The 72,089-nt window shown below is 33.0% G+C and overlaps 6 protein-coding genes across 7 annotated transcripts; 4 read left to right on the top strand and 2 right to left on the bottom strand.

Moving 5' to 3' along the window:
• The first annotated feature begins 18,323 nt into the window (after positions 1–18,323).
• On the top strand, positions 18,324–21,463 carry LOC117930156 (peptidyl-prolyl cis-trans isomerase CYP19-3-like). Its single transcript, XM_034850641.1, has 2 exons — positions 18,324–18,417; positions 20,387–21,463. Exon 2 carries the CDS (start codon positions 20,425–20,427, stop codon positions 20,947–20,949), a length of 525 nt encoding a protein of 174 aa, XP_034706532.1. The 5' UTR covers positions 18,324–18,417; positions 20,387–20,424; the 3' UTR covers positions 20,950–21,463.
• Positions 21,464–23,655: 2,192 nt separating this feature from the next.
• On the bottom strand, positions 23,656–25,298 carry LOC117930154 (rubisco accumulation factor 1.1, chloroplastic-like). The gene has a single exon (XM_034850638.1). The coding sequence runs from the start codon at positions 25,281–25,283 to the stop codon at positions 23,949–23,951; it is 1,335 nt and encodes a 444-aa protein (XP_034706529.1). The 5' UTR covers positions 25,284–25,298; the 3' UTR covers positions 23,656–23,948.
• Positions 25,299–26,108: 810 nt separating this feature from the next.
• LOC117930155 (transcription factor bHLH104-like) lies at positions 26,109–29,232 on the bottom strand. Of its 2 annotated transcripts, none has more exons than XM_034850639.1 (5): positions 28,926–29,232; positions 27,664–27,732; positions 27,420–27,497; positions 26,839–27,001; positions 26,109–26,542 (listed from the first exon to the last, which is right to left on the bottom strand). In XM_034850639.1, the coding sequence occupies exons 1-5, from the start codon at positions 29,015–29,017 to the stop codon at positions 26,294–26,296; spliced, it is 651 nt and encodes a 216-aa protein (XP_034706530.1). In that variant the 5' UTR covers positions 29,018–29,232; the 3' UTR covers positions 26,109–26,293. The 2 variants fall into 2 exon arrangements, with proteins under 2 accessions (XP_034706530.1, XP_034706531.1); XM_034850640.1 differs by lacking the exon at positions 28,926–29,232 and adding an exon at positions 28,757–28,896.
• A 30,223-nt stretch (positions 29,233–59,455) lies between these two features.
• On the top strand, positions 59,456–60,444 carry LOC117931116 (ethylene-response factor C3-like). The gene has a single exon (XM_034851991.1). The coding sequence runs from the start codon at positions 59,531–59,533 to the stop codon at positions 60,155–60,157; it is 627 nt and encodes a 208-aa protein (XP_034707882.1). The 5' UTR covers positions 59,456–59,530; the 3' UTR covers positions 60,158–60,444.
• A 4,109-nt stretch (positions 60,445–64,553) lies between these two features.
• Positions 64,554–65,450, top strand: LOC117930529. The gene has a single exon (XM_034851172.1). It carries the CDS (start codon positions 64,554–64,556, stop codon positions 65,448–65,450), a length of 897 nt encoding a protein of 298 aa, XP_034707063.1.
• A 5,257-nt stretch (positions 65,451–70,707) lies between these two features.
• Positions 70,708–71,769, top strand: LOC117930528. The gene has a single exon (XM_034851171.1). The coding sequence runs from the start codon at positions 70,708–70,710 to the stop codon at positions 71,611–71,613; it is 906 nt and encodes a 301-aa protein (XP_034707062.1). The 3' UTR covers positions 71,614–71,769.
• Positions 71,770–72,089: the final 320 nt, after the last annotated feature.

Raw genomic sequence — 72,089 nt, 5'->3', positions numbered from 1 at the left:
TAACTGAAAAATATTTCTTTTATAAACAATCAGATATAATTTTCTTTTAAGTGTTAAAAAAAAAAAGGTTTGGTCAAATTTGTGAGATATTAAAATTGGGAAATATTTTCTTATTGTACATGTTTGCTTACATGTGTGATATGAATTTTTTGTTTTTTTTTTTCTAAAAATAAAAATAAAAATCGGGGCTTAGTAATTTGGCCCTTGTTAACAAGGGAAAATATTTTGACTCTCATTACCTTTGGTGGAAGTAATGATGATTTGTAAAACTAGTCAGTAAGATAGTTACTGACCTAAGGTATACCATTAGATTGGTTTTTGTTTTGCCCACCACCATATAAGGAACACATGAGGTTAGCCACTTCTGTAAGTCCCATTATAATGGGTATCTCTATAGGTCCCAATTTGATGGGCTCTTTCTATAAAATGTCAATGTCGTTTATTTAATATGAATGTCCACAAGATAATGCTATGTTTAAATTGTTTTGAAAATGACACATGTAATATAAGTTTGTTTTGGTATCTTTAAAAGCATGTTATAAAGATTCTCTATTTTATTTCTAAAAACACGTATACTTCATCTTTATATTTCTTATTGGGCTTTAAGTTCACTCATTTTACTAAAATGTTTTCAATTATGCTTAATTATGGCAAGGAGTGGCTCGGGTAGGAGGGGTTTTCAAAAGTCCATCTAGTTCTTAGTCTTGAGTTTAATGTCATGGTGACATTTTGTTATTAGTAGTTTAATTGACCATTGCTATTTTGGATAAATTGCAATACTTAGATTATGAATTTTATACAAAAGGATAATTTCCTATTATTTCTTATTAAGATATATGATTTTTTTTAGATTTTCTTGTAATATGACCTTGTATAAGGGAATTCACATAAATCACGCTCATCCGTGATTTGGAATCCACATAAATCACGCTCATCCGTGATTTGGAATCCACATAAATCACGTTCATATATGATTTCCTTTCTATCAATATCTCTGTATAGGAACTCTGTTTTTTTGGTTATATATTCCTTAAATAGTTGTAGCCCTGTTTATGGTTGTATATTCATTAAATAGTTGTAATCTTGTATTATATAAAGAGGTGTTGTAATGCAAAACATTATTGGAGATTTTTACCAAATTAATTGCGTAATCCTTATATGGTATTAGAGCGTTCTTCTTCGACAAGATCAGAAACGTCTTCCAACTCCATGTCGTCCAGTGTTGACTCTACTCCTCCTTCGAAGCCTGCTGGCTCCAACTCTACGTCTCCACTTCCTCTCATTACTATCAACACTTCCATCCAATTGCCTGACAAACTCACATCCTCAAATTATCCTTCCTGGCGTGCAACTTTTCTCACCATCCTCATTGGATATGATCTGATGAAATATTTGGATGACACCCTTAGGTGTCCTCCTAAACTTATTTTGGATTCTTCTGCCTCTGTTGTAGCATTTTATGCGCATTGGTACCGATAGGACCAGTTACTATTGAATGTTATCTTTGCTTCTATTTCTGAAGTAGTTATGCCCCTTATTTTTATAACCACTACAAGTCGTGATGCCTGGCAGCATCTAGCAAGCTTGTTTGCTAGCAAATCCTAGGCTCGGATTATGCAGTTGAAGAAAGATCTCACCCTTATTCAATGAGGTTCCCGCACGGTGTTTGAGTTCCTTCATGCAGTTAAGGTAATTGTTGATGAACTCTCGTTGATTGATGCACCCATTTCAGATGATGATTTGATGTTATATGTGCTTAATGTCCTTGGTTCTGAGTTTCGAGATATGGTGGCTCCCATACGCACGAGAGAAACTGCCTTGTCTTTTGCAGAGTTGCATGATCTATTAATTGGTCATGAACACTACCTCAAATGCATGGATGGAAATTCTTTGACCTTGGTTGTCATTGCCAATTCCTCCCAACGGAAGTCATCGAATCTTGGGTTCAAAAATAACAAGAACCGTTCCAAACAAAATTCCTCCAACAAAGCTTCTTCAAAAAAGTCTTTGTTGTGTGCCAAATTTGTGATCACCTCGATTAGACTACAAAGAATTGTGCTAAACGGCAGTCTCGACCTGCTGCCAATTGCACTACTTCTTTGGCTCCATCAAATTGCATATGGTTTCTTGATTCAGTTGCTTCTCATAATATTACTTTTGATTTGACTAATATCTGCATTCATTCTGAATATGATGGACAAGATGAGGTTGTTCTTGGAGATGGTATAGGTTTGCAAGTTGCTAACATCGGTTCTACTACTATTTCCTCCCCTTCCTGTTCTCTTACTTTAAAAAAAAACCCTGCATATGTCTCTTATTCACAAAAAATTGATCTTTGTTCACAAGTTTACTCATGATGACAATGTTATTGTTGAATTTCATCCCTATTTTTACCTTGTGAAGGATTGGATGATGGGAGTGGTGCTCATGCGTGGTAGGTGTGAAGGTGGTGTTTATCTTATGGAACTATGTTCTTCATCACCTTAAGCTCATGTCGTCACCTTTGCTGGAACCCGTGCTTCGTTTGATCGTTGGCATCATCAGCTGGGTCACTCTATTCCATAACTTTTATCATCTCTTCTTCGTAGTTATAACTTACCTGTGTCCTCCTCTAAGTCCTTATTGTCATGTATTTCGTGTTATTGTAATAAATCGCATAAATTGTCTTTTAGTGTCACTTCCCTTATAAGCCATGCTTCTCTTAAATATTTGTATGCCGATGTTTGGGGACCATCCTTGGTTCTTTCTGTTTATGGCTACCGATATTATATACTTCTTGATGATCATTTCATATTGTTGGTTCTATCCTATGCGTAATAAATCAGACGTATCTTCTATTTTTGTTCAATTTACTGTTATGGTTGAAAATCAATTCTTCAAAAAAATTAAAAATTTTTATTCCGACAACGATGATGAATTTATCAAACTTAGACCTCTTCTGGTTTCACGTGGCATTAGTCATTTTACCACTGCCTTGCATACTCCCCAGAAAAATGGCACTATCGAATGTCGCCATTAACATATCATCAAAACAAGTATGACCCTTTTACACCATGCCTCAACTCCTTCTACTTATTGGTCATATGCTTTGGCCACGACAATTTATCTTATTAATCGTCTTCTTACTCTCTTACACTCGCATCAAAGTCCCTTTGAAGTGTTATTTGGACCAGTTCCCAACTATTTCAAACAAACCATTCACTTCGATCTCTTATTGCATCATCAATCAAACCCAATGCTTAAGAGCTTCTTCGATGTTGACTGGGGTGGTGATCTTGATGATCGAAAGTCTACCACGACTTATATAATTTTTCTGAGTAATAATCCTATCAACTGGAGTACTAGGAAGCAAAAGGTCGTGGCTTGCTCCTCTACGAAAGCAGAATATTAGGCACTGGCCACTGCAACTTGAAATATTGGTTGGATAAAGTCTCTTCTTGATGAACTTGGTCTCACGTTACGTGAACCACCGCTCCTTTGTGATAACGTTGGTGTAACCCAACTCAATCTCAATCCTGTTATGCATTCCAAGATGAAACATATCGCCATCAATCTTCACTTTGTCCGTGACTTTGTTCATCATGACAAATTGTGTGTTGCTCATGTTCACACGGATGATCAGCTCACTGATTTACTGACAAAGCCTCTCTATCGGTCTCGCTTCAACTTGTTACGTGGCAAAATCAACGTTGCTAATGGAACGTCCATTTTGAGGGGTCATATAAGGGAATCCACATAAATCACGCTCTTTCGTGATTTGGAATCCACATAAATCACGTTCATTCTTGATTTCCTTTCTATCAATATCTCTGTATAACAACTCTGTTTTTTTTTTTTTTTTTTTTTGTTCTATATTCGTTAAATAGTTGTAACCCTGTTTATGGTTGTATATTCCTTAAATAGACATAGTCTTGTATTATATAAAGAGGTGTTGTAATGCAAAACATTATTGGATATTTTTACCAAATTACTTGCGTAATCCTTATAGGTACTAAGCCTGAGGGTCAAGGTCATTACTAAAAAATTTGAGGACATTCCTCAAAATAGAAATCCTTAAATCTCACTTGCTTTAATGAAGGTGGCTTGCTTTCTAGATGTGGTGTTGTGAGCATTGCCATTACAATGCCTCTTGTCCTAGAAATGAAGTCAAAATGGTTTGCTCTAATGCATGCATGGAACACAAGCCATGGAAACAAACTTGGAGTCGGGTTTCAAGAATGTCAAGGATGGTTGCAAGAATGATGGCTCTTGCTTCCTTCAAAGTCAATGTTAAGAACTATGGTCAGTGATTCATCACTGCTATCCATGGTCCACCTTGAATATTCCAAATAACCAAGACAATCTCATTCTGTATAAAGTAAAGATAAATAGTACTGATCTCTTTGAACAAAAAGGTCAAAATGGTTTGCTCTAATGCATGCATGGAACACAAGCCATGGAAACAAACTTGGAGTCGGGTTTCAAGAATGTCAAGGATGGTTGCAAGAATGATGGCTCTTGCTTCCTTCAAAGTCAATGTTGAGAACTATGGTTAGTGATTCATCACTGCTATCCATGGTCCACCTTGAATATTCCAAATAACCAAGACAATCTCATTCTGTATAAAGCAAAGATAAATAGTACTGATCTCTTTGAAAAAAAAAGGTCAAAATTTGAGGATGTAGTGAGTAGAATTTGTTGAAAAAATTAGATAAACTGATGGGTTTAATGCATTCAAGATTCGTACTACCATAATTCATGGTTCATCCTATGATCTCTTCCAAAACATTTTCCACTATTCACTCCCACGACGCCATTCTCCAACAAGATTATATACTACATTCTTCAATAGTTTTAATTAAGCTTTTAAGTCATCCATCCTATCATGAGGATAATTGGTTTAGATATGTTATTTGTCCATTATGTAGAAGCTCCAACCTAATTTTAAGTTAGATTACTTACTTAACATAATTCAAATAAATAGGATTCCAAATTATTGATTGGTTTTTGCTTACATAAGCATTAAATTTATGTGATGATAAAAAAGTATTGCAAATAACTTATCCATTTTCGTCGAATGTTTCAATTTCTTTAGCTTCATGAATGACAAACTTCATTGTATGATATATGAACATGTATACAAGCAGTTTGTTGTTGGTAAAAAAAGTTATATTTGTATTGATATATTTGTTAGTTTATCAATAGATTACAAAAGTACATTCGAGGGATGGAATAACTAAAAAAATAAATGAAATTCCTATTATTGTGCTATGCCATAACTGTACTATTGGCCCTATGAGTGTAGAGGTGATTCCCCATTATACCCCTACAAGGTTAAGGAACTGGAACGTGTGCCAAGCTTGGCATGATGAGTTGTGAATGGGCGCTAATGAAGTGGTTTGGTAAGTGAATTAGCGAGCTGATCAGAAGAAGAGACGTGATAGACATGAAGTGGGTGCTTGAGAACTTGATCACAGACAAATAGCTAAATAGATCTCATATTGTCACAATAAATGGTGAGTAGAGTAGAGTGGATCCAAAACTCTTGGAGAAGATGTTGAATCTAGTTAAGTTTAGCAGTAGTAGAGGCAACAACATGATACTCAACTTTAGTAGAAGATCAGGCAACTGTTGGTTGTTTGTTTGTTCAATCTCTAATTGATGAGATTAGCTCCAAGGAATGCAACATAAGCAGAAGTGCAAGAACGAGTGTCAAGGTCCCCCGCCTAGTTAGCATCGACAAAAGCATGAAGGGTGAGTGGAGTCTTGTAGTGAAGGAGTCCATGAGAGATGGTGCCACTTAGGTGTCAAAGCACACGCTTTATCTCACTCCAGTGTTTCTTAATGGGCTGATATATGAATTGAGAGAGTTTGCTAATGACAAAACAAACATCTAATAGAGTAAAAAAGAAATATTAGAGGACACCCACCTTATTGAAATGGTTTGGCATCAATCGACACACTTCCAATATTGTTTAGATGGAGGGATTCAATGGCAGATAAGGGGACAAAGGTTTGCAATCTTATATGTTATGCTTGACAAGAAGGTATTAAATATACATGCATTGGATAAGAAACATGTTAGAGAGGGTAGAAAGAGTTCTCATGGCAAAATAGTAGTGAAGACTGCCCAAATATTTGAGAAAGAAATGAGCAGCAAAGTAGCTAATAAATGTATTGACTAGTGGTAAGGAAGTCCCTATGATGATGATATTGTCTACATAGACTAATAAATAGATAATCAATTCATTTTAATGAAAAATAAAACAAAGAAGTGTCAGACTTGGAATTTTAAAGGCCTTGACAAGGAAAAACATTGTAATTTTGTATACCAAGTATGCGAGGCTTGATGAATACCATAAATGGCTTTGTACAGTTTGCAGACATGAGTGGGATAAGCATGGTCTAAGAGCCTTAGTGGTTGTGACATATACATATCATTCTCCAATTGGACTTGAAAGAAGACATCGTTAATGTTAAGCTAGCGAAGGGGCCACCTAAAGTGAAGTGCAAGAGTAAGAACAAGCCATTTTTTTTTATTCTAATGAGAATAGTAGAATGAAGAAATTGTTTGAGAGATCTCATTTTTGAGTTGATGTTACCAATGATTTGTGGACATCGTTTCAAAACCTTGGATACATGCATCTAGCCATACATCTCATTAATAAGAATTGGAAGTTAAACAAAAGAATTATTAACTTCTCTATACTTTCAACTCCTCATTGAGGTGAGAATGTTGCACAAGTCATTGAGACTTATTTACTAAAGTGGGGTTTAAAGAAACTTTGCACAATTGCAATAAATAGTACAAGTTCAAATGACATAGTTGTGATAAGCTTATTAAAGAAGTTTAATAGAAAGAGTTGTTTTTAAGGGAATAAATTCTTAATTTCATGTAAGATGCTTAGCACATGTTTTGAATATTATAATCAAAGATAATATAAATAAAGTAAGCAATTCACTAATCACCTTTGAGAAAGCATAAAAAATTTATGAGTTCTCCTTCACGTTTAAAAACATTAAAAAAATATGTTGACAAAATAAAGATTGCCTTTAAAATATTGTGTGTTTGGATGTGCTAACTAGGTGGAATCCTACTTATCTTATATTGTATGTAGATCTTGATTTTGAGAAAGTGTGACTGAATAAAAGATCAAGAAACTAGTTCAATATTTGTAGTTAATGATTACGTGAAACAAATAGTAATTGACTATTTGTAAAATGCTTATACAAGTTTTTGGAATATTTTTACATGGTCACCAAACAAATCTCAAAATCTAAGTAACAAATTATGAGAGTAGCAGTTTTTTATAACATACATTCATTGAGAAGAAAAATATAATATATACAAATTATATGAAGACGTATAAAAGGAAACAAAAATAAAATCATAAAAACATATCCCTAATGAACTAAAGTACATGAGCTAATATTGAACAAAATATTATAGCCAATTGGAGATAGTACACAACTCATCAGAGATGCTATTTTGATTTTATTTCCTTAATATGCCCATTCAAGATGGAGTATCGAAGAAGGATGCCAATTTTGACCCAAAGTGAAGCAAGTCACTGATGAGAAATTGGTTTGGTGAGGACATCAATTAATTGATCATAAGAGAAAACATGAGAAACCTGGATGACACCACTTTGCACTTTTTCCTGAACGAAGCAAAAAAATGCAATATGTTTCATGAAAGAATGGATAACCAAATTTGCACAAAGTTAGGTGGCACCAATATTACCATAGTAAATGGTTGGTGTTGTAGGTAGGTGAATTCCCAATTCATGTAACAACAATTATAGTAATGTAATCTCAGTCATAATGGAGGCGACAACACAATTGCCATTGCTTATAAGAGTTAAATCATCCACATAAACTAAGATATATATATAATTAGATGCATGTGGGTGTAAATAAACATAGAGGTATCTAACTCAGCATTGATGAAGCTAATAGATAAAATAAATTGTCAAAGTTCATGGTACTAAACCCAAAAGGCTTATTTCAAACCATGAAACACATTCTTGTGGTTGTGGATAATGTGTGGGATTATTTTTGTCAACAAAACCCGAAAGTTGGCTCATATGCATTGCTTCCATTAAATGCCCATGAAGAAAGGCATTATTGACATCCATATATTTGAAAGACCAATAATAGGATAGTGTAAGGTTAATGACGAGGCAAGCAGTGATCAGTTTGATAACGAGACTGAATGTCTCATGATAGTCAATGTTAGGCCTTTGGTGAAAAGCCTTTGGCAACTAACCAAGCTTTGTATTGTTTGATGGAGCCATTAAAATGTTGTTTGATACAGAGCACTCATTTATAGTCAACCATTGGGGAAGAAGGGTCCAGAAAAACAATTGTCCAAGTGTTGTTACCGAGAAGGGCATTGCACTCATCGGATATAGTTGAATGCCATTTAAGGTGTTTTAATGCGAGACAATGATGGGTTCAAGGTGAGAGGGAGAGTGAACTATGATGAGGTTGAGTTTGTTGATAGGTGTATTAATATGGTTCTTGGCTCAAGTTTGCATGAGATGAGTATTATGAGGTGTGGAAGGTTTCGAGTTAGGAAAGAGAGATGAGAGATTTGATGTATAAGATGGTGAAGAAGTGGAATTTTCCAAGGGCATGCCAGACATGTCGCATAGAGGATGGCATGTATGAGTGAGCCCAACATCACCAAAATCTGGAAGATTAGCATGAGTTGAGTGTGGAGTAGGGGAAAAGAATTTGGAGAGGAAAGTGAAAGATGAGTGGGTTGGAACAAGGATGGAAGATACTAAAGAAATGAGCTAATAAGATGAGATAAGTTTAATAGGTACGTGATATGGAGTAGAAAAGATAATTGGTAGTGAAAGAGTTTATGGGGGCTAATGTGGTGAGGTAATAGGGGTGAGTGTAGTTATGAGAGTTGACCAAAAGTGTGAAAAAAGAAGAATGGTCATGTTTGGTTGCATAGTAGATCAAGTTAAGTCCAATCATGGAAGGTGTGATTGATTAGTTGTGAAAGATTTGGAGAATGATGAACAAAATAAAAATGGATAGTGAAATTGGCATGGTGTGAGAGTAAGATTTGTTTGGAAATTGGGTCATAACATTGATAAGCACTTTAAGTGAAAAAATAACCAAGAAAAATGCAAGGGAAAGATCGAGGATCAAATTTATAGGATCTATAAGGCCGAATCCATGGATAACAAAGACACTCAAAGACTTTTAATTTGGTATTGTTTGGTGGACGTTTGAACAATTTTTCAAAGGATGATTGCATGGACAAATCAACTTTTGGCATACGATTAATGAGATAGACAAGAGTAGAGAAAGCATGCAGCCAAAAATTTAGAGGCATGTGAGGATGGTGAAGTAAGGTGAGGCCAGTTTCAACAAATTGGCGATATTGACGTTCAAAAAGGCCATTGTGTTTGAGAAAGCAAGGATGTGCGATAAGGTGAGAGATACCATTGGTAGCAAGAAATGAGCATAACAAGATGTATTCACTACCATTATTCGTATAAAATGTAATGATAAGACTTTGAAAATGTTTTTCTACCAAGGCCTTAAAGTGAATAAAAATGTCAGGAACATCTGATTTGTGTTGGAAATGAAAAAACCACATATAACAAGTGAAATATTCCATAAAAATGACATAATATTTGTGGCCATATAGGAAACAATAAGTGAGGTCTACACATCTTAATATAGTAATTTAAGAGGATGAGAGCTTGTGAGAAATGATAAAAATAAAAATAAAATAGCAGTTTGTGAGTTTTATTGCAATGACAAGAATTACAGTGAAATGGAGATATAGTTAAAGATGACATGGCTAGACTGTGATAGGAAATTAAATGATGCAAAACATGGGAGAATGGGTGTCCAAGGCGATGATGCATAACCACTTCCCAAGGTAAAGACATGGTTGGAAAGTTTGAAGGTAGGTTAACTAAGATGAAAACAGGAATTGGTTTTTGAAGGAAGGTGGGCAAGTGTTGTTATTGTAATGGGAACAGAAAGGTCGATTTGATGTTGGTTTTGAGTTTTGGTTATGGAATGGTTTCTTAGTGGGATTGGTGGAAGTAGGCATGTTGGGAAGGTTGGTCTTCTTTTGTGCCTCATGGTTGGGATAAACTTCAAAATTGATGAGTTTCTCATGCAGTTCTACAAATGTATTAGGACTTTCTCGGACATGCATGAATGAGCATATACCTTTGTACTTTCATCAAGACTACCAAGAATTTTCAATGTGAGATCATCATCGTTAACGGGATGGTTTAAGATGGTGAGTTCATCAACAATACTTTGACACTCTACATGTAATCGATGATTGACTATGTGCCCTTAGTAAGAAAGCGAAATTCTTTGTTCAATTGGTTGAGTTTGCCTTGAGAAGGTTAGACATAGATGTAGACCCTCCATTTTATTCTCTTAGCACATGTTATCCTATTATTGTCTTCCTTCATCCACGATTCCTCAACTATGTACTTAGGATCCATTTATGAGCTTTTATCATGTTTTCATTGGTGATATACTATTACTCACCTTGTTATAGTTTTTGAACCTATTTTGAGGATGTATTTGTTGAAGGGACTATATATGGATCCCTAGTGTCATTTTTTTTTTTTTTTTGTGGCTTTAGTTCTAGTTTAGTAGTCTTCTTTCTAGCGAGTTCTTTTTTTGTTTAGTTTTTATTGTTTTTAGTGCATTAGGTTTTATTTTGATTTTTATTGCATGTTTTTTTAGGTTAAATGAACTTTAGTTCATTATTCGATTTTTAGTATATGATTGATTTTGATATTTTTAGTGCATATTTGATATTTTTTTCTAGTGCATGTGATTAATTTTTATATTTTGAGTGCATGATTACTTTTTAATTTTGAGTGTATGCTTAATTTTAATTTTGAGTTCTTGTTTGATTAATGATTGTGATTGCATGTGACTTTAATTTTGAGATTTTATGATTGATTTATAATATTTTAGTACATGCTTAATTTTTTTTATTGATGGAATGCATGTAACTTTTGATGCGAGGCAAAATTGATTATATTCAAGTAGGAAGATGGATGCAATTATGTGGATATCCATGGAGAATTGTGGAAATCAATAGAGAATCAAGTTGGCTTTGTATTAGTGGAGAGAAATAGTGTTTGGATTGAATTAAAAAAAAATGAAAACTAATGTGGAGTTTGAATTCAATAACCTTGTACATGGAGTTAGTGGAGTTTGAAATTTCAAATGCATTCCATGAGATATTGATATATTAAGCTGCAATAGTGGTGAACTTAGTGAGACTTTAAGTGGCAGCCATGATTTTTTTTTTTTTTTTTTAAATGTTTGAAATGCTTTAATGCATGAAAATGGCAGCCATGGGTGAATGAATTGCAACCAAGAGTGAGAAGTTGAGGATTACTGAGAATGTGTTGCATGTGTGGTTTTTTTTTTTTTTTAAAAAAAATTAATAAAGCATGGATGCAACTATGAATAAATGTTGTGAATGAGCAAGTGAAAATAGATGTCATGAATGAATTAGTGGAGTTTGATCATTCAAAGGATCAATAAAAAATTCATAAATTGGTGTTGCATATGTATAGTTGGTGTTTGCATTTTCTATGAATCAACTCCATGAGATCAAGGTTGTCTTAGTGGAGTTTTAAGATTAAATGCGTTAATGGAAAACTCCATGGTCGTGCTCATGAAGTGGAAGGTTAAGGGTTGTTTTTTTAAATGTGGAAACATAAAGCTATGCAATCATATGAGAGAAATGAGTGGTTGAATTAAAATATTTTTTTAATGCAAATTTTAATGGTTCTGTGAGAAAAACAAGTAGTTGGAACTTTCAATGGAAGAAGACATGATTTGGTGGTTGCTTACTGCATAAATTGGGAGGATAAAATTCAAGGGTACATGCCTACCACTTGAAAAAGAAAGGAAAAATGGGGATATTGAAGAGTTTTTTTAAGGATATGTTCTAGAGAATCCCTACATATGGAAGGGAATAGATTCCGACTTTTTAAAGAAATATTCAAGCAACAAATTTGCAAGGAGATCACGACTTTTGGAAAGGAATCATAGCCGCATAAAGGAATGAAAAAAATAAAGGCACAAACTAATAAAAGAATAAGAATTGGATGGACATGGATTTTTTTAAAAAAAAAATGAAATAAGGATTTTTGGAGGACTTTGAAAGGGATTTTCGAGTAAAAAATCGGGCTACCATATATTCTATAAGGGGATCCTAGCTAAGGATTCAAGAGGCATCATGATTCCTTCTTTGGAAGGGACTCACATGTTAAAGTTTCAAGTTTGAGGACGCACCATTGAGGGGATTGAAAGAGAGAGCATGGCTATTGGAAAAAATATTTAGAGTTAAGCCTTTAATTGATTTTGATCTTAGTTATTTTTCCATGAATCTCTTGTTCTTAAATATTATTAATCTCAAGTTTAGATTTTTATTAAAAAAAAAAAAAAAATAGATGTGTAGTCATGAATGATTTTGATCCTAATTAATTTTTTGCAAATCTCATGTCCTTAAATATCATTGATCTCAAGTTTAGATTTTTTAAAAAATATGTTTTAATATCTAGTTTTGATTGTTTGTAATGTTAGTTTATTTTTTATTTTTATGAATCTCATGTTCTTGATATTAATAATCTTAAGTTAGAATTTTTAAATGTTAGTTTTGAATAGTTCTTGATGATAGATTAATTTTTTTGAATCTTGTTCTTGGCATAATATTCTCAAGTTATAATTTTTAAATATTAGTTTTGGATAATTCTTGATGACAATTAAATTAATTTTTTTGAATCTTGTTCTTAGCATAATATTCTCAAGTTAGAGTTCTTAAATATTAGTTTTGAATAATTTTTTATGATAGTTTAATTCTTTTGAATCTTGTCCTTAACATGGTTGATCTCATATTAGAATTTTTAAATGTTAGTTTTGGATAACTTTTGATAATAGTTTTATTTTATTTTATTTTATAATCTTGTTCTTAGCATTGTTGATACCAACTTAGAACTTTTAAAGGCTAGTTTTGAATGATTTTTCATATTAGTTATTTCTTAGTGAATCTATTGTTCTCAGTATTATTGATCTTAAGTAATATATATATATATATATATATATATATATATATATATATATATATATTAATTTTGATGATCTTGATTGTTAATTTAAATATTTTTTTTATAAATAAAATGTTTGCTATTGATTTATGAATTATGGTAATTGCATGGAATTGATATGTTTCTTATTTATTGATTGATGCCTTTTAGAATTAGAGTTAGGTTTATCCTTTGTAGGGATAATATCACTCAAGTTAGGCCCCTTTATCATACATGATAAGTGGCCTATGATGATACTATTTTAAGGAAATAAAACGATAAGTTAACAACACAAGTTAGCCACTCTAAGGATAAGAAATTCACCACCTTAAAGATAAGACTCACAGTTAAGCTCACCACTCAAAGGAATCCACCTTAGAGATAAGAACTTTGATAGAAAAATCAAACACAGGTTTTTTCTTAACAATCTGAAAAAGTCATTTCAATTCTAAAACTAAGCATATTTAATCTTGGAGCAACCCTCCAAGAATTGGAAAAAAACTATATTTAGACTAGCATAGGAAAAGACTTAATATTGGAACAACCCTCCAAGCATAGGGAATGTAAAAGCTATTAATGACCAGATTCATTGACTAATTAACCAACCAGTTGTTGAATAATTAAACCAAATAGTGAGTTGGTCAATTGTGAACTTTTGGGCTTTAACTACTTCTTGGACCATTAGAGCAAATTAGGTTATCTGTTTTGTAAGAGAATTCACATTGGGCTCATTTGCACCTTCAAGTGAGCTCATGTTGGGTTGCTTACCTACATCACTCATATTGGGTTGCTTACCTGCATCATATGATTATTTAACTTGTTTTTTTTTCCTTTCTTTTGGATTGTTTTGTCGATGTTTTTCGGTAGTGATTATAGATGTTATGTTGTATGTCACCCTACATATTCTTGGAGTTATTGTTAGTTGATATCTTGTGTGTTTTATTGCCTAAGAAAAATTATTTATTTCAAAACCTCTTCCAAGAGAAATTCAATTCTTAATCACCTTAAGTAATTATATTTCAAAAATCTCTTTCTTGAAGAGAAAAAGAAATGCAACCAATTTCAATTGGTATGCATCTTTACATTGTTTTTAAAAATGAATTTCATTTTTTGACACATGAATCCAAATTCATAATTTCAAATAAATATCGAATAATCCTTGGCTTTGATGAACTCATTAATGTTCATATGAAGTTAAGGATGCATGAATTAGACGTAGCGACTTGGTGAATGACTTAGGTTTTTTTTTAAATTTTTTTTTTGTGTGTTTGAAACATGTTTGTAACTTCTTAAACTTATCAATTGAATTTTGTTTTGACCAAAAATCATTTTTCATATGGTTTAGCCAAGTTGGTTTTTACATAGGTCATGTTCAAGCCTTGTTTTGGACACTCAAACGAAATTTGCAAAAATAAATTATTTCCCAATTTTTTTTAATTTCATTTGATATTTTTTACTTAATCTCAACTTCTTGAAATTAATTTTAGACATCTGATTTGTTAAAAACCAATTCCCCAAGTAGGGGAAAAACAATTTTCTTTTCTATACCTATTGTACTTGACTTATTATGTAGTTAGGGGTTGTTTGGCTCAATTTAAAATATTTCCTTGTGTGATTTAATTATGCCGCTTTTTTTTTTTTTTTTTTTTGTAAATTAGACATCTTAAAAGATTTGTATGAATTTTGGTAGGATTTTATCATGCTGCAAAATAGGCTAATAAAATTAGTCTTTGTACGTTGTTGAAAACTGCCCTATTTTTTACCAGTGTGCTTGTGAATTAATCTAGTATACATGGTTTGGGTAATTGGCCAAGTAGGTTTTGTTCGACACTTATAGAGGAAGTTGTGAAATTTTTATTTTGTTGAAATACCTCACTTAACTAATTTATTTGAAATTATTTTGTACACACCTTTATTCTAACCTATTGTTGAAATTCGAGTAGAGTGATTTGAATTTGATTAAATCTAGCATTACATAACACATGATTAAATTAATTTGAAAATTTTATTGTGTTCTAGTCTTGTTGAGAATGATGCAGATTTTTTATTTTGATGTTTAATCATTTGTAGATATTTTATTCCAATTTATTTTTTTTGCACATTCCTGTTATGCCTTGTTGCTGAATGTTTTATCTATTTTTTGACAATTCACCTTTCTTATGTATATTTGTGAGTTTCTTTTGACCTTGATTTATGTCATAGACATGTTGTACACATCACGTATGCTTCTCTTAACCTCATTATGTTTTTTTTACTATTTCATTTGAGTGTTTTTTACCCAATGTTTTCAGAACCGGACCGGTCATCGAACCAGAAAAATTACTAGTTCACGGTTCATTAATCGGACCAACAGTTGAACCACGGTTGAATCACCTAACAAATATATAATTTATATATTATATAAAATTAAAAATATGTAAAATTACAAAATTTAATAATGTTTGATTTTTATATTTGGTATATTAAATTAAATGATAAAGTTTAATATTTTAAATTTTATTAAATGGAAATATGTAATATTTAAGAATGAAGATATATTTAAGATGAAAAATTTTATAATATTTAATTTTATCTTTTTGTCTTTGTATTTTATTGTTTTAAAATTATTCTATTAATTAATTTATATTATTTTTTATAATTATTATTATAAAAATAAACAGGAATTTAAATATTTACATTTCTTTAAAGATTTTGTATGATAAAAATTTGAAATAAAAACATTAATCTTAGATTCTTATTATATATATTTTTTAACAACATCATTTAATAATGCAATGCTCAATGGTTCAAAGGCTTCAAACTTTGAGATCCATCCAGCCCTCAAAGAAGCAATGTTTTGCCTCTATTTAGTCCCAGTCCTAGTCCCACAATGGAAACACATGAATTCTATGTGCTCTAAGTGCCCTATAAATACCTTCAACATCCAAGCTAAACATGCCAGCAAATTGGGCCTGGAAACATGGCCCAAATTTAAGTTTTATAAGCTTATCATTGGATTGAGTCAAGTGGCAGCTTGGACCAAATTTAATTAGTTTCAATTTTGAAAGTATTGGGCGTGGAAATGGGCTTGATGGATAACGAGCCTCTTAATAGTTAGCAAATTTTTGTAACAAATATGGTATGACTGGTTTACAAATAGAACGGTTTGTCTGATTGGTGGTTCAGTCGTCGGTTTGAACGTTTCAATATCGGTTTGACCACGAAATGGTTTATTGAGATGGATCAAACCGGAAAGTTCATCGGTCGACGGTTCGACCGGTCAAACCGGCCGGTCAAGTCCGATTTTTAAAACAATGGTTTTACCTATGTATTTATGATTTATCCACTTTTATTTATGTATTGTCTTCACGCTTGATTTTTTTGCTTTGAATTGATTCATACTATGGATGATGTGAGATCTTTACCATGATTGTTTACATTCATTGTTAGTAATTATCAAGTTAATCCTTATTGTTTTATGAAAGTGCTTAACATGCTTCAAGATACGCTCATTCCTTTTCTCATTTGTTGGATTTCATATGATAAGTATGCCTTATTTGAATAATCATTTGTTATGCTTCACTACACTTAGTTTCTTAATATCCACGATTAATTAACCAATTGTCATAATTACCTCAACCATTAGTAAAGACCTTTTATTTAGGGCTTAGAATGGTGCTACTTTATGGTACATTCTTGATAGGTAGCTTGACCCTTGGACGCAAACTCCGGTTTTCAAATACATGCTTTTCCAACATATGAATCATTTTTTAATGATTTTATTTCTCATTTTATTTTCCTTTTTTTAAAAAATAAATAAAAATAAGTAGAAACTCCAATTTTTATAAAAATCAAAATTTCACTAAAAAAACAGGTCTTACATCAAGTAGGGATGTACGTGAAAAATACGTGTTCATAGTAGATATTAGCTAGAATAATCCATGCTTCACATGATATATGTGCATAAGCAATAAAAGGAACCAAATTCGAAGATATAAAGCCAACTATGTCACTTAAGATCAATTGATCTTATCAGATTTAGAGCGAGTACTCAAGATTTGGGTTGTCGCCATTGGTTTAGAGCCATTAATGAACCCCATAAGGTCGTATCCTACAAGAACAACATGAAATTGGAAATGTATGAAGTATAGTTTGAGGGGGTAAGTTTGATGGTGATTTGAGAGATGGTGTTGATGGAAATAAGAGGAGAGTTATTATCAAAGGGATTGACAATGATGGGACAGTCTGGATTTGAGGAAGCACTAGACAGATTTTTGGAGATGGGAGTGGTTTGGAATTCAACCATTTGAGAGGGGGATCAAACTCATGTAAGCTTTAGGATGGCTTTGATACCATATCAGATTATGAAAGTAGCAGTTCTTTATTACATACATTCATTGAGAAGAAAAAATATAATATATAGATTACATGAAGACATAAAGGTAAAAAAAGAAAAGAATAAAAGTCTAATCCTAATCAACTAAACCATAGGAGCTAATATTGGACAAAATATCATAGCCAGTTGAAGATAATATACAACTCATCAAAGATGCTATTTTGATTCTATTTGCTTAGTATCAAGTATGTCACTTCGAATTCATTTTTTCTTGAAGTAAAAGCAATTCAAAGCCTTATCGATAAATATCAAATGTATAAAAAAATTTTCTTTTATGATATGGTGAAGAAGATGAGTGAAAATCTTCAAAGTTATTGTGACATTGGAATGATTAATCTGATATTGATTATTGTCATTGTGTTAAATCCTCACTATAAATTGATATAAAGTTTTAGTGGAAAAAGTTTTGTCATAGTAGTCAAGTTGATAGTATGATTGAGAAGGTAAAAAGTGTTTCCTATAAGCTAAATCAAATTTACTCTCATTTGGAGTCGGAGGCAAACTTGTATGGTAGTTTATCTCAAATTTCTAATCATTATGATCTAGAAACGTTAAATTTGGGTATCGATATTGAAATGTTGAATTCAGGAGATGCAAGTGATACACTTGGAGCAACTAATGAAGAATATTACACCTTGAAAGTAAAAAAGCACATTGAAGTTAGGATTGAATTGGACGGGTACTTGGATGATGAGGAAGTAAAAGTCGTCAACTTTTGACATTTTAAGTTGGACTTGCCCTTCGGACGAAGGCCTAGCCTTGCTTTTTTAGTCCGGCCCATTTCACACAAGCGAGAAGGGGGTAAGTTATATAAATATGTGAAAAAACAGGGATACAAATGCAAAAAGGCACAAATCCTAAAACCCTAAACCCCATCCCCTGCTCCTATAAATCTGTATCAACAACATCCTTTTCCTTCATCTCACTTCGCTTCTTCGAGTCTGAGATTACCCAAAGGTGATCACTTTTTCTATGCTGTTTTCCATTTTCCTTTTAGTTCGTTTCAATTCTCTACGTTTAACTTGCTGTTATCAATCTTATCATTGTTTTCCTTTCAGAACCCCAGTTGTTTGTTTGGTTTCTGAGAAAATGTAGGGAAGGAGTTAAATGTTGGATTCAGACCAACTGCAGTAAAACATGATTAACTCTTAGTTCGTTTTCATTTACTCTGCTTTGTCAGACCTCAAATGGAGGATAATCCTCCGTTTCGTTGCTGAGAAAATGTAGGAGATAGAAATTGAACTTTAGCTGTCTTGTATTTTACACAGGGAACTCCACAGATATCAATGAAATTCTCAATTTCGCGTAGTTGAGTTTTTGTTCTTTAGGGAAAAATAGCAACAGAAGACATTAGCATGGGGGTAAATCTAAAAATTTTCTCATTTTAGGATTTTACTAATTGATTCTTGTAAGGCTTCTAATTTGGATCTCTAAAGTACAGGGAAAGAAAAGAAATTTCAGAAAATGGCTTCAAAATTGAATCATTTTAGACGTAATTTCCAGCATTTTCCTTTTCTTTCTTACCCAGCTGAGATCCAAACATAGCCTTAAGAAGAAGGAGTAAAGCACATATCGAAGGCTTGCTGGTGATTTTATGAACACCTGTTAAGCTCAAAAGCTGTGCGATATTATTAATCATCCCGCAAAAAAATATCCTCTTTGTGGTTTTTTCACCCTTTTGCTGGAGGATTTGTTTATAGGATGATGTACATTTCTCTTGTTATCTTCATATCCTGTTTCCTATTTTCCTTTTGTTTGTTTTCACGGAAGAAATTTTCATGTAAATTTTCTCAAGTAATAAAGGGTCTTGTAGATTTTTTTCCCTTTTACAGCAGATTTTGGGGCAAATTTCTATTTTATTTTTATTCTCCCTAATAGAGCATGATCATATCCATGAGTTGATACCATCACTATCTGTAGAAATATATCAATGTGTGAATCTATAGGTTGAGCTATCTGATCCATCTCTATATATGGATGGATAGATGCATGATCCAAAACTATTTTGTTTGGTTAAAACCTTTGAGTTAACAAAAAAAAAAATCCATTTAAAAAGCATTGAAAATATAGTCCCATGGCTAGACACCCGCCAAGGTAACACAATTGGTTAGGATGAACTCTAGGAAGTATGGTTCCAATAAGTGGTACATGATCTTGGGTTCAAATCCTGACACTTGTGATACCTTGAATTTACCTGGTACTGGTTGTTGCGGGGCAATCAACACCTCGAGGTTAGGGTTCTCACAGAGAGTTGTAAGGGCTTGGCCATGGAAGGTTCCTAAAAAAAAGAAATTTTTACCTTGAAAATGCTTTTCCTAGATACTGGTTGAGTGATGTCCCACGGAGAGTCCTAAGGGCTTGGCCATGGAAGGGTCCTCGTTTATAAAAAATGAAATAGTCCCACGGCTACACATGAAACTTTTACCTTGAAAATGCTTTTCCTAGATACTGGTTGAGTGGTATCCTACTCCATGCCAGATGATCTGGCAAGGACAGAGTTGAAAAAAATAGTATGGTGTTCATATTGTTCTCAGACACGTATTTGTGATTCATAGGCACATTGCTCTTGGCGAATATTTGTTTTTGTTCAACCATAGCTAATTTAAATGGGGCATTTGTGTATAAGAAACTATCAAATGCTGTTAAAGTGATGATGGGTGAGAATCAAAATTTTGCTTTAAAATTATAAAAATATGCTTTGGACGCTCTATTGAATCGAAATCAAGATGCTACTAAGATGGCAGAGCTAACAGAAGTTTTTTGAATTTTGTTTAATTTATTTAGCCTAGAAATCCTGAAAATGATGACTTCAAGTAATATGTTATTCATTTTTACTATCTTTGCCAATATTTTAAGAGACTTTGCTATGGTTGCTGGTTTTTTATGCTCATTTGACAAAATTGCTAATATGGGTTTGTTTGGACAGAAACTGATTTAGTGGGGAAGGTTTTTGAATCAGTGAAGATGTCAAATCCAAAAGTTTTCTTCGACATACTTGTTGGAAAGATGAAAGCAGGCCGAATTGTAATGGAACTCTTTGCTGATGTTACCCCAAAAACTGCTGAAAATTTCCGTGCCTTGTGTACAGGAGAGAAAGGGATTGGAATGTCCGGGAAGCCACTGCACTACAAGGGCTCAGCATTTCACCGCATTATCCCAAACTTCATGTGTCAAGGTGGAGATTTCACCAGGGGCAATGGGACTGGAGGAGAATCGATCCACGGAATGAAATTTGCAGATGAGAACTTTAAGATGAAACACACAGGACCTGGTGTTTTGTCCATGGCAAATGCTGGACCAAACACCAACGGTTCTCAGTTCTTTATATGCACCACAAAAACTCCATGGCTTGATGGGAAGCATGTCGTGTTTGGGAAAGTTGTAGATGGCTATAGTGTGGTTAAGGAGATGGAGAAGGTGGGTACAGATAGCGGGACAACTTTGGAAAAGGTTGTAATCGAGGATTGTGGACAGATAGTTGAGAATTGATATGGCAAAGGTTGTTATCGAGGACCCTGGACAGATAGTTGATAATTGATATGGCACAATGGTGGAGGTATTGATGGAGAGTTAGCTTTGGCTTGGTATATAACCCCAAACCCCTTGCTTTTAATTGATTATGCATATTGAATTTGGTGATCTCAATAAAAAGTTTTGTATGTTGTGGCATCTTTGGCGCTTCTTCTATTATTAATTTACTTATGGTACATACCCAAGAGAGCAACGACCCATCTATATCTGTCAATCTATATATATTGACAATCCAGGTTGCATGGCTATGGTCTTCATAAACACATTGAGGAGTATCTTAACATAATTTTGGATGGTCGACATCCTTTGTATGAGCATCCATGGACCATCAAGACTGCCAACAAAATGTTTTCTTGGGAGTGGTTTTACATTTGTAGTTGTGCTTCTTTTGCTCAACAATTTCATAGCTTGATGATGTCCATGCATTGTGGCTTTCTTGACAACTGAATCGAGTTTAGGATATAATGATTTTCTTCTCTTTACCTGACAATTTCCAATTATTATCTCTCTTGAGTCTTGACAACTTAATTGAGGATATAAATGCTTTGTTCTCTTTAGTTTTCTGAGCAACTAGCAGTATCGTGTTTAACCAATAGAGTTTCTATGATATGCCCGGAGCCATCGCGACAAGGAGGTTATACCTTTATGTTTCAAAGACAAATCCAAGGTTATTTTTCCTGTTGCCATAATTTTCTGGGAAAACAGTCATGGTAATAAAAGTAAATCTATCTTGGATATACAAGATGAACACAGACTAATTAAGAGAACATAAATGTCATCTGGGTTTCACTAAATATCAAGGGAGATGATAATAGATTTTAGAACTTTGTTAAGAGTAAAAATAAAAAATAAAGGGTCATGATGTGATCTGGGTTTTGTGTATATATAGTATTATACTATTATATGCTCATTTTTCTCTTTTCTGATTCCTAAAAAGATCAAACTGGGCCAGGTTGAGATTGATTTCAAAGAATAGATGATGAAGAATGTGGAGGTAGTGCCTCCAGGTGCTAGAGAATTTCTCAGGATCAATGGGAAAATGTTAATGGTGATAAGCGACAACTAGTAGTGGAGATTTGATAGCTCAATTGATGCAATGGCCACATTATATGTAACGGGAGATCATTCAAAGTTTGAGGAAAAACAAAATGGGATATTTGTTTAACGCCAAGCATATTTCCCAGAATCCCAAGTCACAGTCAATCCAAGGATATTTGGTCCTCGAGTCCTTGAAACCAGAGCCTCTGAGAAAATGAAGGAAATAGGCAATGCTTTGATGTTGAAACAGTTACCCTCATACATCCATCCACAGTCGTTTTCTTGGTTCCTCATTGATCTCACCCGTTTCACTACTGACTCAATCCCACGGTGTTTTAAACTTGCAAGATGAAAAGGATTGTTTTCCAATGGAACAAATTGTTGCAACACTTCTGATTATGAGGGAAAGATAAGGGCATATCTCTTTCAAGACAAAAGTTGTTGAATCCTAGCAGTTGATCTTATTTGGTGATGTGTTACAAAGTCTCCTGCTTCCATGCTACCCTACCATCATCGCCATCCTTCTGCATCACAAAATTAAAATCTTGTGCCCATAACCATTAAACATCACATTCAGGTACGTGAAAGAATGAGATACCAATCAAGAGTTGAGAATCAAGAAAAGCTCTTCATCGAACTGGGAATTATGCTTTGCTCGACATCAAAGCTGAGTTCTTCGTCTTCTCCTTTTTAATTTCACTATCCATCATTGTGTTGGAATTACATGTTTCTTCTGTTCAGTTGATATCCTAAAAATTAGTACCTAACCCTTTCATCTTTCATGAATTGGTTATGTACTTCTCTGTGGCTTTTCATTCTTGCAATTTGCATATACTCCATATGTAATAAAGAATAAACTAAACATGTGTATGGTTTCTCCAATCTAATTTCAGTAAGTAAAAATCATACATATCATGTTCTACATGCTCTTAACATTACATCAGCACATAAAAACAGCAGGAAAAAAAAGGGAAAACAGTGGCCTTAGGTATTAATTGTTCACAAGGGATACCCTTTCCAAAAACAGATAACCCATAAGAAAGTTTTCAACAAATAGTACAACACACCTTCCCAACTTCCCTTCCTTTTTATAGAGGGACAATGTGAGCAAGTGACTCATGGCCCTCCATGTAACTACTGCAAGTAGATGATCAGTGAAGCTGAACATAAAGAACTCATCAAATTTTCAAAATTTTCCAATCCGTTCAATCAAATACTGAATTTAAAGTTGAGAGGTACCAATTAGCTAGGGGATCCACTCCAAATTTAATTTATGTTGCCATACTGAAAGCAAATGGCTAACAATGTCATAGGTTTTCTTATATTCACTCGATACCTTGGTGTATCAAAAGACAAACTCCTCCAACCAAAATTTAGCAGATATTGTGATGCAGAAATGCATAGTAGAACCTCAGTTTCTCATTTTCTTTGCTTCTCTGATACTTTCAAATTTAGGAATACCACCATGGTCGAGCAAACAAGGAACAATACAAACATCAGAAGGTTAAGAGAACAATAATGTTTGTTTAGGACACTGGTAGCAGTGAATTAGATATCCACTCAACAGTATGTATGATATGTATGGAACTTCCAAGCATTATCCTAATTTCCAAATCAAATGCAACACTCAGAATGCCAAGGCATGCCATGAACCTTAAGATCATAATAAATGTAAATCACATTATAGGAAAAAAAAAATTAAACAGGCTGAAGCCTCATTACAACAAAACCTATACTTAATCAACAGCTAGCCATGTTTCCGCAACCAAAACAGATGCACTCTTCCACAGGGCATTGAATTGAAGCCCCTGTGCTTGAATTTCAAAATTTTCACCATTATTACAATTACAGGTATGGGCCTGTATAAATCCCCATGGCTGAATCACACTAACATCCACATTGCCCAGCCTTTGGATCTTTCATTCCCAATCTTCATCTCTCAACTCATGATCAGTTTCCTCTCTTGGTGGCCTAACCACCAACACCACTGTCCCTAAACTCTCGTTCACACCTCTTTCCTTCAATGCCGATCCTCTCTCCACCTTCAATTCCCCACCTCCACTCCCATTATCACTGGAAACCGCCACCAAATAAAATCCGGCATCAGCCACCACCTCCTTTGCCCCCCTATTAGCCACCACCAGTATCGCCTCTTCTTTGTACCACCTATTCACTCTCCATGGCAGCGCCCTTGCATCCCCGAACGCTACCACCACACCCGCTCTCAGACCCGCCACCGGTTCCCATCCCGGCAACACCACCCACCTCTTCCACCCCTTCTCGGCCACCACCACTCCAAATTCTCCTTGGCTCCGACACTCTAATGGCGCTCCTAACACCACATCCACCCCCTCCTGGGCTTCGCACACCGGTAATACCGCTACTGTCGTCGCCTCTGCTACCTCTCCAGTTTTCATCCTCACCACCGGAACCCGAACCGCATCTTCAATTTCTGATTTTCCATCATCTGCGTCGTCGTTCCTTTCCAGTTCCTCTAAAAGCACCCTCTTAGCCTTCTCTGTCTCAGCCACCTCCAAAGCCTTTTCCAATGTTGCCCTTCTCTTGTCCAATGAATTCCTATGCTCTCTGCTCTGCCTGTAGTACATAAACGCGAGACAGTCCCCAGGAACATTATAATCAAAGCACTCCCACCCTCTATCTCCACGCCTCCGGGGGAAGTCCTTGATCGCCCGGGCAAGCTCCTGAGCGCCACGGGGATCGACACGGTTCTCCACGACGTAGCGAGCGGCGGCCAGTCTCTCCCTGGCACTGAGGAGGCGAATTTCATAGAGCAAGGAGTCGCCGCCGTTGTCGAAGAAGGAGAGGATTTGTGGGTCGAGGCTGGATTCAAGGAGGGAGTGGCGGACCTGGGCGGCAACAACGAGGCGGTTCTGCTCAACCCCCGAAATGCCGGTGGCCTCTTCCAGGGAAGAGGGGGTGAAACCTTCTTGCATGAGAGTGGAGACGAGTGGGGCGTACTCGAACCAGAGGCCGAGGCGGTTGGAGAGGACTTCAAGGCGGCTACCGGTATCGAGAGAGCGGAAGTGGGAGGGTATCGGGCCGTTGGGTGAGGGTGGCCTGAAGGGTTGGTAAAGTTCTGGCCGCTGAGAGTGTGGTGGGGTTGAGGAGGAGGGGATGATGGTAGCTGAGATTGGTTTTACATGGGTTTTTAGGCGGTGGTGGTGGTGGCGGCGGTGGAGGAGGAGGTGGTGGTGGGAGAGAGAAAGGGAGGTGGGAGCGTTGAGAGAGAGCATGGTGAGTGGGGTGAAGGTGGACCAAGAGATCACCAAGCTTCTTAGCCTTATCTGCTACAGTGCTACCTCAATATTATTGATTTTTTTAGATTGGACAATTTTCCGAGGAAGAGAGCAAGACGTGTGGGCTCTGGCCTCTGGGTTTTATCTGGATGGGCTGAATGGTAGATGAGAGGCCCAAGTATAATTTTCCAAGAAAAATGCCGGATGCCTCCATTGGGTCTGTTCTTGGAAGGTTTGTTTAGTCAAAGACAGACATAATGGCATATAAGATGCCATTTTTATTTTTCCAAATTAGAACTATTTTCTACCTCACCCTATGATCAAAGAAAAGTATCTACGTGATTTAGCAATGTTTCGTCTTGTACTAGTCAGGCCCAGCTGTGATCATGGGTTGAAAGATTTGAAAATGGTTTGGTTTGGGACTCCAAGCTTGCTGTTGCTGTTGAGTCCAAGCAGACATTGCCAAGTTTTATCTTTTAAAAAAGGATGCCTGCCTCCTATTCTCTGGACTCAACAAATTCTGAATGCTAGTGTTAAAAGAAGAGGGCCGGCTAAACAGTACAAGTAGTTGTGTCATGGTCCCAAACCATGAGCATGTGCTGTAAGGCTACTCTCAAGGATGGCAAAGGGAACACTGTCATGACTCTTGAGCTTTGAACCACCTTCCGTTTGCATATGCACCCATCAACTGAGCTTCCCTAGCAAAACTAGTGGGGCAGGCCTTAGGCATCTAAATAAATGTTCCTCATGGCCAGCTGATTAATGGGGTTGGAACCCCGAAAGTCCCACAACATAGTTAGCAATCCAAGACAACTCGTCCCAGCCATACAAGTGAAAAACTCAATTCCCAAAAATGAAGAGGGAGCCAGGTCAGTGTTGATAGCAATAACCAAATTAGGATAACTATCTTGTCAGCAAGCATTCAAACCATAAGAGAGGTTTCAGATGCTGTATAATTAAACAACTTTAAATAAGGAAAATTAGTGATATCCATGTATCATGCATCACTAAGCTACAGGAGGTCTGAGCACATGATCTTGGGATGTATCAAGCACAGTTTGGGGAATCCATTGCCACATCTGGAACCCACCGTAACTGGGAAAGCCCACCATCTTGTTTGCTCCAGCTTGATATGCTAATGGATGGGCAGGCACAAATCCAGGAGGTACAACATTCATGGCTTTCACCCGCTGTTGCATCTTCTCCTTATCTGCCTTCAGGATAAGTTTCTCTTCACGGAGTTCACTCTTCTCTGCCTGCAATTGAGAATAAATGAATGATAACAACCTAACCAAGAGTATGTAGCTTGCATGAAGTTCTCTTTAGTGAAATAAAGTTGAGACAAAATTGATCACCACTGTAGCTATAAAAATTATGTTTTCACAAGCCAGATAATTTGGTGTTTCTGCAGGCACTTGCAAGACGGTGACAACATGAGCCGCTCTATTTACCACCAAACCAATCGTCTTGTTCTATCACCTTTACTTGTAACTTTTAGTGTATGTGAAAAGCTTTTCATGCTTGTCAGAACACCACAGAATATAAGAGTTACCTTCAAAGTTTTAATGTCTTCACGAAGCTTTTGAGTTTTTCCTTTAAGCTCCCGAGCTTCAGTTCTTAGCTGGTTCAGAACATGAATTGCATCACTGAGGATAGAAGATTTATCAGTTTTGGGAGGCCTCCCAGGTTCCAAAAGAGAGCTGAGGTCCAAGAACCTGTATGAAGACTTAGACAAGATGTTCCATCAAAACCAATGAATGAAAAAGGGCAATTTGGATTCTATAGAATTAATACAAAGTATGTTGGAAAATTTAAATATATGTTAAAGCCTACAGTGTAAATGAGATACAATCTTCTATCCATCTTGTCTGATTTTGTATATGCATTACATCCGCCTTGCGGGTGCTCAACTCAAAGAAGAATCCCCACAATTCTTAAGAAAAGCATCAAGCAATTGGGTCGACTTTTGAGCCTAAATTAAGAGACAAAACAATTTGTTCCTTAAAATATTGTTGTATCAATGACCCTTTTCCCTTCCATATCTGAACTGAACAATAAAATGTGTCTGGGATTGTGTTGAAATTGAAACAACAAGAGCATGACAGAAGAGGCACAGATAGAACAGATGCATGCCTGTCATTCATTTTCTCCCTCCGCATTTTCTCACGACATGCTTTAGATTCTGCTCTGCTACAACGTTCACCCTTTTCCCTATGAATTATTAAAATGGTGTCATCATCAGCAGGTAGAAGCAAGGCACAAGGCAGAGAACACTACTTGTGACATCTCAAATTGACACATTTATAAGTAAGAGTAATTTGAGATTGAGGCGGCACAACAATCAAGGATAGAATCAGAGTAAGAACAGCGAGATAACCTTCCCCTTTTGCATCTCTTTTCTGTGGAAACCGTGTCAACAACCAAAGCATTGATTTCCCTAGAAGGACTGCAAGCAAATAATCAATATATCATAATAGAAAGAAATCAATGCATGACTACTCAGATTTTTCAATGGATTCCATCCATACTGAGACAACAACAACACACACACACACATATATATATGAGCTGTAACCGTCATAGAGAACAGTGCCATGACGAGCGCATTTTATATAGCATTTTCTCATACAGGCTGGTCGTGTAAAATGGAGTCATCAACATAACCACAAATGAGAACAAGAAGGCGGAAATTGTATCAGTCATTGACCTCTCATGAAGACAGTCATAGAAATATAATAGCAAAAACAATACCTCAACATAATGCCATGAGAAAATTAAATGAATTCACTTAAATACCATGTAAAACAGAACTGGATGATTCGATCTCTCTTCTAGATGCTGCAAACAACCCCTCACAATTCACAAACTACTTGTTAATTCGCTTAGAAGTTCAAGCATGGCGGTAGCCATCCTGAACCAAACATGGATAAAACCCAGCAGGAAAAAATGTTGCTTGGAAGTTCAGAAAATTCAGGTTTAGAAATTGGGTAAAGAAGTTCATCTAACAATTCAGACCAATCCTTCAGAAATTTGGAGCATCTTGGGTCATTATTGATAATTTGTTAGTCAAAAGTAGGTGATGAACTTGGGAGCAGATAAATTTTCATTCTGAGGTCAAAATAAGTTGTGAAATCTCCATGAATTAACAACAATAGACGGGTTTAATCACAAGTCTGATGAGAAAAAAGGATTGAATCCACATAACCAACAACAAAATGATGAAAATGAGATTAAAAAACACCTCAAATCCCATATAAATTAATGAATAAGAACAACCCATCAATTCTATGATCCATATCACTAACAAGGACGGAGAATTGATCCAATATAAATCAAGTGAAACAATCACTGTACCAAAAAAAACTAAATCTCTGATCATGCATCTTTCCTCAGAAAATTAATCACTTTGATAGCAGAGAAAGTGTAGGAAAAGAAAAAAATTAAACCCCGAAAACCCAGAAAGCTCAGACCTCCAACCAACCATGTACTTCTCTTGGACAGGATTCTCCATCTTTTGGCAAACCCAAAACAACAGAGAAGAAAAAAGGGAAAGCTCAAATATTTTCTGTTCTTTTCTTTTCTTTTCTCTAGTTTCCTCAGCAGTCAAACGGTTAGAGAACCAAGAAGAAGATACAGTACCTCTGATCGGCCCAAAAGTAATCAGCTGAAGTAGCATCTTCAAGGATACAGTAGTCAAGAAGATCCCAACCACCGTCCTCAAACGAGTCCATGGAATTCAACCCACAACTGAAAAACAAAAATGAAACAATTTCGAAATATTTGAACCAATTTTGTTCTTTCTTCCTCCTTTTGAGAATGGGTTGTTTTGTGCTAGTGGAGTGGAAGCATGAGACTAGTTTTCTTGGAAGTTACAACTTGGAAGTTGTAACTGTACTCACTCCTCGACCCCTTTTCAGTGGGACAAGACCACACCTCCAACTTGGAGTCATTTGCAGTGACGCCTCTCTATTTTGGTCTATTTCTGTGTATTTCACAAGCACTTCTGCTAAAATGTATTTTTAATCACATCACTCTTTACTTGTCCCAGGCATGATGCCAACATGGTGTCCCAAGCATGAAATTCTTTAACCCATAGGCCCCAAACTTTGCTACCTATCAAAAAAAAGTACAATCAATTGGATCAATCGGATGATTCCATGGATATATTTTGATTCTATTATTTTATACTTTGATCCCGTTATTTTATACTTTAATCCATTCAGTAAGTATCGATTCGGTACTTTAGTTTTTTCCTAAATTTTACCTTGATAAAAACAATATTCGGTTTAAATCCTAATGTCCAACAATGATTTCATACCTTATATTTGAACCTTAGCTTGATTTGACTTGATTTAGTTCTTATTATGAGCCATTAACATTGGTTTAACAATTCAAGCTTTATATGAGATTGCAGAAATTTGAACCATGGATGAAGATAACCTCTAACAGATGGTGGATATTAAAAATTTTGAAGATGTAGACAGTTAAACAAAGATATGTGTAAGAATATAGAATGATATTCCAGAGGTAGAATACCTCCAAGAGGCCATGGGCCCAATGCCATCATTGAATCCAAATTCTAATAGGTAAATGGATATGCTCTTCTACAACAAGGGACTCTTTCAATTCGCCAATAGGAGCAGTCCTGGGCCAACTTTGGACTGTACTTTGGAAGATGGTTTTGAGAGAAAACGAACAAATGATGATGTGGTCCTTTTGTATTGGTTAGAGGAAGCCTAACCACACTGTATCGTTTTTTGATTGGGGAGTCCATTTTGATTGAGCCATGCATGGGACCCATTCCTCACTTTTTGCAAGTCAAAAATGCGAGAAAAATGGAGAAAGATGTGGGCCCAAATTGAAAACATACCACCCATGACATCCACGATGTTGGCAGTTGATGTTAGTTTTGCAGGTGAGCTCATCTCATCTGCAGTCGAGTGCAGGGGATGCAAGTAAAACCCAGCTTTTCAAGTTGTACTTTTGGGACCAAATCAACCTCCTTGCCCTTACCAGTATTAAAAAATTTTGGGACTGTGAGGGCATTGAGTCCTTCACAAGGAAGTGTTAATTTAACTCAATCAATGCTTAGAGTACAACTAAAGGATGAAGGAAGTGCGGCATTTTTGTGGACTTGGGTGCAGAGGATATGGAGCTTTAAAGGATGGCTGGGTTGTGACTTTTGAAAGGGGATGAGGAAACATCAGCAACAGCCGTGTGAATGCTCGATCGGCTTGTGTCTCGGAAAGGATTCAATGAGGGTGCTTTTTCTCAGACTTGCCCTACACTTGCCTCCAGAGCAATGGAATTCAAGAGGGAGAATTATGTAAAAGGCACTGTAATAAAATGTGCCGTGGGTCATAATTCCTTGTCTTCTTTGCCCTTATGGGCTAATTTCAATTCACATTCCTATAAAGTTTTGATTAAATACATTTAATTTTCATTGAATTAAAATTTCATAAAATACTCTCCGTATCAATTTTATTTGTAATTTTTACTCATCATCCATCTAATTCAAAATAAATGAAGTATTTGATAAAATTTTAAACTAATAAAAATTACATGTATTTAATCAAAACTTCAAAAAACATGAGTAAAATTAACCTTTAAACTTACTATTTTCTAACCCTTTCTTGTCGTATTTCCCATTTCAAAAAACAAGTATTCATTATATAACTTTACGTTAATAGGAGGAAATTTGATTAATCGTGTTTGAAAGTATGGATGGATTGTAAATTTGATCAATCATGTTTTTAATTTGTTGTATTTTCTGGCTAAAATATTATTGGCAGCTAATTAATAAGTTGGCAAACCATTCAAATGACCGAATATTTGATCAACTTAATTTATCATTATAAAGAAAAAGAAAAAAGAAAAAAACAATACACTTTTTACAAGTCAAGAAAGACATACAATGACACTTGAAGTATCATCTTTGAGCCAATTATTATGTAGGTTATTCAATGTTGAAGTTTTTAGGAAGCACCATCTTCTATAAACGTTAATCTTGATGCTTCTTGAAGGCATCATTTTTGATTACTTGTTGAGTGAAATTATTTTTACAAAATTGTAACCTGAAATGAAAATTAATGTTTGTGAAAGTCATACATCATTGTATAGTCAATAATGTTGATGCTCACTAAAATCATCATCTTAAGTTATGCATAATATTAATAATGATGCTTTTGGAACCTTCTTGTTTACCTTCTACTTATACCTTGACGCTTATGAATGTGGGGTTTTGATAATTGTATGATAGATTTAAAAAATATTTTCTAAAATATGATAGTGAAGAAAATATTTCCAAAACCACCATAGTTTCACCCACCTAAGAAAGTGATGTTGTTAGGTAACCATCAAATTAATAAAAAGTAGTATTTTGAAAATATACTTTCTTAAAAAAAATAAAATTATAAGCAAAAAGCATCTCTTGAAGAGACGATGTTTAAGTATTCTTTAAAAAAAAAATTCCAAACAAAATTGTCTTTTGAAAGGAGGATTTCTTAAAGAAATAACAATAATAATAATTATATGCTTTGTAGTATGCTAGCTAGTACCCTATTGCTTTTTATGGTTCTATTCAATATGAAAATACATCTGAATTATTGAAGGGATTGATTTTTAAGTTTCTAACTTGGTCGTTTTTCATCTATTGTATCTAGGTTCAATCTTTTTCTAGTTGGTGCTCAACTGCCAAATTTCTTAAATTGTACAACAAATTATCGAAACATAAACTAAAAGCCATAAGAGACTTTCCAATGTAAAGGTCTCCTCTCCATATCATGTCGTGAGTTGCATTGCAACCTCTACCTGTGGCTAATCCAACATTTTAATGTTGGATTCAAGAGGTTAGATATAGGACAGGACAAGCAAATCAAGGTGACAACAACTGTTATTAGGCACATATTTGGTCTACTGATAAGTGGTCAAATACTCCACGTAGGCTTCACACATCTAAGCATTCTTTTGGTAGCATTTAAAGCTAGGAGGAGCAACTCCTCTCCTTACCTATAGGAGAGAAGTTTCAAAGGGCCTTCGTATTTTATGCTTATGTGACATTCCTAGCCTTAACATCTATGATTGATGGATGTCAAGACCTATGGCATGTGATACACGAAGACGCCTTCCAAAACGACATCATTAGGGACAATCCAAAACATCATGGGTTCATGGATGCCTAATCTTCCTATAGGTCTTATACTCAATTTCAATTTATTTCCTTGTTTCCTTATTTTTACTATTATTACAGGCTAATTTATATGTTGTAATGTTCCATTACTTTATGCGGTTGTTCTATTTTATGAAATTAAGAATCCTTTCTATTGAAGTCTCGCTCAAAGAGCCTCGCGCCTTCCCTTGGAATGATGACTTGACTAAGCAATAGGTAGTAGTTGAGCTTAGGGACTTTGGGTGTTTTGGACAAAGAGAGATACATAATGCAATGCTTGTTGAATTATTATTAGTTGGGGATGAGTTTTTTAAAACTTTGATTCAATTGAAATATGATTAATTATATCAAGTTTTTTAATTATGGTTGGTTGAGGATTTAATAGAGTCGACAACACAACTAAAGCTAGAAAATAGCAATGTAAGTAAGGCTTGGTAGTGAAACTCATCGTAGGTAGAAATGAAGAGAGTTTCACCATTAATACTTGTCTCACCATTAAAGCAAAGTACTTTACTCATTTCGAATTGCGACACATCAATTAGACTAAAAAATGAACTTACTAATTCTTAGAGTTGTTTTTTACAAGTTTTATTAAATTTTACCTATAAAGATTGTTGAGATTGAGCCCTTAAAAGCAAGACATGATGTAACAAAAACATAATTGTCTCATTGCTATCCTTTTGGTGTATTAACATTGATTTGAGCATTCAGCCTAAATCTTTTACATTGTATAAGACTTGGGTGCATTAAGAGTTACATAGAAGATACAAGTCATAGGTTCCTTATAAGTAGATAAGTTGTCTACAATTGGTTCATGAATTTGGGTAATCCAATAGAGACTTTAGTTCATCACCTTCTAATTGGAGGGATGGCTTGTCTTGGCTGTTAGGATGGGTTTCCCATGGTGAGTGTACTAGTGTATGTGATGTACATTGGACAGGACCTACGATGAATCATGACACAAAGTTATTAATTGTCATTTACATGGTTTCTCAACCTTGAGAGGATATTGAGTCTGTCCCAAAATCAATAAAAGGCTTTTACTTATGAGTGAGACCCTAAAGTGGCCATATATCCCTATGGGTTAGTTCAGTGTTGATGGAGGTCGATGGCAACAAGTATTCTCAATAAAGGTACCATGATATCTTATGGGATTGAAACGATATGTCCATAGTAATTCCTTTTATGAAATTTGACATATGCTCATTAAAAGTAAAGTATGTTAGTTGATCACATAATAGAGATTTATAATTCAAAGATTGAAGGTAATCTTGATAAGTGATAGCACTACCTTGTTAGATTACAAACACTAGTTCATGGGGAGTCTGCATGCATGCAGTGGATTGTAGGTCACAAACCCCAAGCTTTGTCTCTTTGTTATTTTATGGGATGTTGGAATGCAGTTGATCATCCTTAATTGAATGTTGAATCAACCTCAAAATTGGATTTTAAGGGAACGAATACTCCTATGGGTCATAATAATCCCCACTTTAAGCTCATATAACATGATGACATGTTTGATGAAGGTTGGATTGGTTTGTGCATAAGGGTGGTTTGGTAATTACGCAAAGTTGCATATGGGACAATGAACAATGTCTCTGGATTTGGCTAATTGATTAATTAAATGACATGTTTTGAGTTAGATTAAGTGACACCAAGGATAAAAATATCGATAATCACAGACATATTGGTAGTTCGATTTTATGGATATATCAACGGATATTTTGACACAAAATATCAATTGGCCTAAAATTGATCAAAACTTATAAAAATGTAGAACAAAGCTCTTAGAAATGAAATTAGAAGTATAATAAACATTTTAAAGTTATTTTTTTGAAGAAACTGATATATATTGCAAACATAATAGAAAATGAATATATTTTATTTTTTATTCTATTCTATATTTAAAACTGTATACAGGGCATCCTCTTTATAGAGGATTTTTCTCAACACAAAAATAGGAAACAACTTAACAACCTAACTGTTAGAAAAATTAGGCTAATCCAACCTATGGTAATCACCCTAGAGGGGGGGGGGTGTGAATAGGGTGATGGTCTCTTTTTGTAAATTTAAACTATGCGAAAGTAAGAGACAATTATATGCAAGTATATAATAAGCAATATAAAAACAATTGCATATAAATTAAAAGAGTAAGGAAGAGAAAATGCAAACACAAGATTTTATAGTGGTTCGGTGCAACCCGACCTACATCCACTTTCCTCTAGTTTCAATCCCAAGCTTGAGGTTCCACTAATTTAAGGCTTCCAAACCATGCCTTCAAGCAATACAATTGGATTATGGTTCCAATTCACCCTCTTGGACTTTTGACTCCAAGCACCCTTTACACTTCTTAAGAGATATCCCACTCTTGGAAAACTTCCTCTCAAAGATTTACAAATAAATGATCTCATAAAATCCTAGTACAAAAAACTTTAAACTCAAATGATATAAGAATACTAGGATTGAAAGGGACACTAAGGATATGCAAGTTTTAGAATAATGGTGCACTCAAAAACATTCTTCCAATGCTCAAATATATTAAAGAAAGGTTTGGAAAGGTTAAGCTTGTGAAACAATGAAGATTGGAGCCTTTTTATAGAAGAGAAAAGTCAAACTAGCCGTTTGGGGGTTCGACCGATCGAGTTAGGGGTCAACCGGTTGATTAGCCGTTAGCATTAAATGCTTGGTAGGTGACCGTTGGGCCTCAACCGGATCTCGGCCGGGAAGAGAATCACCTCGACTAGGAAGAGAAGGCCATTAGGAGAGAGAGAAACTTTTTAGCATCCCTCGATCGGTTCTCAACCGGACGAGCACAACCGATCGACCGGTTCAACTGGTTAAGTCATTTTTTGGCTCAACAACCAACTTTTTCAACTTAAAACCTTTTAAAACAAGTTTGAAAAATATTTAACACAAGGTTTTAGTTGAAAAACATGAAATCATCCAATTCTTAAAATATTTAAAATAAAATAACTCTTGAATGATTTTGGTGCATAAGTAAAGAATGTAATGCATGAAAATCTTAGTGCACCAACAACCTTACAAAGAGATCTTATGAAGCTTGGGTATTGAAAAACACTTTTCTTTGAGGTGGTCTTCTTCTTCATGATTTCTCATTGACTTGATTTGTCTTTGTGATTGCCACTTTGGAAATCGTTTTGTCTAATCACACTTGAAATATAATCATTAGTTCTAAACCTTGTTTTGTTATCATCAAAATCAAGATTAACCAAACCTTGGTTTCACACTAACAATATACAGTTGTCTAACAGGTTACAAAAAAATAAATCTCCTAATATCTTGTACATTTAAATCTCATAATATCTTGCTAATTATCTCAGCCAATCCTATTTTTTTCAACACTCCCCCTCAAGTTGGCTTAAAGATATCTTCCATAGTCAGCTTGTCAATTAGTTTGTCAAACTGCTTTGTAGGAATTCCTTTTGTAAGCACATCAACCACTTGCTCAGTAGTAGGAATATACGACATACATATCAGCCCATTCTCGAGTTTTTCCTTAATAAAGTGCTTGTCTACCTCCACATGCTTTGTTCAATCGTGAAGTAGTGGCTTATGAGCTATTAAAATAACTACTTTGTTGTCACAATACAGTTTCATTGGTAGGGTACTTGAGATCTTCAATTCTTCCAATAGTCGTCTAATCCACAACACCTCACAGATTCCAAGAGCAATTGATCTGAACTTAGCCTCTGCACTACTCTTAGCCACCATATTCTGTTTTTTGCATCACCAAGTGACAAGGTTACCTCCAACAAAGGTGCAGTAACTACAAGTTGAACGTCTATCTACTACACTCTCAACCCAATTTGCATCTGTAAATGCTTCAATCTATAGGTGCCCACAACCTTTAAACAGTAGACCCCTTCCAGGTGACCCTTTTAAATATTTGAGGACTCTATAAACAACATCAAAGTGTTGTTGTCCAGGTGCATGCATGAACTAGCTCACCATGCTTACTGAAAAAGCAATATCCGTACACACATGTGACAAGTAAATCAACCTCCTAACTAGCATTTGATATTGTTCTTTATCCTTCACTTCATCATCTTTAGAGGGCAACAATTTTATGTTGGGTTCAATAGGTGTCTCAGCTAGTTTACAACCTAGTTGTCCTGTATCACCAAGTAAATCAAGGACATATTTACGTTGGTTTACAAATATACCTTTTTTAGATCTAGCAAACTCCATTCCAAGGAAGTACTTTAAAGCTCCCAAATCCTTGATTTCAAATTATATTGCAAATTTTCTTTTCAGTCTCTCCAATTCTTCTTTGTCACTTCCAATCAAAACTATATCATCCACATAAACAATCAAAATAGCAATCTTACCATCTTTACTATGTTTGTAGAACATAGTATGGTTAGTTTGGCTCTAACAGTAGCCACAATTTTTTATAGCTTTTCCAAATCTCTCAAACCAAGCTCTAGAAGATTGATTGAGACCATATAGGGATTTTTTTTTTTAATTTGCAAACTTTGTTTGATCCAAGATTCTCCTTGTATCCAAGTGGTAGGTTCATAAATACTTCCTCTTCCAGATCTCCATTTAGGAAAGCATTTTTTATGTCTAACTGGTGTAAAGGCCAATTGAAATTTACAGCCAAAGATAACAAAATTCTAATTAAGTTTATCTTGGTTATAGGAGCAAAAGTTTCATGGTAATCAATACCATAGGTTTGAGTAAATCCTTTTGCTACTAATCTTGCCTTGTATCGTTCTATGCTCCCATCAGTTTTACATTTCACAATAAAGACCCACTTACAACCTACAATTCTTTTCTCCTTAGGTAAATCCACTAACTGCCAAGTACCACTTCTTTTAAGATCATTCATCTCCTCCATCACTGCTACTTTCCAATTTGGATCATCAAGGGCTTCCTGAATGTTTCTTAGAACCAACATGTGTGAGATTTTTTAAGTAAAGGTTTTATAAGTTTTAGAGAGTTTTTTTATAGGATAGATATTTGGATATGGGATATTTAGTGCAGGTTCGTGTACCTTTTCTAAGGGCTATAGGAATATCAAGGTCTAAAGAAGAAATGCTAGGTATTAAAGATAGGTTAGGAATAGGACTACCTGTGATATCGGGAACTTCAGCTCCCGAAGGTCAAGATTGGTCATTACCAAAAGGAACATGTTGACTTTGACTCTTTTGACAAGTCTTTCTCTGAGTATAAACCAAACGCTCAGTATTTGGTTGTACTGATTATCCCCCTATTTCAGATATAGTAATGTTTGGCATTATATGACTAGAATTTTTGTCAGTCTTATCACATTGTTGCTCAGGATTATAAATAAAAGGTAGAGGAGTAGTTAAAATTGTATTTGGTAATGGAGTGGGAGATAAATACCAAAATTTTTCTTCCATTACATCATTCTCCCCCTAAAGAGAATTTTTGTTAAAAAAAAAAAATTATCTTCAATGAAAGGGACATCCATACTCACATACATTTTTCTGGTTTGGGGATTATAACATTTATACCCTTTTTTTATTAGAGGCATACCCAATGAAAACACATTTTTCTGCCCTTGGATCAAGTTTAGACCGATTATGATTAGGTAGGTGAATGAAAACAATGCAGCCAAAAAAATTTAGGGGTAAGTCAGAGTACATTCTAGATAAAGGAAATATTTTTCGAAAACATTCTATTGGTGTGCTATACTTAAGATTTATGGTAGGCATTCGGTTAATGAGATAGGAGGCTGTCAAAATAGCTTCCCCCCAAAAGTATCTTGGAACATTCATGGAAAACATAATAGCATGAGCCATTTCAAGTAAATGCTTATTTTTTCTTTCAGTAGTTCCATTTTATCGAGGGGTATTCACACAAGTAGATTGATGGTGGATACTTTTTTCTTTCAAAAAAATACCCAAAAATTCATTAAAATACTCAATTCTGTTATCAGTGTGAAAAATGCCAATTTTTACTTGGAACTGAGTTTCAATCATGTTATAAAAAGTTTGGAAAAGTTTTCCAACTTCTGATTTTTCCTTCATCAAATAAACCAAACATAAACGTGTATGATCATCTATGTAACAAACCATTTTTTTTCCCTAAAAATAGTTGTAATTTTTTAAAGTCCCCACACATCACTATGTATTAAATTAAATGGTTTTCAGGGAACATAAGGTTTTGGATAATAAGTAGTACGATGACTCTTAGATAAATAGCAACTTTCACAATAAAAAGATGAACAATCCAATCCTTTAAACAAAATAGGAAACAAATGTTTAAGATATAGAAAACCAAGGTGTCCTAGTCTTAAGTGCCAAAGCATTATTTGTTCATAAACAGAAAGAGAACTAACACTACTAAGGCCCTGAGCCCGTTTATTGGAGAAAGCACCATCAAAGTCATAGGTTCCTTGTAAGTAGATAAGCGGTCTACAATTGGTTCATGAATTTGGGCAATCCAATAGAGACTCTAGTGCATCACCTCCTAATTGGAGGGATGACTTGTCTTGGCCATTAGGATGGGTTTCCCATGGTGAGCGTACTAATGTATGTGATGCACATTGGACAGGACCTACGGTAAGTCATGACACAAAGTTAATAATTGTCATGATTCACCAAGCTACTATATTGCATGGATTCTCAATCTTAAGAGGATATTGAGTTTGTGCCAAAATCAATAAGAGGCTTTTACTTATGAGCGAGACCCTAAAGTGATCATATATCCTTATGGTTTGGTTCACTGTTGATAGAGGTCGATGACAACAAATATTCTCAATAAAGGCATTATGATATCTTATGGGATTGAAACAGTGTGTCCATAGTAGTTCCATTTATGGAATTTGACATATGCTCATTAGAGGTAGAGTATGTTAGTTGATCACATAATAGGGATTTATAACTCAAAAATTTGAAAGGTAATCTTGATAAGTGATAACACTACCTTATTATATTATATACACTAGTTCATGGGGAGTCTACATGCATGCAGTGGATTGTAGGTCACGGACCCCAAGCTTTGTCTTGTTGTTATTTACATAGGATGTTGGAATGTAGTTGATTCTCCTTAATTGAATGTTGAATCAACCTCATAATTGGATTCTGAGAGAACCAATACTCCTATGGGTTATAATAGTCCCCGCTTTAAGCTCATATAACATGATGACATGTTTTATAAAGGTTGGATTGGCTTTAGGTTCATTTTTGTGCATAAGGGTGGTTTGGTGATTACATAAAGTTGCATAGGGGACAATGAACAATGTCTCTGGATTTGGCTAATTGATTAATTAAATGACCCTATGTGATTAATTAATCAATGAGGACATGTTTTAGGCTAGATTAAGTGACACCAGGGATAAAAATATCGGTAATCACAGATATATTGGTAGTTCGATTTTATGGATATATCAACATATATTTTAATACAAAATATTAATTGGCCTAAAATTGATCAAAACTTATAAAAATGTCGAACAAAGCTCTTAGAAATGAAATTAGAAGTATAATAGACATTTTAAAGTTATTTTGTTAAAGAAATTATTAAAGAAATTGATATATATATATATATATATATATATATATATATATATATGTGTGTGTGTGTGTGTGTGTGTGTGTGTGTGTGTGTGTGTGTGTGTGTGTATGTGTGTGTGTGTGTGTGTGTGTGTATGTGTGTGTGTGTGTGTGGTGCAAAATAATTAACAAGGGGCAAACTTGCCCTAGTGGTAAGGTGGGTGTTTGCTCAACCTTTTGTTGGGGGGTTCAACTCCTTCATACGATAGATAAACATCTCATTTTTTAGCTTTGACCCACGTGGATCGCCGATATATCCATTAGAAATATCATTTCCAAGTGCACTAATGCATGATATTTTAATCACTGAGTGACACAAGCCTTGATGGGTTGTGTGTGTGTGTGTGGTGCAAAATAATTAACAAGGGGCAAACTTGCCCTAGTGGTAAAGTGGGTGTTTGCTCAACCTTCTGTTGGGGGGTTCAACTTCCTCTTGCAATAGAGAAACAACTTATTTTTTAGCTTTGACCCACGTTGATATATCCATTAGAAATATCGTTTCCAAGTGTACCGATATATGATATTTTAATCACTAAGTGACACAAGCCTTGATGGGCTCTGTGTGTGTGTGTGTGTGTGTGTGTGGTGCAAAATAATTAATGAAAGGCAAACTTGCCCTAGTGGGAAGGTGGGTGCTTGCTCAACCTTTTGTTGGGGGGTTCAACTCCCTCATGTGGTAGAGAAACAACTCATTTTTTAGCTTTGACCACCAATATATCCATTAGAAATATTGTTTCCAAGTGCACTGATACATGATATTTTAATCACTGAGTGACACAAGCCTTGATGGGCTCAAGTCACTTAAGCCTAGTATTGGACTAGACTATTAGGTTAAATTTTCCTTATATATATTCACTTTGTATATTACCTTGACATCCTTCAAATAATTACAATAGGCGGACTAACCTATAATTTGTGTACTCGTTAGTTAAGAGAGTTTTGTATTCATTTTTTATATGCTAATACAAATTGTTTAGTTCTTAATATACTCTTTTTATTTGGTTCTAACTAGTGATGTGAAATATATGCAAGCATCACATTAGTTTAGTGAAATTCTAATTTTCTATTATTTTCTTAACATCCAAGCATCACATGGAGATTTCCATTGAAATATATGCATGATTGAAGGCTAAATCTTTTTTATAGTTGAAAGATGTCATTATTGTTATGCAAAATAAGAGAATAATGCATTATTTTGTGCTAATTATTGGTTATCGTCTCTATTTTAAGATATCTAATACCAAATGTTTGAATTCTTTTAAATTATTCCATGGATTTCACATATATGATGCTTAAAAATACATTGATTGTTTGGCATCATTGCTAAGAATTTGATTATGTATAAATTTTGAACTTTGATTAATTAGTACTTGTTTAGAGTAGAGTACAATTTGTGTTTGATTTTGATTAATTTGTTAGAGACTCTATCATTTATTGATCTATTTAAGATTTTTTTTTTCCTTGGTTTTGTGCACCACTCAGTTAGTATTCCAAAAAAAGAATAGTAAATCCGAAAGCTTATTTAATTTATAAGTGGAGTACTATCATGGGCTTAAGGTTCAAGCATTGCAAAAGGTTTACTATGATTTTAGGGTAACATAGAAAATAATGTCAGTCAATATTTAAAGAAACATAATGTATGATTTTGTTGTAATATTATTATTTATATTTTATTAAAAAAAATGTTTATCTTTAATTCATTCCTAATTGTAAAATAATTGTTTTATTTTTAATGAAACTTAAATTGAATTTAATTTCTATTAATATCATGGTTTTAAAACCAGATAGGATTGACTAGTTCAACCGTCGGTAGATCACAGTTCTGATCCAGTCTGGTGAATTGGGATGAAAAGTGGTTGAACTAGAATTAGACTGGGTAAACTGACAGTTTGACCGACAAACCGAACGAACTAACCGATTCCCTCTGAACCAGACGATTCAATATAAAAGCTCATTTTCTCTCATCCCCCGTTGTTGATACTAGGTCAATTGAAAATAGATTCTCCCTTAGTTGTGACAGTGAAAGCTTCTACCTAGCAACTAAAGACTAAGCTAACTTCTTTCCTGCACAAAAGATGTCCGGACAAGTTGTCCGGGCACACCCTCCAAAGCTCAAGTCAAGCACAAAAATGGGTAGGAACCTTTAGAGAGGAAAGTAAATGGGGTAGCCCCTTTGTGTTGCGTACCTGAGTTCTATTTCAGGAGGGTTTTTATAGTACTCAAGAGGGAAAACACTGTAGTGCTGAGTTGGCACCTTGACTTAAACTGTAATGATGGTTGTCCTATAAGTGGCAGGGCAATCATTGTAGTTTAGGGCGGCTGGTAGCACCGTCAGATGGTGCGTCATGATGTAGCTTGTCGTCGTTTCAACTTGTTGAAGGTATGAGATAGGGCGTGACAGTCCATTGACGTAGACGTAAGGATGGGAGAAGGTCTCATCAGTCACTCCTATGCCAGATGGCCATCGTTTCACGTAGCAAGGAGGATTTGGGGGTTGGCATGAAAATGTTGTCTGCTCAATGAACCCATGCGGTCCGGATAAAGTGTTCCTGGGTACTTCGGTGGTTGTCCAGACAGTATTGGCGGGAGTGACATGCAGACCGACACGAGCACTACCACGTGGACAAACACATGGAGGTACACGTGGATAGACATGTGGCGAAAGGTTCCCACGCCTGTGTGGCTACCCTAGCTCCAACTTCCCATTATCACTAGCATCAAGCTGTTATTGTCGGCCACTGTTAAGGATAATTTGTTAAGTTAACAACTCTTTGATAATTTAATCATTGTTGGTTTATTGCTCATATTTGAATGTAGGATAGGAATGGTTTAATTATTTGATAAATATTGAGTTTATTGACATTATGAATGTATAACATCTTAAATTCAACAAAGTGGATGTTGTCAAAATTTAGATATAATTTATTATTTAATTTTTTAATTTGAATAATATATAAAATATATATTTATGATGTCACTGATTTGATCGTCAATTGGACTAGTGAACCGTGAACAGGTAACTTTTCTATTTCAATGACAGATCCGGTTCTGAAAACATTGATTAATATAAATTTAATTTAATTTAATTTAAAAATAATTTGTCAAATACTTTGTTTTCATAAAATTGCCAAAAAAAAATATTTTCTACCTTAAAAACAATTATTAAAAAAATAATAAAATATGAAAACAAACGTGTCTTTTTTTCTTTTTTCTTTTTTCTAATTTTCTCAATAAAAAATAAATTTTAGATCAAATGATATTTAATTTGTTACATTAAAATCATTCTAGTAATTTTTAAAAATAATCTAAAATTAAACAATTAATCTAATTAATACCAAAAATTCCTTGACTAAAATTGATCCACAATAATTTGTCAGGAAATATTTAAATATAATAAGAAAATTATCTTATTTATATATCTTAAAAAACAAATTATGTTTACTTTTATAATTCATTTTAAACAAAATATTATTAACAATTATAATTTTCAAAATATTTTTATTCATTCAAAAAATTAAATACAATTTATGCCTTTATTAACATCCATAATTAATAATACGAGCATTCATATTTAACTAATAATTCTGTAATTTTTCCACCATTTTTAGAATATTTTATTTCAGAATGGCTTTGAATCTAAAAGGAATTCTATGCAGAATGGGTTACAGCTTAGGTAAATGGGGAAACTGGGCTGGTCCAGAAACCGCAAGCCCATCCTAATAGGTGGGCCTCTTGAGAGGCCACCTCCCTTGTCCAGATGATCTAGGGGATGATATTCGTTGGCGAATGGGCCAAGCCCACAATTGTAGCCCATTATTAGTTCTGAAGTTTAGACAAGGCTGTTATTGAAATCTATTTTGACAGATTTTCCCATTTTGATAAAAGAAAATTTTCATATTACAACAATCCAATTTGGGTTGGACTTGGGTCGGTGGAACCCAACTCAATCCAATTTTAGGCAGGCTTGGGTAGCCCTTTTGTAATTTGGGTTGGGCTTGGACAAAAATAAAAAAATAAAAACAACTAATTCGAATTGAATTGAGGTTGATCTTCAGTTGGGACGTGAAATCAAACTCAAATTAAGTATTTAATAATTTTAATTAAATAATTTTAAGTATATATAATAAATTATTGACTTATATACTATATAGTTTAACTAGTTATATTTAAATTTAATTAACTTTAAGAATTTAATTAATCAAATTGTTTATTTATATAAAACTAAATAAATTAACTTCTTATCTATTAAAATTAAATTGCTTTTCATCTATCAGGCCCTTATATTACATTGATGGATTTGACTACATAATGGAATGAAAACTTCTATTGTCAAGTTTTCTTTTGGCTTGCTAATATGTAAAACGCTTATTCATTTTTTTATTTTGGTGCAATCTAGTTATCCCGGCCCGAGTTTTAACCTAAATAGCTCATATAATTAGTCCAATTTAACCAATACATGCCTAACTCATTTCTTATTTTTTTATTCTTTTTCTAATTCAAATATAAACCGAGAATACAAGATTAAGAAAAAAGAAGTCTTGATTGAGTTTGAGTTTGGCAAGTTGAGTTATAACTCAAATTGAATTGTGCTTCGAGCAAATGTAATTTAGTCTTGATTTGAGTTAGGATTGACTATCAATTTGATCCAGTCCACTCGACTTACAACATTTCAATAAGAAGGTTGTTAAATGGTGTACCTTCCAATTTTTTCTTAGAACAATATTTATTTTAAAAACCATGGTCTTGTGATTTCAATCACATCTTATGCTTATCAATGATATAAATATTAAAATCATCTTTAGAAAAACCATTTTAATGCAAATTTATCAAATATGTTATTACTAAAATTTTATTAAGAAAATATGATTTATATATGTAAAATAGTTTTTTTATATATATATAAAAGGACCATATTATTGTAAAAGGGCATCTGATAGTATTTCTATTCGAAGTATTTTTTCGTAAAGTATTTTTTGGAAAAACGTTTATCAAATGTTTCTCTAAAAAATATTATAAGTGATTTTTCAATATTGTAGGTGATTTTTAAAATTTTAAAAAATATTTTCTAAATTTGCGAACACTTTTTTTTTTAAAATATTTTTTAGATTATAAATACTTCTTAGAATCATTATTAAACGGAATTTAAATATTTTACAAAATATTATTTTTAAAAATAATATTATTTAAATTAAAAAAAAAAAACCCCCCATAATACATTGTATGCTATTCATGATATGACATGATTGGAGCAATGTGTCAAAATTCATATGACAAAGTTGAATGTCATTAATGGGGTTTGTCTATTTTTGCAAATTAAGGTCAAAATGTAATAACTTAAGAGTCAAGCATTTCGGAAAGTTCATTGCACCCACATCCTAAGTTCACATGATCAAGACAACTGTAGCCTCTTGATTGATGGGAAAGAAAACTACCATTAACCTTAAAATTTGATATACAATGTTGTACTAGGATTAATTCCTTTTGGAATAAGACAAAAGAAGCAAAATAATTACTTACCCTTAAAGGTCTTACAATTTGAATGGTCAAAATATATCATCCTCCAACTCATTCAAATGTTTGATTCTCTGATTTTCGTCATGGATTCTCACCATTAATTCCTATGGGAGTAAGAGCAATTCCAAGTCACTGTGGGACTTGTCTCCTTTTATTTTCTAAGTGTTTTTCATCTAAAGTTATGGGAAAAAGAAGTCAAAGTAATTACATTAATAATGCTTATGTTTATGGGCCTTTTTTTAGATTCTTCTTCTTCTTTTTTTTTTCAAATCACTATACATTGTTCTAATCTTATCTAATGAAAAGGCGAGTTAATGATTTTACAAATTTTTGATCAATTATGTATAATTGAAAATCTCTGAGAGATTAAAAGTATGTTTGACAATAATTTTTAAAAGCGTTTTTAATATTTTTAACAGTTGAAAATTTTACCTTTTAACAATTAAAAATATCAAAAATACTTTCTAAAATCATTACCAAACGTACTATAAAAGATCATCTGATAGTGATTCTAATTAAAATGTTTTTAATTTATAACTTTTCTTATTAGTATCGATTTTTATAGAAAATGGTTTTAAGAAAAATCACTACGTGTATATAACAAAAAAAAATTGATTTTTGAAAAATCACCTATTAAGCAAATGTTTGATAAAACCGAAAAATTAAGCACGAAAAATCTAAACTTTAAATTATAAGTGCTAAAATTCTAAATATTGAATTAGTGGAAGAGAAAAATGTCATGTTTAAGTATAACACAAAAATAGTTCATAAAAAATAAAATAAAAATGTATTGCCTAATTCACTGTATAATCATTTTTATTTCATTTTATCAAAATCATTTAAAGAAATGTAATTATAATTTTCTATTTTTTCATTAACCTTCTAATAAAAATTTAGTTCTTATAATAAGTAAAGTTTATTTATGATTCTAATTTAATTTGGACATATAATGTTTTTTTTTCCCACTTCAAAATTGGTTAATTATTTTATCAAACATCGTCGTAAAAAAAAGAAAAAAAAAAAAAAAAAACTCGTTTAAGTGATTTTAAAATTCATAAAACATCGTCAAAAAACGCTTCCAAACATTAGAAAATATTTTAGTCCCTCTCAAAATTACTCATGGTAAATCCTAAATTTCATTGAGAGGAGTAATTTGGAATTTTAAATCTTGTATTGAAATGGAAGCGTTGAATAAAGTACTAAATTTAATTTTGAGTAAGTGAAAATCTTGGAAAATGAAAGCATCCCGCATGCTTAAGCAGGCGGCTTTTGGAGGCAAAAAGCAATAGGGAGACAACGTTAGGGAGTGCAAAAAAACAGGGCACTTAAAACATATGGAAAAATGTGATACAATGAATTAGTTCAAGTTTGGTAAGAACCCAATATGGATATTTCATGATAAAGCCAAACGTTGTATTATATTTGAACAATTCTTTTTTTTTTTTTAAATATTAAAAAATAATTAAAAAAAAATCTAGAAACTTCCACATGCAATCCCATTTGAAAGTCTTTATCACTTGAGAGCCGACAATTAGGAGGTCCACAATTTTCATAAAAAAAATATTTATTTATATTTTTTCTCAAATATTTCTCAAGAATTTCCATCCATAAAAGAGTGGATGCAAAGAGAGAGTGTTGATTGTCCCTACTCGGGTTTTCTTAAACCACTCAAGAGGAAACTTTTGACCAAAACTTTTTGTGAAACTTTTTTGAACTTCTGAAGACTTTCAAAAACTTCTGGAAGTTTGATTCAATGTTACAATTTTGGATTGACCAGGCTCTTCAGGGGGACTCCCATCCCTATCTCTCCTCTTTCTTTATTCACACCGCCCTCCCTTGCTCTCATATATTACTATAAAACACATGCTTTTGACCAACTTTTGAGAGCATTGAAGGACAAAATATCTTGTCCATGTGTGGTAATTTGGTGGCACAAAGTGTAGAGTATGAGGTAAATATGTTCTTGGGAATGATTAGTTCAATTGGGTCAAACAATCCAATTTTGGAGATTTCATATTCCAACTCCTCAATCATTCCCATGGATTGAGTTCAAACTTTGATTTGAAGATTATTTCAACCAATATGAAATAGAACCTAGCATTCCCTTCACAAATGATATTCTTTAATTTATTTAATTATTGGGTTTAATTTAATTCCATTTAATAAAATTTAAAAACTTTTAGGTTATGTTTGGGTTTTGAATAATTTGTGGGGAAAGGTAAGAAAAAGAAAATATAAAAGAAAAATGAAAAAAAAATGAAAGAAAATAAAAAATTAATAAATTAATTTTATTTGCTACTCAATACTCATTTTATTTATTTTAATTTATTAACATAAATATTAAATAATTTTAAAATGCATTAATTACTAATTAAATTTAAATATATTTAATTTTCTTTAATTTTTTTTTAGGATAATCAAATATAAAAAAATAATTTTTCTTTACAATTTTTTTTTCTTATTAATTTCTAGAACCACACATAACTTAATGAAAAAGAATGATTCCGGGGATGCCACCATTTTTGTTATCTTTTCTACCATAATTGGGGTTTTTTTTTTTTTTTTTCTTTCTATTTTCTAAGACTAAAAAATGAATATAATTAATTTTCAAAATTTCCTCAATTTTTTAAACAAATTCTCTCATTTTGTATTTAAAAAAAAAAAAGAGTTAAAAATTCCCTTTTTGTCCTTTGACTTTAGTATTCTTGAGGTATTGTATAATTGATTAAAGAAAAGAGAATATTATAGTAGCTTATATGGTGCCAAACCTCCAAGCATAAACAGGCCAATTTGAAGAAGTTGGTGGGTTGAGTCAAAAGTTTCCATCCCACAATCATTCTTGAAGAAAAATATTACTTGTTTTATGATCAAGAGTAGTTTATTACACTTATTTAGATATAAATCATGTCCCATTAGACCAGGGTAGAAAGTTTTGGTGTTTATTTATTTATTTTATTTTAATTGTAGAATAGAAAATGGGGTTTTAAAAGGATATGCTTTTATGCAAAGGGGGAATGAATGTAATTAAATTCCCACGAGGGCTGACGAAAGAAAAGCAAATCTAATAGTTGGCAACTTTGTCCTTTTAAGAGGTTAGGTTGCATGTCCCAAATTGGCATGCCTAAGGGAGAAACTATATCATATTAAAATCAAATATGGCTAAAAAGGTAAATATAGATGGTATTTCTATTATTTTTATCGAAATATTTGTAATTTAGTGATACCAATATTAAAAGAGTAGGTATCAATAGGATGCTTGACCGTTTTCCTTTATAAATATCATGTAGAATTTCTTATATGACATAAAGAAAATTTAAACAATTTTCCATTGATGATATATTATCGAAAGAAGTCAAAATGTTTATATATAGTGATATAAACTTTATTTTGTGATATAATTAATATACAATATATTTATTTATTGTCTAATATTATTATATTATATCTATATTAATTATTAGAAAATCTATGCTGATATATAAATTGTTAATGTTTTGACATTTATTGAAGCTTTATACAAAATTTTTATATTTTTAGTTAATTTCTATACATATATTTTTATTTTTATTTTTATAGAAATTTCCATCAATATTAATATTTTATTTTTTTCTCATATTTCTATAAAATGGAATTATCAATATTTCGATTGAAATCAATATTTTGATAAATAATTAGATCGTGTTTAGACAAACAACTCAAATGCACAAATTGATTAGACCCAAAACATGATTTATGTAGAAACCTTGTACAACCAATTTTGAGAAAATCAAAGAATAAATGAGCACTTTGTGGAAACTAATATACTAGACATTAAATTATGAGGTATAGAATTGCAATAAACCATGCATCCAACTCTAAGTCTATGAAACCTCATATTCGAATGACACTTCTTATTCTCGATCTAAATTTCAACAATCGAAACTTGGTAAAAGTAATAATCTCTTATGATTCAAGTACTATATGAATGTATGTCATTTCAAGGATGTTCCTTATTCCCACGCTAGATTAAAAGTTATGATCCCTTATTCAAGTACTCTATGAATATAAAGGTCATAATCCCTTTATAAAGATATGAATGAAATGCTTGATTTTTAACAAAATCTATTGTTAGGTTAAAATTTTGACTACTTGAATTATGAGGAATCATTTCTTAAAAAGTAATATAGATTGACTATCAATAGATGAGAGTGTCCTTTGATTGATTAAAGTTAATTACGAGACAATTAAAATAGGAAAAAAAATCTTAAGAAAAACGTCTGGTAAACAACATAAGATTGATTGAGAGTCTTAATCTATTAAAATACATACATATATTGACTAATAAACATAATTGAACTAGATAAATGAAGAAAAATCAAAGCATTGCTTTAAAAAGTGGCTAGATTTACAATCAAGAGATTGAAAGTACTCTTTGATTGATTAAAGTTAATTATGAGAATATTTTCTTTTGTTGTGATTTTACCACTTTATTAAGGTGGTGGATGATAATTAAATACAAAAAAAAAAAGTCTTAAGCAAAAATTAAGGATTAATTGAGAATTTGAATGTATTAGAATTTAAAATGACACTCTATTCATTGAGCCATTTAGATTGATAGATGTCCTAATTTCATTAATTAAAAACTTAATAAAATTATTTTTAATAAGATTAATTAATTTCATAAATATATAAAAAAAAATGAGTTATGTGGTGTATCCACCAACTCTTACTCTTGCCCTACAATTTCTTAAGCTCTTGCTAAATGGATTGAATGCTTGGAACGCATTAGTAACACTCACGTCATTATTGGATTATGAAACCTAAATCAGTTTTGTTATGCTTCACTCAAGATGCTAATGATTGAGCTGCTTGGTTAGCTTGCAGGGTTGAAAGGAGTAGCGCCCCTTGGAGAATTATTTTTTTATATGATGATTAACGAGTTTGTCCTTATTATATATTTAACTTTTTATATTTAAGGTTTTGTTTTTTAGAGAGTGCGACCACATTTGAAAATTATTTTTTGAGAGTTTCACCATTATAACTCTTCACATTCATTTTGATTAGTAGATTATTGAGTGTTCGTGCATTATGTGAACGTAGGGATCACATTGATTGAACCATGTTAAAAAATTTATCTTTCTCTTTATATTTTGTTTGTGTGTGGTTTGGTCAACCGTTGCAACTTTATTTGTTAATCACAAAATCTTAACATATTTGATTTTGCAATAACATTCATATTATAATCCTATCTTATTTTATTTTGCGAGAACATTTATGTTATGTTTGGTTTGAAGAAAATAATAAGAAAAAAAAATGAAATATTAAGAAAAATATTTTTTTATATTTGATTTTAGAAAAAAAAAATTCAAACATAATTCAAATTAGTTATAAATTTGTACTTTTAATTTTTTTTTAATTTTTATATAGAAAATTAAAATAAGTTAAATGAGTTTAGAATGAGATATAAAATAAATTATTAAGTTAAATTTTTTATTTTTCTTTCTTCTACTCTTCTTACTTTTCAAAAACTAAACATACCCATTTTACATATTTTGATTTTTATCAAATACTTGATGCTTAGATAGCAAAGTGTCATTGATTCGATCAGAAGTGCATGTGTCATTTTTTTCTCCGCTCTATTAGTAGACCCTTTAGCTTTCATTATTTATAATTCTAACTCTCGGAGTTGATTAATCATGACTTTATGAAAAAAAAATACAAACAAAATAAACACCACATACAATTTATATACCAAAAAAGGATTTCCATAATAAAGAAAATTAAGCTATGATATGTGAGATTAGGGCAAGCTCAAGAGTCCCATTAGAGTTGTATTAAAATTAATTTTCTTAGAACAATGCATGAAGATTGTAGGAGAGAATCATGAATATTTCATCATTATCTACTCTTCTAGGACAAAATTTGATGGGACCTTGTATGCCTACCAATCAAAATAATGCACTAGGGTTTTGGCTCCACACCAAGTTGCCATTGTCCACACTAATAATCTGTAATCGGTTGCACCCCAACCATTGTTTTTTGTTTTTGTTTTCCCAATGATTAATACAGGTTCATGCACCATTTGTCACATCCAAAATGACCTGGGCCCTTTAGTCTCTCTCTCCCTTTTTTTCTCTCTCCAATTTTTTATTTTTTATTTTTTATTTTTTTTTATTTTTTTATTTTGTGACCTTTTTAAGTTCTTTTGCATCTGCAAAAAGAGAAAGGAATCTCTCTCCGCCACACATTTGCCACTTGCCATCAAAGATCACCGCCTAATTCATAAGGTCAAAATTTCATATATACAGTGTTATTAAAATGAAATGTGATTTCTACTTTATTTATATTCTTAATTCTATCATAAAAAAATGAAAAAAAAAAAAATACTATATAGCTTCCACCTTTTTTCATTTCTTGATTCTTAACTCATCCTATCATTTATATTTTACATTGTGTCCATTTTTTCACTAAATGAAAAATATCAAAATATTCGATTTTTTCTATTCCATTAAAAAGAACTTATTATTAATAAATTCAATTTATATTAATTAACATCAATATATTACTTGAATAAAAAAAATCAAATATTTTAATTTTTTTTATTTAACCAAAAAACAGATATGATCTTAATTATACCGTTAATATTAACTTTTTTTTTTTTGGACATTGTTTATATTCAAACATTTTGTTCATATTCTAATTATTTTATTATCAATTACTCATATATATATATATATATATATGAATTAAATAGCATTTGGTGCGACACCAAAAAGTATTTTTTATACCAACCATCGACACGTACTACAAACTTCATTAATTAGATCAATATCTTGTCCATTATGTTTATTTTTTGAAATATTTGGTTAAAATGATGAAATAATTCATAAATTATGAATCTAACCATTTATATGTTTTTTCTTGAAAAATAATTCATTTTTGACATAAATATCATTTACTATTTTAAGTATTTATATATAAATTTTTAAATAAAAAGTTATTTTTATAAGAAAATAATGAGTATATTTTTATCCAAAAAAAGATAAAGGGTTAAATTTTAAAAATTGGGTTTTCACTTAACCTTTTATCGAACAATTCTAATTTTTTTTCACTTGCTTCGATTTTTTCTATAAATTCAAAATAAAAGAAAAGAAAAGGAGAAGATGACATCGATTTCTTGTTGTTTTTTTGTTATATTCTTGAAAAAGAAAGAGAACTCGAATTAGAAATGGAAGAACTGACGTGTGCTATGAAAATTGTCGATGAAAGATTAGTGTGAGGTAGACATGAATTCTCGTGGCCAAAATGTTTGAAAGGCTGAGTTAGATTGATTATAAGGACATTTACTAACTTTCATGGACGACTCCATTGTTTAAAAATAAATTGACAAAAGTATCGAACTCCAAACGTATCCAAATCAATCACCATGCAATATATCATGGTGCAGGAACCGATCATAAATAATTTGAGAATTTTCAACATTTGTATTGTCAATTCTCACTACTTTGTTTCAACTTTTTGTTTTTGGTTGAGAAACATTGAACTTTACCCTAGAGGGTCACTCTCAATAATTGGTCAAGGCAATATATCACCATGTCCCAATATTAATTTTTATATACATACACATTTTTTTGGCACCAAATTAATTATAAAAATTAGGGTTACTTATCAAAGATGATGCAATTCCACCTCAAGTGGAGGTGATGTCAGATTTGGGGTGCATTGTATTTGGAAGTTTTCAGAAAATGACATGATCTTATTTTTAAATTTTGGTTTTAAAAAAGTTGAAATTGCTTCATTAAATTAAAATTCAGTTTTATTAGTGATTGATGTATTGATATTGACAAGAGAAATGACAAATATGAATAGAGATGATAATAAGATAATTTTTTTTTATATATACATACGGGACAGGTTTGAAGGGGGTTTGAGTATTGTTTCGTGTCATCGTGTCCCTATAAAATTAATTTAATTTAATTTAATTTTTATTTTTTTATTTTTAATAATAATAAACCTACTTTTTAATAAAATAAATTATAAAAAATTATAATATTTTAATTATTTAAAAAATATATTTATTTTAATGTAATGAAAAATTTTATATTATTTTTTAAAAAGTTAAACCGATGGGATGAGAAAGTTATGAGAAATTCATATACAAGTTTGGTGCCATTAAATTTTTTAAATGAGACGAAAATGAGAATTATTTTAAATGAACAGCTTAGATCGGGAGTGTTACCGAACCCTCCCATTGCAATCCCTCAATATGAACAGGTGCTTATACTTAGCCCTTGGGGTTGCTTTCTTGTAATTTTTGCCTTATAAAATATTAATATTATTTTTGTTGCCTTAATTTTTTGACCTAGTGAATAGCCTGCAGCCAAATAAAGACACCCCATCATACATAATGCTTTTGTCTGTAATAGTGCCATCCATCTCCTATCAAACGATGCTTTCGAGAGTCAAACCACCTTAGACTCCACTACTGAGGTCACAAAAAGTGGTCCATATAATATTCTCTTTTGGATCCATAAAATATTCTTTTTTGGATTTTTTTATTATTCTAGTCCTATTGTAGGGTACAATAGAATTGATCCGTGATGAAAATATCCCATGATATTTGATATATAAAGTAGTATAGATGAATCTTATATATGCTATGCTATGGAAATTTATGTGAATTAATTTAAGGGGTATAACTTAGGTAGATTAGAACAAATTAAATGCTAACTCAAACCAAAAGTTCTCATCATCCAATTTAATATTTGTTTGGTAAATAATTAAATTTTCATATTCTTTAAATTTTTAGTAAAACTTCAATAAATAAATGTTTGATAAATATTAATAATTTAAAATGACTTAATAACTTAATTTAAGTAATTAAGTAAATTAAGAATGTTTGATAAAATAACTTAATGATATGAATTAAAATAAAAAATAATTTTAAGTAAGAAGTAAAAATAATTAATTTATTTTTAAGTTCACATCTTGATTTTATATTTTTATCCTTATTTGTTCTAATTACCTCAATAATCTACTATTCCATAACCTCCATTATTACTCAACCCTTTTTGCCTTATTTATAATTTATGAGGATAAATATATTAATTTGATGATTTAAAATAAATTTTAAGTTAATTTTATCAAATAACCTTAATATTTAAAATAAGAATCAAGTAAGAAGTTTTAAATTAATAACTTAAATTTAATTTAACTTAAAATCAACTTAAGTCATTAAATGATAAGTATTAAATTTTACTAAACACCCCCTTAACCTCATCTTTTTTTTTTTACTCTCTAAATTAATAAATATTCATTTATCAATAAATTATTAATAAATCAATAACGCATTAAGATAATAATTTCTCTAGACTGGAGAATATTATTTTATAGGGATTTTATTGAATTAGTAACTCTTTATTTATTTAATTTTGAAATAATTAAATTAGTTTAATAAAGTGAATTCCATCAATGGCCCATATTTAACATTTTGTCACTTTTATGTTTTCATTCATAAGCCATCATGATTCCATAAGATGTAAGATTAAATGTAACAAAACTTCATTGAACATGCCAAATAATGTATGTACAAAGCTTCCATTACATCCATGAAATCTCAAAGGGAAAATTAAATTACAAATATTTTATTATTATTATTATTATTATTATTATTATTATTATTATTATTATTATTTTTAATTTTTCTGCTTGCCAATTTATTGCTTTTTAGAATTTTAGTCAAATAATTTTTTCAAACATAGAAGGTTACAACTTACAGGTAGATTATAACTATATGAGGGGTGGTTTGCTTTAAAAGGAAGATAAGTCTTGGCGTTCATAGTAAAATGGATTGAATTCTACCGACTTATTAAAGCGTTTATTTTGATTTAGGAAGCTACTATGTTTTGATACTTTTGGGTCAATGGAACCGTGCTAAAATATTGTTATGTTGGATTCTTGGAAAACTTGGGGGAAAAGGTAAGAGAAAGAAAATATAAACAAAAAAAATAAAATAAAAGTAAAGGAAAATAAAAAATAATTTTAAATTTAATAAATTATTTTTATATATTTTTTCAAACTTATTTCACTTATTTCTTTCAATTACATAAAAATTAAATATTTTAAAAATATATAAATTTTTATTGAATTTTAATCATATCTTATTTTCTTTTGTGTTTTTATAATAAAATCAAATATAAAAAAACAATTTTCCTTAATATATGTATATTTTCTTTTCTTAGTGCTTTCTGGAAACCAAACTTAACTTATATGTATTTAGAATTTATTTTAAAACAATTATTTAAAATAACTCATTTCTTTGATGTTTTTCATTTTCATTTTTTTTTTCTTTTAAAATTTGGCCTCAATGCTTCCATTCAATGTGATCAATTAACATTAAAACATATGTTTGAACCTATTTTGAAATAATTGTTTGAAGTAACCCCTTTCTTTACATATTTCAACTTTTAATATTTCTTTTAAAAAAATTTATTTGAAATTTTAAAAATGTAGTCTTGGTACGAATCTAGAAATTATATTTTAAAATTGTAGTTTCTAATTTACGTAGAAGGGGTATTTTTAAAATATGATTTTAAATTAATTTAAAAACAAAATTTAAAAGGCTATTTTAAAGAATAATTTCAAAACATGCCTATATTTTGTTTGGTTGTGGGCCAATTTGACCCAAAATTTATCTTTCAACACCAATACTAAAGACCAAATACCAAATGAGTGACCTTCAAGACTCCCTTGAAGAAGCAAAGGCTTAAATAATTTACATCTTCCTTAGACAAGGTCTGGTCAACATGAGAAAGCGTCAGTCAAAAAATATAAGCTCAATTTTATATTTTGAAAAACAAAAATAACCGTTCAACGGGGAGCTTACATATTTAGATTGAATACCCTACGATACCCTCTCTCTTAGGGATGATAATGGGGCGAGTTTTTTTTAGTACCCGCCCCACCCCATCCCTAATGGAATGAGTTTCAATTTTAATAAACGGATTTGGAACGAGGTTGATATTTTTTTTAAAACCTGGGGCGAGTTCGGGGCAGGTTCAAGTATTGCCTTGTTCCACCCCGCCTCGCTTTGATTATATATAAAATTAATTTAATTTAATTTTTATTTTACTATTTTTAATATATAGATAATAGTAAAATAAGTTGTAAAAATATAATAATTTAATTATTTATAAAATATATTTATTTTAATGTAATTAAAAATTTTAAAAAATTAAAAATTCAAAAAACAAGTTAAACGGGGTAGGACGAGGCAGGTATGAGAATTTATCATACTCGCCCCATCCCGTTTAACTTTTTAAATGAGACTATAATGAGAATTATTTTGAATAAATGAGACGAGGTTGGGATGGGGGCGACCTGTCCGGATCCCGCCCTGTTGCCATCCTTAGAGCTCTTTCATTCTCACTCATATAAGCTCAATTCTATATTTATAAAAACAAAAATATCTGTTCATGGGTAACTTACATATTTAGACTTAATACTCTAACTTCTCTCTCTCTCAAACCATAGCATCATTGATTATAGTTGATACAGATGATTGCATGATCCCTAGCTATACTTCTAAGTTTTAAGTACACTACAATATGATATTGAGTAATCTCTCTCTCAAACCATAGCATTGATTATAGTTGATATAGATGATTGCATGATCCCTAGCACTACAATATGATATTGAGAAATCTCTCTCTCTCTCTCTCTCTCTCTCTCTCTCTCTCTCTCTCTCTCTCTCTCTCTCTCTCTCTCTCTCTCTCTCTCTCTCTCTCTCTATATATATATATATATATATATAGATTTTAAGTACACTACCTTTTCAATATGTATAATATGATATGGAGTAATATTTCTATTAATCAATCATATATTAACAGATCTTATAATATATATCTTGCAGAGTAGGTATATTAAATATTTATTTGAGTAATTAATTTTTTAAAATTTTGTTTTGTTTAATTATCCAATTATTTAGGCCTATTTAGTAAAACATCTAGTACAATTAAAGGTTGCATTAGTAATTCCTTTGAAATGTAATAATGATTTTGAAATAACTCAACATATTTTGATCAAAGGATGTCAAAAATGTAATTCTCTTGAATTTATTTTAGTAGTTCACCTAATTGTGAGAAAAAACTAAATTTAAAAATATATTATTTTTACCTTAAAACCCTGGTAAAAAAATGCTACCAAAAGTATTCCATAGAAACAAGTAGGAAGGGAATATTAATAATATGCATGCGATTTTCAAATATTAATTCACATTTGACTACCAATTGAAATTACTATTAAGAGGAGGACAACATATTCAATACCTATGCTTGTATTAGAGTGAAACAATATCACTCTTAAGCCTATGGATGAATCAACCACGAGATGATACAAGATGAGATGAATTTAACAATTTTATTTAATGAAACAAATTTTTAGTTCTTTTATCTTTACAATCAAACTTATACAATGAAGTGACACAAGATGAGTAGAGGTTAGGATAACATATGGATGTGATAAATAATAGAGGTACCAAATATACATTTTCTTATGAAATAATCAAATTATATAGAAGGGTTTTTAATAGACTCTTCAATGAGACAAACCCCATATCCATTTGTCACCATGAGAAATAGTGGGGCAAAGAAATTAGGCAAAAGAGGGAGCTAGCTATATTTCCAAAAACCATTATGAATAATTTTGAGTTTGTATATAGATTGTGCTAATTTCCCTCTAGATGAAATCATTTTATCACTCTTCTATAAATCATTGGAATGAATATATAGTAAAAAAAAAAAGGAGGAAAAAAAATGATAGTCCAAAGTGAAAAATAGAAAGTAACCCAAAAGGGAAAAAGGAAAGCCCCATAATTACGTTGATCGGTCAACACTTCTGTTTGTGCTTGCACTATAACCATCAAAGACTGTGTTCGCTGAACCACTTTATTCACTGAAAATATAAACAAATAGGTAACGAATAGTAAAATCATTAAACAAAATCTACATCTTAGAGTAAAGTGAACCAAAGAGGGCCTACATTTCTTAATAAAACAATGACAGAGATATAATTATGGAGGCTATGAAGCTATCACAGTAAGTTGAAAATCAAGGAGCAGGGTATATCCCCCCTCACGTCAGTGTGCAAATCACCATTACACAACCACACCTACCACTACACCATGCATCACCATCTAACTCATTTTCATCTCATGTATCACCTTCACTTCCTCCCATCTCAATAAGATATAAGACACCACTGCCTCTACATTGATACTGAAAATCAAAATAATTTTTAAAAAATATTTTGTTCATTAAAGAACAATTTTTAAAAGCTATTCTAAACAACTATTTTTAAAAATTATTTTCGAAATCAGTTATCAAACAAATGCATAACATCTTTCTTTCTAACACAAATGAACTAAATTACTCCATAAATGAAATTGCTTTTGAAAAATAGTGCAGTGGGAGATGCAGTTTTAAGCAAAAAAAAAAAAAAAAAAAAAAGTCCCAAAATCACTGAAAGTTCATCTGAGTAAAGTTGGTGGAGAGTGATGGGACAGAAAATCCCACTTGCAGGTTAGATGTCTACATGATAATAACAAAAGATATATTATTGCAACTTGCAAGTGGGCAGCAAGGATAATCTTTATTAAATTTTTGTGTACATATGTATATTTACACGTCCATATGAAATCATGAGCTGACGTCATCTTGAATTCTCATTTGACCGGGCCGCCATGCCTAATGGTCAAATTGACTCACGTGCAGTAACTCCTTTGGGTCCCATTAACGACCACATGCATTTTGCATCGTCCACTCGATATTCATCTAATGTTGCCTCTTACCATTTTCATCATTCTTTATTTCCATTTTTATTTTTTAAACTTGGCTTCTTCCCTCCTTGTGCCCTATATAAACCCCCTCCTCCCGTTGAGTATGACCCAACACCACTCACTCTATTGAAGTTGAATCATTTGGAAGTCATCAACTTAGAGAGAGAATACCAAAGCCATTCAAACCATTGAATACAACTACATGGCTGATTCTTCATTCTTCCACAACTCTAACTCCCAGTTCTCCCCGGAGTCTTCTCTCGGTTCACCGGACTTTTTCTCTTTTCAAGACCCTCTACCCTTTGATCAGAACGACTCCGAAGAGATGCTGCTCTACGGTGTTCTTTCAGAGGCGGTGGCCGACTCCTCCTATATGAAAGAAGAAGTGTGCTCTAAGGTTAAGGCCATTGAGGAAGAGCCCATGAAGGAGGTGTCCTATCGAGGAGTTCGGAAGCGGCCATGGGGCAAGTATGCGGCGGAGATAAGAGATTCCACGAGGAATGGCGTGAGGGTTTGGTTGGGAACTTTCGATACTGCTGAGGCTGCAGCTCTGGCTTATGACCAAGCTGCATTTGCGATGCGGGGTTCACTGGCTGTTCTCAATTTTCCGGCAGAGATGGTTTACGAGTCGCTCCGGGAGATGAAATATGGGTTCCAGGAGGGGTGTTCACCAGTCCTGGCTTTAAAGAAGAGACACTCCATCAAGAACAAGTCAAGAAAGAGGAAAGAGAAGGAGTTGAGGCTTGAAAATGTGGTGGAGTTTGAGGACTTGGGGACAGATTACTTGGAGGAGCTTCTGAGCATATCTGAGAGTACTAATCCATGGTGATAATCATCATGCATGTATCTCTCATCACTTAATTTTGGATTAGACTACCTTAGCTTGTTCTTCGAAAATTTCTTGGTTTCTGAGAGAGACTTCTGTTTTTCTTTTCTTTTTTCTTTTGTTTTCTGTGTATAAACTTGAAGATAATGGAGGATCATATCCTCAATTATTATGTGGGTCACATTTTATTGACAAACAAGACAAGGGCATAGCTTCTATATTAATTTTTGTGTTTCTTTCTAACAGTTATAACTTTGATTGTGACTGGTGTTATCGGTATCCGGCGTTGAGATATGGTGTATTGCATATTACTATAAAATGCTAGCTCTTGTAGAAATTATTTGCTGCTATTAGCCCTCTCTGAGACTGCTCCATGAGATCTTCCAGAATTGGATTCAATAGGATTTTTGGTATAGTTCTATTTGATACATTCACAGCTTGCAAAGACTAGAGAAAATAAGACAGTAAACATGGTCATTTCAATGTAAGATTGTTAATCAATTTGGACAATTATCAATTCAAAGGATCTCTTTGGTCATGTCCATCTTTGGCTCTTCTGATATGACTGAGTTCCCTTACCTTCACTTAATTGGATCTCTGCTTATCCATTGTTTTCAACGTCTAAAAACATGGTCAATAAATAACTTTTCACGTGTGCTCCTTAAAGTAAGTCCCCACGGAAATGTTAAAAAACCAAAAAAGAGAAAACATTCAACTTTAAGTACTGTGATAATTGAAAGCTTCCATCATGGGTCCTGTGAGGGGTTCTTCTTTTTACATTTTTTTATTCCTTTTTTTTGTATCTTTCTATTGAATATTTGGAAGAGTAAAGGCTGCCTTGTTTGCTACTTGGGTGCTTTCTTTCTATTTTATTTATTCACACACTCAGCCACATTGAATCATTATTTGAAGAGTTGCCAACATAATTATGAAAGATCCTCTCCACTAATTGGATGATTCAATGTAATCTGAATGGTGGAAATCAGGTTGGATCTTACCCCTAAATGCAAGGGGGTGTCGTGTGATCATTAATATAGGCTGTACGTATTTCTGGTCACAGATGAGGATTCTGACTTCAAAATACTAACTTTCTCCTCCTATAGAATTCAGGTTCTAAAGTAGAATATCTATCTGGCAAGTATCCAAGTGTCTTGATTTGGGCCCAGAACGCAGCCCAGTGGGGGTGCTGATATTGAGCCAAAACAAATTTTAACCGTATGCCTCAAGTGGCTGTGTGTCCTTATGTAAAGCTATCAAAAAGCTCGAGGAACCACCGGCCTTTGTGCTATGAAAATCGGGAAGAGGTATATGATGCTTTCTAACATTTGAATTGAGAGGCTAGAGTAATTGTTATTGTGCTTTATGTGGATTTTTTTAGGGTGCATAAATATGTAAGGCATGAGAGATCTGCAAAAGCTTGATCAGATTTTAGTGGATTTCCTTTTCCCGGTGCCCATTTGGACAGGGCTTTGATATGAGTTGTACCACTCATGTCAGATGGTCATGTTGACGTCCGCATACATGTTGATAATGAGCTTAAGGAAATGGGAATCAAGCATTCAACATCTTGAAGGAGGGATAGAGTTGTTATCCAAGCATTTAACGAAAACCACGCAGGGCCCTCTCCTCAACATCCTTAGTCCACTACCTCAAAAAATTGTCATGGGCATACACCTACTGATTTTTGCATACCTGTAGATGACTGAGAATACAAATTCAAATTTTATGTTGTTTACTCTAAATTGATTCTCTTATAGACTTATTAACAGTAATCCTTTGCATCCTTTCCTTTTATTGGTGGGTTAATGTATGAGCAATGGTCCCATGTACGTGAGGATTTCTATGCATCTAGGAAAGATCTCTACCTTGAAAATTTAAATTTATAAAAGGAAAAAAAAAAAAGGCCAAGGATTTTGTTACTACACATGTGGCTAAGGATTTATATACCGGAGATTCTTACAGAGATGGAAATCATAAGAAATGAATCAATTTCATCTTACCCATTCCGGAAAGCTGTATTTTAAATTGATTTGAGATGCCTTTTGTCACACTAGGCCAGGGGTGATCCCATTGATTGCTGGGAAAGTTGTAACACCCAAAATGAAAGGAAAAAAAGAAAACAATGAAATAGAGAAGATAAAAGATTTATTTTATTCGACATAATCACCTATGTTCATGGGAAAGGGAGATCAGATTTATTTATACACTTAAAACATGCATACTTTAAACCTTTTTAATCTTTTTCTACCCAAAACTATACTCTTTTTGTTCTTCTCCACTCTTTTACTCACTTTTTCCTTTTCTCTCAAACTAGAAGCGTGATTTATCATAATACCTCGCTCATACCATGATGTGATTTAGAATTCATCACAAAACTTATCCAGTATGAGACAAACTATTTTTCTATTTAATGTTTTTTGCCTCTAAAAAAGTAGTTGACATTTTATCTATAATCAACATTGTCTTTCCAACTAAAAAGCGTAGTTACTGCTGTCTCATGTAATTTTGTTAGGGATGCCAATAGAATAATAACTTGATTTACTTCATCAATCCTAATCCCTATGCTCAATAATTGGATGATACACTTATTAAATTTATTTATATGATCCCTAACATCTATTTGTTTATCTATCTTCAACTCAAATAGTTGTTTCTTTAAATATAATCTATTTGTTTAAGGATTTTGACACATAAATTTTTTCTAACTTCTCTCATAAATTAGAAAGAGATTTTTCATTTAAAACACTATATTTTATTTCAAGAGCCATACTTAAATGAATAGTACTTACCATTTTTGTTTTTGATTCGATCTTCTCATTCTTCATTTGTCACGCTCTCTGGTTTCATGCCTTATAACATTTTGAGAAATTCTTATTGCACCAAAACATCTTTAATAGTACTCTTCCATAAACTAAAATATTCCATAAGAGGGTTCAATATCATATTTTATGTTTGACATCATTTTTAAAATAATTTTCTCATGATCTTCACACCTTGGTTTTGATATTTCTTGTTGGGAAAAAAAGAAAGTTTTGATACCACTTGTTGAGAAAATTGTAACACCCAAACTAACAAAAAATAAAGTGAAATAAAGAAGACAAAATATTTACGTGGTTTAACATAATCACATACATCCATGGCACAAAGAGATCAAATTTATTTATTAACTTAACAAATACACATTTCAAACTCCCTCGGCTCTTTTTCATTAAAAATCCAATATACCCTTTGTTTAGACTCTTTGCTCACTTTTTCTTTCTCTCCCAAAATCTTATATAAAATCACATATTTATAAATTCCAATAAATTAACCTTAAACCAATAGTTTCCTAATTCTAGTTAAACATAAAAAAGGTGACTTACTATATTGAATCTCCTAAAAATAAAAAGCAAATAATTTGAGTCTAATAACAACATTCACATGGTCACTTCAGTTTCCATATGATAGACTGCAGTCATCTGTGCATGTCTAATTATTAACAATTTTCAAGCTTATGCAACCACTCTCAGCCTCATACTTTTATATTTTGATTGTATATTTGCTCTTGTTTTTTTTTTTTTTTTCATAGAGCAAGTTGCAATTGCAAGCTAGGGCGAGGGGCACTGCGATCTAGTTTCCTATACCAGCAGCATACCCAGTCCATTTATGTGGCATTAACGTACGTTGTGATTTCACCAGTTATTCAAACTTGCATTTTAATATTTCTTTCCCTTAGTTTAGCATTTTCTAATTAATGGAGGAGACAAGGTGGCAATGCCACCATGCACCATGTATTTTAATGCATTATTTCATCAGATGTCATTACAAGTTTTGAGTTGGGTTGATGGCACAAGTTTAAACAGCAGGGTACTAGTAGGATTCCTTTTGTCTTAATGGGGGTTGACACATTCACATGGTCACTTCATTTCCATCAAGCAGGCCACACCAATGATGCATTTAAATTGCAGGGTAGCACGAGTGGCACTGCAATCTTGTCTCCCATACCAGCATATATCACAAAGTCTATTTGTGGTAACATATTGTGTTACCATTACTGGACATATTCGGACTTACAAATTCATAATTATTCCACTAGTTTAATGTTTCTTCATGTGCAATAATGGTTACGTGTGTGTTTATGCCTTATTTTTAGATCAAATCAAACTAAGGTTAATGCCATGACGAGTTTAGAGAACAGAGTTGTTTATAGCAATTATGAATTGTGTTGGGGAACATTGAACTAACATTAGCAGACATTGTGTTTGATCAGATCAAACTCATGTGTGAGTCATTGAGACTTGGGATGATGAGATTCCTTATGTCTTCCTTCCTTCATATATATGGAGCATACGCCAATGGAGGAAGGCAACTTGCTAGATCTGAGTTTTTCATTTGAAGTGTCAGGCCTCCTCTAAGAAAGATGGCTTCTTCTTCTCCAATCCACAAAACCAGTTATCATGCTCGCTCCATCAGCTTGCCATCAAGGCCCCATCCATTGATTCCTCAGATAGATGCGCATTTGTGTATATTGAGGGCTTCTGAAGCCACCTGTTCATCATCGTCAATAACTGACAAGCTAAGCAGTCTTGAAAATTTGTATGATTGCATGGAGAATTTGCTTCTGTTGCCACTCTCTCGGCAAGCCTTGGTCCAACATCAAAATCAGAAATGGGTTAGTGAGGTAGCAGATGGATATCTTCTACTGTTGGACGTATGTAGCGTGGCTGAAGATGCCTTGCTGCAGACCAAGGAAGGCGTCCAAGAACTACAATCAACTCTGCGCAGAAGGCCATATGGTGAACATGGGGCTACAAATGAGGTCGGAGAATACTTGGCTTCAAGAAAGAAGGTGAAGAAGGTGATCAGTAAGTCCTTGAGGGATTTGAAGAGCAAGCAAAGAAAATGTGACTTCTCCATCTCAGAGAACGAACCTGAAACTGTGGCTTTAGTCTGCATCCTGAGGGAGGTAGAAGTTGCCACTCTCACCGTGTTGGAATCTTTGTTATCCTCTATTGCCGGCCCAAAGAGGCAGTCCAAGACAAGCAAATGGTCATTAGTTTCCAGATTAATGCACTCCAAGCGTGTTGAAACTGAGGAAGAGAAAGCAGAATTCGGTGAATTTGAAAAGGTAGATGCCGCATTCCAGACCCATATCAGCCAGAAGACAAGCAAATCCTTCAACATAAAAGCAGAGAATGTGCAGAACCTGTTGGGGAACTTGGAGTTGAGCATTCATGATCTTGATGGAGGAGTAGGTAGCCTATTTAGGCGTTTAATTAAGACCAGAGTATCGCTTCTCAACATCCTCAACCACTAGCTCAAGAATTTCACAGTGCAAAGCCCTAGGCACCCAAAATTTTTTGTTAGACACACTTGTACATGAATGAGAACTAATTCTATACTTTTCCTCTATTAATTTATACCTTTTTGGCAGAAATCAACATTGTTCCCATCACTTACTCTCCTTTACCAGACATTTCTATATGTTGATAATTGACATCCACATTTTATTTCTCTGCAAGAAGACGGGGCTTTGGTTTTGATCTATACAATTTTGTACCTGAATGAAGTTACATGCCATTTGATACTAATTATACATTTTCCAGCATGAATGATGATTTTTCCTCATTTTCTAAGAAATTAATGAAATTTAGCATCCATGAATATATCACTAAAGTGAATGTTAACTGCCCAAAGCTGGTCTGTAAAACAAGCTCTGTTAAAACCTAGAACAGAGGGAAAACTCCTGATTGATATTTTGTACCAAAATGAATACAGAACTGTAGGTTCTGAATCATGCAGTGAACCCAACTAGTGTTGTGATCATAATCATTTAACTTGTTCACTGTCTTTGTATCACTCCATACTCAGATGGTTTACAAGTTACATTAAGTTTCTATTTAGATCAGTTGGAGAACTGGTTGGAGAAGACAATGCATTAGCATCAGGGAGAAAGCATTTAGATCCAAACCAAAATCACATTACCACTTAATAATTGTTGAAGGGGAAGAGATTCCTCATCATGTTCCCTCAATCACACTTGGATATGTGTGGCACTGCTAAGGATACTTTATTGCAGACAAGGAATTGCAAGTGAACTTCAATCAACTGCTCACAGAAGGCATATAGGTCATGACTTGTCCATAGGAATGAATATTTTGTTTTCATTCCCATTTATTCCTAAATAGGAATGAATTTAGTGATTAAAATTTGTGTTTGGATGCCCTTTCGAAGGTAAGGTTAGAATTGTTATTTGTTTCCATTTTATTGTAATTATGTGATAATGTGAATGAGAATGAAAAAGAAAATAAATTGACAATAATAATCTTTACAATATTAATTAAATTGGGAACATCAAAGTGATTTATTACATATTACTGATCATTACATATTACTTTGTTAAGAGATAAAGATTATTATTAAGTTGGTTTGCCCTAGAAATCAAATTATCTTGAGCAAACCATTGAGACTTGTACAGTAGTGGATATATGGTAAGGATTAGTTATTTGCTGGTGATGGTGCAGACGGCTTTTGCTGATCAACTGCATGGCTGGCCTCCGGTGCAGGGATCCTAGCTGATGGTGAAGAAGGCTTTTGTGACGCTGCACGGTTGGCCTCTGGTGCTGGTATTCGAGGTCCACGGATCCTTCTCCCTCTGGATATCCACCATCGACTCTCTGGATCATTGGGCTCGGCCCTCAATGCTTTTTCATGCTGTGATTCATAATGGATAACAGTGTCCATGGCATAAGAAATCGGGGCAGTAAGCCCAATCACTGCAAAGAACAATAGGAAAGCAAACAAGTAGGAACGGGAACGAGCCTCCATGGCTTTTGACTGTGATTAAACAGCAACAGATTGCATTAAGAGCCACATTCGTCTGGTATTTATGTAGCAGAATACATGCAATGATCTTGAGAAGTTGCACGTTAATAAATCTAAAAAGACTCGGTCACGTGGTAGTCCAGAGTGCAAGTTCATTTACGCGCTTAGCCCAATGGAGTAATGCCTCATAGCTCAAGTCCGTGTGTTATTTCATGAATTATATATAAAAATTTATCTTGAATACAATATGCCTTTTAGGCTCTTTTCTCCAATTTGTCTCCCACTGGACTATTTTTTGTCAATCTTGAACAATTGATTATCAGAGCAAAAAGTATTTTGTTAAGTTAATGGAAAGCCTTTTAAGGGATGATTGGAAGAGCACCTTTTTTTATCTTTTCTTTTCTTTTTTAATTTATTTGCAACAATTTTTGTTTGCAAAATTAAACTCCAAACAAACAGCTAGCTATTTTGCTTATTTTCTTGGTTTCATATGTATGAACACGTCTAATTTATTTGGTCAAACATAAATTACGTGACGATCAATCATTAAGTAATTTGCAAGTGGTTGTTGAATCTTCTATCCCTTCCTTCTTCGAAAACTCATACATGAACTATATTAAAAACAAGAGTTTCCATATTATACTTCAAATGAAACTTGACTTTGGGCCATATAAGAATGTTTCCCTTATAAGGATTTGGAACTTGTAGTGTTTTTATTAATTAATAATCCTTTCATAATAAATGCTTCTATGAAGAATCAATTATATTTAGTTGTAAATAAATAAAAAATATTCTAAAAAAATATTGCTCTAGAGAGTGTTTTTATGGTAATGTCCTATAAAACTAAAGGTGATTTTTGAAAAAAAAAAAAACATCTACTTATATATATGAAAAAAGAAAAACATCTCTATATGAAATGAAATGAAATGTAGATTTATACAATGTAAACATTGAGAATCCCCACGTTGGAAAGGTTGAACATTTTTTATGGGTTTATATTGTATCCTACTTTTTTAACCAAATGGGCTTGTAGATAAGTGGGAGCCTCGCACCTCCAAAGGGGCCAAAGTCCATTTTAGTGGAAGTTCTCCCCTTGTTATATTGAACTAACAATGTGTATCGAATGTGAGGTTTAATATTAATTGTTGAATCGTGGAGATAGGACATTAGTTTCCTTATTCTACTGAGATTGATACCCAAGAAGGGCGAATTTACTTTAAAGATAATGCTCACATCATCTAAACAATCTGATAAGTGCTCTACTCTATCTTTTAAGTTTACTCTTTTTGTTATGTTTTAGGCTTAGCTCTAAGTTTTCAAATGTTCTTACATATATATCTTTTCGTGGTTCTGATACCATAAACACTCAAAACTATCACACACGCATCCCTTAGTTGGGCTTTGAACTTGGTTGCCCATACAACCACCAAGGGGGAGCTAATGTACGTCAAGAGCATATATCTAGGTACCTATTAGAGTCCTAGGCAACCCCCGTCAAAGGAATTATTGTCACCAGTGGACGGAGAGCCCCACTTCACTCCAATGACCTCTAGGTCATGGGTGAGAGTTCCCACTGGTGTCATGCTTGAATTTGGTATGTTATGTCGAAGACTCTGATACCATAGACACCCAAGATGAGGTAATATGTAATGAAATAATAAATTATGTAAAAATTCAAAACAAATTAAGAGAAATAAGAAATAAACACAAAGATATTAAATCATAAAGAAATTTAAAAGAAATGAACATAAAACTTATATATATTACATAAGCTTGAAAACATACATTATGAGAGATAACTTACAATGGAAAGGTAAGAGATGGAAGAAGAAAGGAAAGATTGAAACTTTAATTTGGAAGGCTTACATCTTGAGAGAGAAAGAAGAGAGAAGGAAGAGCTTAAGAAGCTTAAAATTTGATCTACTTACAATTGAGGACCAGACCCCTTAAATAAGAAAAATAAGAATCTCGAATGGTAAAAGCAATCGATGTGTTATTGTTGATTTTTTGACTTCAATTGTGAATAGTGACTTCAATTGTGAATAAGAATCACTCGTAATGTGAATGGTGAGCAATAAAAATAACTTTTACTACAGTACTTTTGACTTTTGGTGATCGAATTTTGCATTTGATGGATTCCTATGTGCTTTATTGCTTATATATATATATATTGGAAACCACTATACGATATGTATCTTGCAATGCCATAATTTTCTCTAAAACTGAAATTAAAGATGTTGATTTGAAGTAGTGAATATTGATGATTCTTGAAATGAAAAATAAAACAATTTTAAACTTTTTGCATGGAACATAAGAAGAAAAATATTAAAATAAATTTGTGAATTTTCGCACCCTTCCAAAATAACCCAAATAAAAAAGTTTCACTTTTAATATCCAATCAAAGTTCAAGTAAAAACATTTATTCAACAATGATTTATGATATAAGCATGATAATTTTAGAGTAATCTTTTTTTTTTTTTTTTTTTAAAAAAAATTAAAACTAGATTTTCTAAATCTTACATTAAATTTAAAAAGAAATATATTTTGAAGTCATAGAAAAATGTTATTTTAAAATGTGGAGCAAAATTAGAATTAGTTTGAGCATCATCAATTCTAGTTGATCTAAAATAATGCTAGCTATATGATCATTTTAAAATAAAACTTTCTAAATTCCATCCATAGATGTTAAATTTGATTCAAAGTGGTTCAAATAACTGATGATAAGATGTGCAGCAACACTGCTAGTTAACTAATGATATATTAACTTACATAAGATGCAAGAAGTCAGATTTTCTGTTGTTTACTCCCAATGATTCGCTTATAGACTTATTAACAATAATCCTTAGTATCCTTTCCTTTTATGGTGGGTTAATATATGAGCTATGGTCTCATGTAAGTGAGGATTTCTATCCATATAGGGAAGATCTCTACCTTGAAAACTTAGATTTATAAAGGGAAAAAATGGCCAAGGATTTTGTTAGTGGACAAGGGGCTAAAGATTTATATACTTGAGATTCTTACACAGATGGAAGTCATAAGAAATTATCCAATTTCATCTTACCCGTTGTGGCAATGCAACCACGCACCAAATCATTGGACCGTTAGAATGCAACAAATCTTATAATATAATCCAGGCTGCATGAGAACTGATGTAAACTGATCATAAAATAATCTACTAATTAATTAGATTCCCTTTGTCTCAATTGGGGTTGACTCCATTTGCATGGTCACTTCATTTCCGATCAAGCAGGCCACACCAGTGATGCATTTAAATTACAGGATGGCACGAGTGGTACTGCAATCTTGTCTCCCCTACCAGCATATATCGCATAGTTTATTATGTAGTAATTGGCAAATGGCGTTACCATTATTGAACATATTTAAACTTTCAAATTCATAATTATTCCACTAGTTTATTACATGGAGGAGACAAGGTGGAAATGCCACGATGCACCATGTGTGTTTATGACTTGTTCTATGAGATCATATGTGGCTGTGCTAAGGTCAATGCCATGACAAGTCTAGAAAAGTACATAATTATGAAGTGGGTTGGGGAACATTCAACTAACATTTGCAGACATCATGTTTAGATCAAATCAAACTCATGTTGTGAGTCATTGAGAGTTGAGATGATGAGATACCTTATGTCTCCCTTTCCCTCGTATATATATAGAGCAGATGCCAAGGGAGGAAGGCAACTTGCTAGATCTGAGTTGTACATTTCAAGCGCCAGGCCTCCTGTAAGAAACATGGCTTCTTCTTCTTCTTCTCCTCCAATCCCCAAAACCAGTTATCATGCTCGCTCCATCAGCTTGCCCCCAAGACCTCACCCATCGATTCCTGAAATAGATGAGCATTTGTGTAGATTAGGGGCTTCTGAAGCCATCTCTTCATCGTCATCAATAACTGATAAGCTAATCAGCCTTAATAGTTTGTATGATTGCATGGAGAATTTGCTTCTGTTGCCACTCTCTCAGCAAGCCTTGGTCCAACATCAAAACAAGAAATGTGTTATTGAGGTAGCAGATGGATGTCTTCTACTGTTGGATGTTTGTAGCGTGGCTAAAGATGCCCTGTTGCAGACCAAGGAACGTGTCCAAGAACTACAATCAACTCTGCGCAGAAGACCATGTGGTTCACATGGGGCTGAAAATGAGATTGGAGAATACATAGCTTCAAGAAAGAAGGTGAAGAAGGTGATCCACAAGTCCTTGAGGGATTTGAAGACCAAGCAAAGAAAATATGACTTCCCCATCACAGAGAAAGAACATGAAACTATGGGTTTAGTCTGCATCTTGAGGGAGGTAGAAGCTGCCACTCTTACTGTGTTGGAATCTTTGTTGTCCTCTATTGCCGGCCCAAAGATGCAGTCCAAGACAAGTAAATGGTCATTAGTTTCCCGACTAGTGCAGCCGAAGCGTGTTGAATCTGAGGAAGAGAAGGCAGAAGTCAGTGAATTTGAAAAGGTAGATGCTGAATTCCAAACCTATATCAGCCAGAAGACAAGCAAATCATTCAACATACATGCAGAGACTGTGAAGAACCTGTTGGGGAACTTGGACTTGAGCATTCAAGATCTTGATGGAGGAGTAGAATGCCTATTCAGGCGTTTAATTAAGACCAGAGTATCGCTTCTCAACATGCTCAACCACTAGCTCACGATTTTCATGGTGCAAAGCCTTAGGCCCCCAAAAATTTTTGTTGGATACATACTTGTACATGAATGAGAAATACTTCTATACTTTTTCTCTTTCAATTTGTACCTTTTTTTTGCAGAAATTTACATTGTTTCCATCACTTACTCTCCTTTATCAAACATAATTGGCATCCACATTTTACTTCGCTGCAACAAGACAGGGCTTTGGTTTTGATCTAAACAATTTTGTACCTGAATGAAGTTACTAACCATTTGATACTAATTACATATTTCTGTGTAAAGGAGAATTTTTTCTTCATTTTCTAAGAAATTAATCAAATTTAGCATCCATGAATATATCACTAAAGTGAATGTTAACTGCCCAAAGCTGGTCTATGAAAACAAGCTCTCTTAAAACCTAGAACAGAAGGAAAATTCCTGATCAAATTTTTGTGCCAAAATGATTACAGAACTGTAGGTTCCGAACTTTGGATA

The sequence above is a fragment of the Vitis riparia genome, chromosome 14 (genome assembly GCF_004353265.1).
Source record: "Vitis riparia cultivar Riparia Gloire de Montpellier isolate 1030 chromosome 14, EGFV_Vit.rip_1.0, whole genome shotgun sequence".
Classification (NCBI taxonomy): domain Eukaryota; kingdom Viridiplantae; phylum Streptophyta; class Magnoliopsida; order Vitales; family Vitaceae; genus Vitis; species Vitis riparia.
Note: the sequence above shows the minus strand (reverse complement) of the source record. Positions and strands in the feature narration are given on the sequence as shown.

Excerpts from the sequence above, each read along its gene's own strand:
- LOC117930156 (XM_034850641.1), top strand. The coding sequence starts at position 20,425 with ATGTCAAATCCAAAAGTTTTCTTCGACATACTTGTTGGAAAGATGAAA.
- LOC117930154 (XM_034850638.1), bottom strand. The coding sequence starts at position 25,283 with ATGCTCTCTCTCAACGCTCCCACCTCCCTTTCTCTCTCCCACCACCAC.
- LOC117930155 (XM_034850639.1), bottom strand. The coding sequence starts at position 29,017 with ATGGACTCGTTTGAGGACGGTGGTTGGGATCTTCTTGACTACTGTATC. Across the intron at positions 27,498-27,663 it reads AAGAGATGCAAAAGGGGAAG|GGAAAAGGGTGAACGTTGTA; the intron begins GTTATCTCGCTG and ends AATAATTCATAG. Across the intron at positions 27,002-27,419 it reads AGGGAGAAAATGAATGACAG|GTTCTTGGACCTCAGCTCTC; the intron begins GCATGCATCTGT and ends GTCTTCATACAG.
- LOC117931116 (XM_034851991.1), top strand. The coding sequence starts at position 59,531 with ATGGCTGATTCTTCATTCTTCCACAACTCTAACTCCCAGTTCTCCCCG.
- LOC117930529 (XM_034851172.1), top strand. The coding sequence starts at position 64,554 with ATGGCTTCTTCTTCTCCAATCCACAAAACCAGTTATCATGCTCGCTCC.
- LOC117930528 (XM_034851171.1), top strand. The coding sequence starts at position 70,708 with ATGGCTTCTTCTTCTTCTTCTCCTCCAATCCCCAAAACCAGTTATCAT.